At 41.0% G+C, this 62,476-nt stretch overlaps 2 protein-coding genes and 1 pseudogene across 3 annotated transcripts; 2 read left to right on the top strand and 1 right to left on the bottom strand.

Annotated features, from left to right (window-relative positions):
* Positions 1-44,854: 44,854 nt before the first annotated feature.
* On the bottom strand, positions 44,855-47,554 carry LOC308085225 (olfactory receptor 52E8-like; annotated as a pseudogene). The gene is made up of 2 exons: positions 47,003-47,554; positions 44,855-44,968 (listed from the first exon to the last, which is right to left on the bottom strand). The product of its transcript is annotated as an olfactory receptor 52E8-like (transcript).
* A 541-nt stretch (positions 47,555-48,095) lies between these two features.
* On the top strand, positions 48,096-55,264 carry LOC308085226 (trace amine-associated receptor 1-like; the record flags this gene model as incomplete). Its single annotated transcript, XM_080428306.1, has 4 exons — positions 48,096-48,178; positions 50,346-50,459; positions 50,735-51,061; positions 54,994-55,264. The coding sequence occupies 4 exons, from the start codon at positions 48,096-48,098 to the stop codon at positions 55,262-55,264; spliced, it is 795 nt and encodes a 264-aa protein (XP_080284432.1).
* Positions 55,265-59,648: 4,384 nt separating this feature from the next.
* On the top strand, positions 59,649-60,638 carry LOC308085227 (trace amine-associated receptor 3-like; the record flags this gene model as incomplete). Its single annotated transcript, XM_080428307.1, is given in 3 exon segments — positions 59,649-59,824; positions 60,120-60,376; positions 60,379-60,638. Coding segments are annotated over 3 exon segments (693 nt in total).
* Between the last annotated feature and the right edge of the window lie 1,838 nt (positions 60,639-62,476).

Genomic DNA, 62,476 nt, shown 5'->3' on the forward strand with positions numbered 1-62,476 from the left:
ATAATGAGAATGAGATGAGAAGATTAAGAATACTGTATGTCGTTTAGTCATTTAGCAGACACTGAGGTTGAGGTAATTCTCAATAATGTAACATTTTAAAAACTTGAAACGAATAGATAGGGGCTTGAAAACAAGGGCTTGAAATGTGAGTTATAAGAATAAAAGGCTGTTATTCATATAGCCTTTCATTTTCACTCATTTATGATGAATTACCTTCACACATTACCCGTGGATCTCCCCAGTGGAACTGTTCACTCATTACACCGTTTAGCCTGGACTACAGTAGCACTGGCCTGTAAACTATAAATAAGAGAGAGAGAAAGAGAGATACTGTATTCAGGAAGAGTGACAGACTTTTTTCAGCAAAATGTAGTTTTAAATTTTTCTTTGGAGATCTGTCATTCATAGTGATCGAACAAGTTAAGAAATGCTAACATGGCTATATGTGTAATGGTCTGTACAATGAACTTCATGATTTCAAATTTAACACTATGTAACCCTTGGTTTGTTGTCTGCAATGATCTGTCCACGCCCCACCATTGCCATGGTAATGACCTTGAGTAGTGATCCTCAGCACCTGAGCTGATCTGATCTAGAGCTCTATAAAAACAGTTTGTTTATCTGTGTTTCACCCATATAGCACTGACAAAGGTCCCAGGACCGAAACGTTTCCTTTTTTTCCCCTCACTATAAGCACAGAGCACTTTATGAGCAAGTAAAAAGAAATAAATTCTATTTTCTTAAGTCTCTGTCTAAGGAGTTTATTAATATTTATGCAGCGAGCGAGTCTTTTTCTGCCAGTTTGAGACCACCGCACCTGCAGTCAACCATGAACAAAGGACAAAGAAGGGCGCAACAGTTTTCCCCGTTCACTATCAGAGTGTACAAATGGTAAGGGTCCATTTGGTTGCAGGCAGCCAGTTTTAAATTGACTGTTTCAGCACTTACTGAGGCTAGCTTGTTCTTTTGCCTTATTCCTGCTTTATCTGGAGCAGCAAGGATACCCTAGATCCTTGGATAATTGTGTCCCATCCGCAATTAAAGAATGTATTTAAATGCACCATAAAAAGATAAATAGCAAGATAAATAGCAAATATAACATGTACAATACAGTCTGGGTTAATATTATGATTATTAGCAGATTCCCAGTCTGCTGTGGTAAAGTAAGAACGGCTGCCTTGTGGTTTTAAAACAGAAAAATATACCATTTATTATTTTAAAAACATAAACCATTATATCTGAATAAGATGTGTAAATGAATAAGGTGTCCAAGATGTGTAAATAAAAGTGATGTGTAAAAAAAGACTGTTCACAAATACTAATTTAACCCACTTTACACCTGTGTGACAATGTTGATTCTGTATTCTTCATTGAGCTTATGTGGGGTTAACACTATAGCCTGGTAAACCCTCCCTCCGGAAATCTCATTTCTATTTGATTCCTGGAGTGAGTCTGGCCTGATCCGCCTTTCTGCAATATTGGCTGTGTATGCCAAACGGCCGAGCCTATCAGCGTCGTCGCTCATTGTTCTGTGATTGACAGCTTACGTTGGCCAATCAGGTGGCGAGTTCGAGTGAGCCCAAAACACGAACGGCAGCCATCTTTTTCTTGTGCGGCCAATTCTCCGCTATTTTTTTACTTCAAAAAGCTCTCTAACTTCTATTTTGAGGCACGGAATTTACTTATAAGATATCGTTTGGATAGAATTTAGTTGTTTAACTTCATATATGTGGTCAATTAATCATGACAAAGCCTATTTAAAAATAAAAATTTAGAGAACCGGTAGGGGCGGGCAGTGACACCATTGTATCCGAAAAAGGCAACCCATTTTGGGTATGGCTGTCTCAAAAGTCCCGTAGCGTCACATTAAGACTGGTGAACTGCTGATTGGCTGAAGGGGAAAAATTATCATTGGCTGAAGGGGTTGTCAGTCAACGGTATTACTCCCGCCCAACTCCAGCACAGCCAATATTGCAGACAGGCGGATCAGGCCAGACTCACTCCTGAAATCAAATGGAAATGAGATTTCCGGAGGGAGGGTTTACCAGGCTATTAACACTATACCTCTATGGGTTAACAGCAAAGGGGGAAAAAAATAGAAAAGCTTCCTTAGGCGCAAAAATCAGTCCAGCTGTGAAGCCCTTTAAACTTTTCATCACTCTCCAAGCCTCTGAGACGACACCTGTTTACCCATTATATAAACAATTAATTCCACGTATTACTGAATGTTTATGCGTTATTAAATGTTTTTATTGCATTTGCAATTATTCGGTTGAAGAAGTGTTTGTTTTCTTTAGGTCTATTCGTGTTTTTGGTAAGTAAAACTGCAACGCATCTCTTGGGTAGCTAAGACGGGAATTCATTACCGTTTTACTAGTTTAATAAGAACTTAGCCAATTAAATGTTGTATCGTCAATATTATATTTTATGACCATAAAAAAGTTTATTTCAAGATAACATTATGGCAATATGTCATTCTACGAATTTGCCATAATGAAGCTCGCGAGCGACTCCTGTTGGGAAGCATGCTAGGCTAATATTAGCCATGTTGAGCTAGCAGTTTAATGACAGCCTAGCCAATTAAATGTTCTATCGTCAATATTTTATTGTAATTGACCAACATAAAAACATGTTTATTTCAAGATGACAACGTTATGTCAATATGACATTCTACGAATTTGGCTGGCATAATGGCGGTCGCGAGCGAACAGTGTTGGGAAGCATGCTAGGCTAATATTGGCCATGTTTAGCTATGACTAACAGTAAAAGGGCCTTGACCAGCACGAAATAAATTATTTTCCTATCATTAGGGGCACGTTCGAAAATTACGCACCGGAGCACACTCGCCTATTAGTTTGTATTGGCCAGTGCGCTCAGTGCTGTATTTTCGAACGCGCCCTAGATGTACAGGGGTTAAACTGAATAGCTATATTATAACCATTATGTCGCATACATGTACGCGATAGGTATGCATGATAAATAATGTGGCATTTATTTTAGCCAAAGTAAAAACTGTTTCATACTATTGGTTACTTCAGAAATCAAATTACTCACTCAAGATGGTAATGTTGAACCAGTGAAGAGTTTGACGATTTGTCCAGAACACCGGTTTCACTGAGGTTGAGGTCTGTAATGAGATCCACTATATCCAGATGGATTATTCCTGCGAAATTGTCCACGATTTCATTTTGCAAATGACCAAAGCACTGAAAGAATAATCCCATCGTCCAGTCTGCATTTTCACCATCTTCTCCAAAAAACTGCTTCATTTGTCGTCATGTGTCGGCTAGGCTCTGATGCTACTGCAAACACAATGCAATTTTATTTAAAATAGACACAATCAATCAAATTCTGTTCATTCTATTTGATATAGCCTTAAGTTAACTCACCATGACAAAGTTATGTTAGACGACGTCTCACAGCAGAGCCACTGCGCACTAAGATCGTCAACAGGAAGTTGGGTACTGGGACGTTTCCTGTAAACCTATTTAGGGAACTATTTCAGGCAAGCGCCATCTAGAGGCAAACTGGAGCAAGGAACGTATTGGGAAGGGAAGCAAACTGCAGTTCATATGATGGAACACATAGGACAAGCTTTGCACATCTTATTATCCACACTAAACTATAAGTATTTGTATTTATTTTTATCCATACAAATACTTATAGTTTAGAGTTTGAGACACTGTAATAATCAATCCGCAGAGTGTCATCCAGTGACACTATATACACACACCATTTAATATTATATGTATATATGTTGATTAAAAATGTTTTCATTTTACTTTGTTACATGCATATTCATTGAAATCTACTCAGTATATTATTTACCATTAAGAGAAAGAAAAAATACATTCCATTTGTAATGCATGTTGATAAAAGAAAATAAACAATGCATAATAATGAAAAAGCCCACCTAATTCCATCTTCTGTTATTTTTAGGTCATCCATTTGCAGTTGAACCCATCAGGTGAGTAGTTATGTTCAATTCAGTGTTAGGTCTTCCTTACATAAGACTATAGCATAAAATCCTAGCAGTTTCTTTAAGAAGAAGTTATCAGCTGTGTATTTCTGTTAACTGTTTCCATTAGTATGGCATACAATTGCAACATCCCTACCGGACCATCCTATTGGACCCTGAAGCGCAAATCCAAGCAAATTGTTGATAGACATTTGGAGTTAATTAGTTTAGAGAGAAACGCCATCACTCACTCAATGACAGAGGAGAGAACTGCCATCACTCATAGCTTAGAGGAGACAGCCATCACTCAGTCAGTGGAGGAAAGCAGTGCCATTAGTTCACTGGTGGAAGAGATCAGTGCCACCACTGATCCACTGGTGGATTGTTCTGAGGACACTAGTGATCATTACATGGATTGTGTAGAAGTGCCAGATGAGCTGAGCATAGACGACTTTGTTGATGCCTATGAGACATTTCCCGAAGAATCGGATGATTCTGGGACCTCTGATGAAGAGGATTTTGAACCGTTGCTAAGCAGCTTAGCAACTTGGGCAGCAGAGCACAGCGTTCCACATAGTGCTTTAAATGCTTTGTTAAAGTTACTTTCAGTGCATCACCCATCTCTTCCTAAAGATGCCAGGACATTGTTACGTACTGTGCGCTCTGTGTCCGTTGTCGACAAAGCAGGTGGACAATACCACAACTTTGGGGTGTTGAATGCAATTCAAGGGATACTGCAGGTAAACAAAGAAAAGTTAGAGCAAAACATGTGTGTAAACCTGCAAATAAACATTGATGGCTTACCACTGTTCAAGAGCTCGAGAACTCAGTTGTGGCCCATTCTTGGACATGTTCAGAACTTTACCTGTGAGCCTGTGGTTTTGGGACTGTTTGGTGGATCCACAAAGCCGACATCTCTCGAGGACTACTTTGAGGACTTCATCGATGAAGTACTTAATTTAGAGACCGGTTTCGTGTTTGAAGGCCTGGCACTGACATTAAAACTGTCTTCAGTGGTGTGCGACGCACCAGCATGTGCCTTTGTCAAGTGCATCAAAGGCCACACTGGCTATTTTGGCTGCGGGAAATGCAGCCAGGAGGGGATTTACACCGACCATAGGGTGGTATTTCCTGACACCGGTGCTCCTCTGAGGACTGATGAGGACTCCAGTGAGTTCACCAATGAGGAGCACCATCTTGGAATTTCACCCCTCCAAAGGACATCCCTCGGAATGGTGTCAGGATTCCCCTTGGATTACATGCACCTCATTTGCCTTGGGGTGATGCGAAGGCTGCTGATGCTGTGGCTTAAGGGTCCTCTCAACTGTAGGCTGTCCTCTCATCAAATTACAAGGTTGTCTCAAAGGCTGATTGAGGTGTGCAGTTATGTCCCCCTGGAGTTTGCTCGAAGGCCAAGAGCACTCAGAGACTTGGAACGCTGGAAAGCAACAGAATTTAGGCAGTTTCTGTTGTACACAGGCCCAGTCTGTCTGTCTGTCTGTCTGTCTGTCTGTCTGTCTCCGTCCGTCCGTCCGTCCGTCCGTCCGTCCGTCCGTTATAAGATATTTCTAGCAAGACATATTTATATATATATTTTTGCCAAGAGAGGGCATGGCAATGGGCATGGCATGTCACAAAAATTACATTTATGATAAGGATGGATTTATGCATAACTTTGTGTGAGTTTGTCATAGGCTAAGGAAGAACTGATTCCTTAGCCTATGACAAACTCACACAAAGTTATGCATAAATCCATCCTCCTCTTTTTGAGATGTCATAAATGTACTTTTTGTGACATGCCATGCCCATTGCCTATATACACGTCAGCATCACGATCAGTATCACGGTCAGCATCATGGTCATGGTCAGTATCATGTCAGTATCATGTCAGCATCATGGTCAGCATTATGGTCAGAATCATGGTCAGTATCATGTCAGTATCATGACAGTATCATGGTCAGTATCATGGTCAAGATCATGGTCAGCATCATGGTCAGCATCATGGTCAGCATGATGGTCAGAATCATGGTCAGTATCATGGTCAGTATCATGGTCAGTATCATGTCAGCATCATGGTCAGCATCATGGTCAGTATCAGGTCAGTATTATGTCGGCATCATGGCCAGTATCATGTCAGTATCATGTCAGTATCATGGTCAGCATCATGTCAGTATTATGTCAGTATTATGTCAGCATCATGGTCAGCATCATGGTCAGTATCATGTCAGTATCATGGTCAGTATCATGTCAGCATCATGGTCAGCATCATGGTCAGTATCATGTCAGTATCATGGTCAGCATCATGTCAGTATTATGTCAGTATTATGTCAGCATCATGGTCAGCATCATGGTCAGTATCATGTCAGTATCATGACAGTATCATGGTCAGTATCATGGTCAGTATCATGTCAGTATCATGGTCAGTATATGTCAGTATCATGTCAGCATCATGGTCAGCATCATGGTCAGCATCATGGTCAGTATCATGGTCATGGTCAGTATCATGTCAGTATCATGGTCAGTATCATGGTCAGCATGATGGTCAGCATCATGGTCAGTATCATGGTCAGCATCATGGTCAGCATGATGGTCAGCATGATGGTCAGAATCATGGTCAGTATCATGGTCAGTATCATGTCAGCATCATGGTCAGCATCATGGTCAGCATCATGGTCAGCATCATGTCAGTATCATGGTCAGCATCATGTCAGTATTATGTCAGTATTATGGTCAGCATCATGGTCAGTATCATGTCAGCATCATGTCAGCATCATGGTCAGTATCATGGTCAGTATCATGGTCAGCATCATGGTCAGCATCATGGTCAGCATCATGGTCAGCATCATGGTCAGCATCATGGTCAGCATCATGGTCAGCGTCATGGTCAGTATCATGGTCAGTATCATGGTCAGTATCATGGTCAGTATCATGTCAGCATCATGGTCAGTATCATGGTCAGCATCATGTCAGTATCATGTCAGCATCATGGTCAGTATCATGTCAGCATCATGTCAGTATCATGGTCAGTATCATGGTCAGCATCATGGTCAGCATCATGGTCAGTATCATGTCAGTATCATGTCAGTATCATGTCAGTATCATGTCAGTATCATGGTCAGTATCATGGTCAGCATCATGGTCAGCATCATGGTCAGCATCATGGTCAGCGTCATGGTCAGCGTCATGGTCAGCGTCATGGTCAGTATCATGGTCAGTATCATGTCAGCATCATGGTCAGTATCATGGTCAGTATCATGTCAGCATCATGTCAGCATCATGTCAGTATCATGGTCAGTATCATGGTCAGTATCATGGTCAGTATCATGGTCAGTATCATGTCAGTATCATGTCAGTATCATGTCAGTATCATGTCAGTATCATGTTCAGTATCATGGTCAGCATCATGGTCCGCATCATGGTCAGTATCATGGTCAGTATCATGTTCAGCATCATGTTCAGCATCATGTTCAGCATCATGTTCAGTATCATGGTCAGCATCATGGTCAGTATCATGTCAGTATCATGGTCAGCATCATGGTCAGCATCATGGTCAGCATCATGGTCAGCATCATGTCAGCATCATGGTCAGTATCATGTCAGCATCATGGTCAGCATCATGGTCAGCATCATGTCAGTATTATGTCAATATCAGGAGTGGTTATTTGCTTCAGTCATCAAAACGATTTCTATAAGTTTAAGTTTGTAATGGATAAAATAAAATAATTTACCCATAATTTTCCTATGACCTATCTACTGTTTTAAAAAGTTTCTGGGGGAGGACCCCCCGCCATGTATAATGTTCATGTCTGTATATTGTTTGTACTCATTTAAATCCCCCTTTAATTTTTTGTTTTACTTAGCTTATTATACCTTTAAACTCATTTTTTTGTAATATAGTTGTTTTGGATATTTACAAAAGCTCTATATTAGTATAGACATGTATTATTATTATTAATATTTTACTTTATTAGCTGTGATAAAAGTTCAATAGTTCAATAGTTCACTGCAATGATCAGTAATTCTTTGCAGCTGTTGGTATAGGTAGCTATAGGTTTCACAGCTGTTTGAATTTGAATTGATGAGAAACTAGAAAAATCACACCCTGTGTGAAGGAAGCGGTGCCTTTGATGAGTTTATTTAATTGGGCTATATATGAACTAGAGAAACAATGTTAAATCCCTGTAAATTCATTTCAAGGCGTGTGACGTTTGGAGAAAATGTGTAAAAGTTTGTTTGTAAAAATTGTTTTGCCAAAATTGGCCTCCTGGTGGCGCTATAACAGGGCAATGTGAAAAGGGGGGCAATTCTTCCTGGGCCTAGTGGGAATATGCGTGGAAAGTTTCACGGAAATTGCACACTGTGTTCATGTTGTGGGCACGTGTGCAGTGTTGCTTCTTTGCCGTGCCTCCTGGTGGCGCTATAACAGGGCAATGTGAAAAGGGGGGCAATTCTTCCTGGGCCTAGTGGGAATATGCGTGGAAAGTTTCACGGAAATTGCACACTGCGTTCATGTTGTGCGCACCTGTGCAGTGTTGCTTCTTTGCCGTGCTCATACGGACGGACAGACACACAGACACACAGACACGGTCAAATGTAGAGCGGCTGGCACCGCTAAAAAGTGCTCCTCGGAGCACAAGTCTCCGCCAGGTCAGGTAGGTTATTATGGCCTCCTGGTGGCACTATAATAGGCCAATGTGAAAAGGGTGCCATTTCTTCTTAGGCCTTGCATGGCAATCGGACACTGCATTCATGATTTGAGGCATTTTGTTCCAAAAATTTGGTTTGCTAAATTAGACCTGCTGGTGGCACTATAACAGGCCAATGTGAAAAAGGTGGCATTTCTTCCTCGGCCTAGTGGGAATGTGCGTGCAAAATTTCATGGAAATCGCACACTGCGTTCATGATTTGAGGAATTTTGTTGAAAACGGACCTATCCTGCAAACTTTGGAAGCCAATGTAGCCAAGTAGGATGGAATATGAAATATTGGACACATCCATCTTGATCACATGACTATAGAGATACTGGCCCTCATTTATCAACGCAGCGTATAAACCGGCTTATATTTTTCCATATATTCGGCGTACACCAACGTCAAAGTCACATTTATCAACGGATCCTACACAGCCAATCCTGGCGTACATCAGGTCGGAGCTTTGATAAATCTCACGTCTGAAAACGAGCGTCATTTAAATAACACGCCCTTAAATATTCTCAAAACGCCCCGATTTTACGACATGAAGAAGAATCAGAATACGACCAAAGACATCAAAAGCCAATAAGAAAGAGTTTCCCCCGATCGCCTCGCCTCGCTGCCTGTCAAGTCACACACACGCACACGCACACGCACACGCCTCACCTCTCTCTCTCTCTCTCTCTCTCTCTCTCTCTCTCTCTCTCTCTCTCTCTCTCTCTCTCTCTCTCTCTCTCTCTCTCTCTCTCTCTCTCTCTCTCTCTCTCTCTCTCTCTCTCTCTCTCTCTCTCTCTCTCACACTCTCACTCACTCACTCACTCACTCACTCACTCACTCACTCACTCACTCACTCACACACTCACACACTCACACTCTCACACGCCCAACTGTGTCTTTCATGTAATCCGTAGCGGTACAATCTTTGTCACTTAGGCTTGTAGCCTACATGAATGACATATCATGATACCAATCACATCGCCATGAATGGAATACGTTTGTATATTAATTTATTTAACCCATACCGAGCAGTGCACAAGCAGTCATGTAGGATATTCCCCGTGAGACTCGGACGGGCGGCAGTCATTCCGCGGCAGTGATTCCGCCACGTTAATAAGAGATTGGAGCGTCGGGTTTATATCGTTAACCCAGCAAGGTTGTAGTCTTCAAAACTCTCTATGACATAACTCCATAACATAGGACAAGCTACTGTAAGTTTGTACACCTCACTGTCCATGAAAAGATCGTCGGGAGTCCCGAAAATGCGCTCGCAGAAGCGCTGTATATTTTGAAAATAGCAGATCTACAAGCTCACAACAAGTGGCGATGCGACCCATTTTTGAGCTTAGATCTGCTATTTTAACATAGCCAATGCAACTGAATGACTGTTAAAGCAGTTTGTATAAATTAATTTATAAAATGTTATGTTTTCACAGGGATTATTTATTAGTGTAGATATACATTTAGGAGTGGATTATGTGTCCAGATGCCTGTCAGACAGTCAGACAATGCTGCTCCGCAGGTCTAGAATGGAATAAAGAGATTTCAGCTTACGGTAGGATGAAGCCCAAGTCAGGATATATTGATAAATGCCGAAAGGTGCGGTGATCTCGCCGTACGCCCATTATTTGGGCTGCACCGCGTTGATAAATGAGGGCCACTGTGTGTACCGATTTGCATGATTTTTGGACAGAATCTGAAGGAGTAAGAGCAAAACATTTGTTTTACAAAACTCAACCTCCTGGTGGCGCTCTAAAAGGCATATGTGAAAAATGCAGGGCAAAGGTTCTTCCTTGGCCTCTAGGGAGTGTGCGTGCAAAGTTTCATGCAGATCGGTGCAGTTATAGCTAAAAACGTGAATCGGCCTGTTATAGCGCCACCATGAGGCTGATTTGAAAGTTTTCATGTGGCATTTCTTCCTGGGCCAAGTGGTAATCTACGTGAAAAAAAAAACACGGAATTCGAGGCATTTTGTTGAAAATGAACCAATCCTGCAAACTTTGGAAGCCAATCTTAGCCAATCAGGATGGAATATGGAAAATCGGACAGATCTGTGTTGATCACATGACTATAGACATATTGTGTACCGATTTGCATGTTGTTTGGACAAAATCTGTAGGAGTAATATAAAAAAAAAATGTTTTGCAAAAGTAGGCCTCATGGTGGCGCTATGACAGGCTGATCTGAAAAATGTGGGGCAGAGGTTCTGCTTTGGCATCCAGGGAGTCTGTGTGCGGAGTTTCACAGCGACCGGGCCAACGGTGGCGTAGATTAGCTGCTCGCAGACAGAAGGACGGACACACACACGGACGGACGGACGGACAGTGGGCAAAACATACTCTCTCGCCATGCCTTTCGGCCTGGCGGAGACAATTATCAATATAATTTAACATCAGTCAGTTTCACAGCTGTTTGAATTGATGAGAGAAACTATACATATAGTTTAATGTGTCTTAGCTGACCAGGTCAAAGCAATTAAGTTTGGCCAATCATGTTACTGATGGGGTGAGAGGGACTACAAGCCAATCAAGGCCGGTGTGGTTTATACAGCCATGTGACATTAGCAAGGGAATATGCTGGCTGACTTCGAAGAGTGAAGATGTTATCTGTTGGTATTTTTTTTTGACCAATTTTCTGGACTGTGCTTTATTGTTCATATTGTTCACAAATGTTTTCTTCTTACTCCTTCAGATTCTGTCCAAAAAACACGCAAATCGGTACACAGTATCTCTATAGTCATGTGATCAAGATGGATGTGTCCGATATTTCATATTCCATCCTACTTGCCTAACATTGCCTTACAAAGTTTGCAGGATAGGTCTGTTTTGAAAAAAAATCCTCAAATCATGAACGCAGTGTGCGATTTCCGTGAAATTTTGTACGCACATTCCCACTAGGCCGAGGAAGAAATGCCCCCCTTTTCACATTGGTCTGTTGTAGCGACACCAGCAGGTCTAATTTAGCAAACCACATTTTTGGAACAAAATCATGAATGCAGTGTCCGAAGAAATGGAACCCTTTTCACATTGGCCTATTATAGCGCCACCAGGAGGCCACAATAACCTACCTGACCTGGCAGAGACTTGTGCTCTGAGCACTTTTCGAGTTTTGAATCAGTTCTAACCAAAACTTATATTCCCTCAAGTTTTCCTCGTGACATAATGTACACGTATACGTACCCCCAGAACATATGCTTTCAACACGTACAATTTAATGTTGTGGTCACCACCATCATCGGTGTAAAGAAAAGTGTGTGTGTGTGTGTGTGTGTGTGTGTGTGTGTGTGTGTGTGTGTGTGTGTGTGTGTGTGTGTGTGTGTGTGTGTGTGTGTGTGTGTGTGTGTGTGTGTGTGTGTGTGTGTGTGTGTGTGTGTGTGTGTGTGTGTGTGTGTGTGTGGTGGGGGGAGACAGGTCTCACTGCCCAGAATGCCATACCAGGAAAAAAGGAGGGTAAGACTATATATTAAGGTCGGGTCTATAATGCATTATAATCAAATTTATATTGCATAATAATGCACTTATAAGGCCTTATACCACTTTTCATAATCATGCATAACAAGTCTTATAACTTATAATAATATATCTATATATAGTCTTATACCTTTATACCTTTGGGGGATACCTTGGGGAGCCCGAGGGAACATAGGGTCTAATTTGGGATGAGGGAACATAGGGCTGAGGGAACATAGGGTCTAATTTGGGATGAGGGAACATAGGGTTGAGGGAACATAGGGCTGAGGGAACATAGGGACTAATTTGGAAAAAATAAAATTGTTAGGGATTGAGGGAACATAGGGCTGAGGGAACATAGGGCTGAGGGAACATAGGCATGACCCCTATCTTCTAACACCTCTATAGTTCAAGGGAACCAACCTTCATGTTATTGTTCTTGTAGAGCAAAAAGAAAGCCAGGTTGGCGTGCAATGGAAGAGACCGATGGTGGCAGTGATGAGGAGAACTCGCAGCCCATCAAAAAGAAGAAAACTCCTCGCTTGCCATCTTTGGCACCACCTCCACCCCCTCCACCCCTTCCAAAACCAAATGCCATCTCTAAGGGTACGTGATGTCACTTAAATTTTAACCTCAAGCGATTACATGGGCCTTTTATGGAAATTGACATGGGTTTAGTAGATGGCCAGTGTTCTCAGTTTGGTAGTGAAACACTTCTTTTCAGTATAGTCGTTATCCAGACATAATTATGTCAGTCAAAACTCATAATAATAATAATAATAAACTAATAATGCCTTCAGAAGTGTCCTGGAAAAAAGGGGGAAAATGGACTCAGTGGAGGAAACTTCATACAGAGATATTCACCAGCACGTCTAGAATGTCAAAAAGGGGCAAATGCATTGCACCTATTGCAAACATTTTGCTGTTAACTGTTCCATCAAGCCATATTAGTGAAATTTGTGTGGCCATTTAGTATTCTTTTCCTCACCTTAGGTCCCAGATTCCGGCCTGAGATGACCAGGAAGGGAAGGCCTCTTGTAATCCCCAGCACTTGTAGGTTTAAGTTCACTCTAGTGTAAAAAAGCAGTTTGTATAAATTAATTTATAAAATGTTATGTTTTCACAGGGATTATTTATTAGTGTAGATATACATTTAGGAGTGGATTATGTGTCCAGATGCCTGTCAGACAGTCAGACAATGCTGCTCCGCAGGTCTAGAATGGAATAAAGAGATTTCAGCTTACGGTAGGATGAAGCCCAAGTCAGGATATATTGATAAATGCCGAAAGGTGCGGTGATCTCGCCGTACGCCCATTATTTGGGCTGCACCGCGTTGATAAATGAGGGCCACTGTGTGTACCGATTTGCATGATTTTTGGACAGAATCTGAAGGAGTAAGAGCAAAACATTTGTTTTACAAAACTCAACCTCCTGGTGGCGCTCTAAAAGGCATATGTGAAAAATGCAGGGCAAAGGTTCTTCCTTGGCCTCTAGGGAGTGTGCGTGCAAAGTTTCATGCAGATCGGTGCAGTTATAGCTAAAAACGTGAATCGGCCTGTTATAGCGCCACCATGAGGCTGATTTGAAAGTTTTCATGTGGCATTTCTTCCTGGGCCAAGTGGTAATCTACGTGAAAAAAAAAACACGGAATTCGAGGCATTTTGTTGAAAATGAACCAATCCTGCAAACTTTGGAAGCCAATCTTAGCCAATCAGGATGGAATATGGAAAATCGGACAGATCTGTGTTGATCACATGACTATAGACATATTGTGTACCGATTTGCATGTTGTTTGGACAAAATCTGTAGGAGTAATATAAAAAAAAAATGTTTTGCAAAAGTAGGCCTCATGGTGGCGCTATGACAGGCTGATCTGAAAAATGTGGGGCAGAGGTTCTGCTTTGGCATCCAGGGAGTCTGTGTGCGGAGTTTCACAGCGACCGGGCCAACGGTGGCGTAGATTAGCTGCTCGCAGACAGAAGGACGGACACACACACGGACGGACGGACAGTGGGCAAAACATACTCTCTCGCCATGCCTTTCGGCCTGGCGGAGACAATTATCAATATAATTTAACATCAGTCAGTTTCACAGCTGTTTGAATTGATGAGAGAAACTATACATATAGTTTAATGTGTCTTAGCTGACCAGGTCAAAGCAATTAAGTTTGGCCAATCATGTTACTGATGGGGTGAGAGGGACTACAAGCCAATCAAGGCCTGTGTGGTTTATACAGCCATGTGACATTAGCAAGGGAATATGCTGGCTGACTTCGAAGAGTGAAGATGTTATCTGTTGGTATTTTTTTTTGACCAATTTTCTGGACTGTGCTTTATTGTTCATATTGTTCACAAATGTTTTCTTCTTACTCCTTCAGATTCTGTCCAAAAAACACGCAAATCGGTACACAGTATCTCTATAGTCATGTGATCAAGATGGATGTGTCCGATATTTCATATTCCATCCTACTTGCCTAACATTGCCTTACAAAGTTTGCAGGATAGGTCTGTTTTGAAAAAAAATCCTCAAATCATGAACGCAGTGTGCGATTTCCGTGAAATTTTGTACGCACATTCCCACTAGGCCGAGGAAGAAATGCCCCCCTTTTCACATTGGTCTGTTGTAGCGACACCAGCAGGTCTAATTTAGCAAACCACATTTTTGGAACAAAATCATGAATGCAGTGTCCGAAGAAATGGAACCCTTTTCACATTGGCCTATTATAGCGCCACCAGGAGGCCACAATAACCTACCTGACCTGGCAGAGACTTGTGCTCTGAGCACTTTTCGAGTTTTGAATCAGTTCTAACCAAAACTTATATTCCCTCAAGTTTTCCTCGTGACATAATGTACACGTATACGTACCCCCAGAACATATGCTTTCAACACGTACAATTTAATGTTGTGGTCACCACCATCATCGGTGTAAAGAAAAGTGTGTGTGTGTGTGTGTGTGTGTGTGTGTGTGTGTGTGTGTGTGTGTGTGTGTGTGTGTGTGTGTGTGTGTGTGTGTGTGTGTGTGTGTGTGTGTGTGTGTGTGTGTGTGTGTGTGGTGGGGGGAGACAGGTCTCACTGCCCAGAATGCCATACCAGGAAAAAAGGAGGGTAAGACTATATATTAAGGTCGGGTCTATAATGCATTATAATCAAATTTATATTGCATAATAATGCACTTATAAGGCCTTATACCACTTTTCATAATCATGCATAACAAGTCTTATAACTTATAATAATATATCTATATATAGTCTTATACCTTTATACCTTTGGGGGATACCTTGGGGAGCCCGAGGGAACATAGGGTCTAATTTGGGATGAGGGAACATAGGGCTGAGGGAACATAGGGTCTAATTTGGGATGAGGGAACATAGGGTTGAGGGAACATAGGGCTGAGGGAACATAGGGACTAATTTGGAAAAAATAAAATTGTTAGGGATTGAGGGAACATAGGGCTGAGGGAACATAGGGCTGAGGGAACATAGGCATGACCCCTATCTTCTAACACCTCTATAGTTCAAGGGAACCAACCTTCATGTTATTGTTCTTGTAGAGCAAAAAGAAAGCCAGGTTGGCGTGCAATGGAAGAGACCGATGGTGGCAGTGATGAGGAGAACTCGCAGCCCATCAAAAAGAAGAAAACTCCTCGCTTGCCATCTTTGGCACCACCTCCACCCCCTCCACCCCTTCCAAAACCAAATGCCATCTCTAAGGGTACGTGATGTCACTTAAATTTTAACCTCAAGCGATTACATGGGCCTTTTATGGAAATTGACATGGGTTTAGTAGATGGCCAGTGTTCTCAGTTTGGTAGTGAAACACTTCTTTTCAGTATAGTCGTTATCCAGACATAATTATGTCAGTCAAAACTCATAATAATAATAATAATAAACTAATAATGCCTTCAGAAGTGTCCTGGAAAAAAGGGGGAAAATGGACTCAGTGGAGGAAACTTCATACAGAGATATTCACCAGCACGTCTAGAATGTCAAAAAGGGGCAAATGCATTGCACCTATTGCAAACATTTTGCTGTTAACTGTTCCATCAAGCCATATTAGTGAAATTTGTGTGGCCATTTAGTATTCTTTTCCTCACCTTAGGTCCCAGATTCCGGCCTGAGATGACCAGGAAGGGAAGGCCTCTTGTAATCCCCAGCACTTGTAGGTTTAAGTTCACTCTAGTGTAAAAAAAAAAACAATTACACATTTTATTAAAGCATCAATTTTAAACATTAATTAATGCATGGCATTTAACAGCAATTTCAGAGACTGCACCAATCTGTGCTTTTTAACCCCCAAGAGTAACAATTTGTTTAATAACATGTCTTTTATGTCCATTCACAGATTCAAGTTTACAACAACAGAGGCAGGCGGTTTCAATGACCATGTCAACCCACCAAAGTAAGGTCAAATAGCAAGTACTATGAACTGACATGATACTACTGACCATGATGCTGACATGATACCGACATTGTCAGTATTATGTCAATATCATACCGACCATAATACTGACATGGTCAGAATCACATCCATCACTGTACATAACTAGTCAAAGAAATCTTGTTCTGATGTTTTGGCCATGAAGCCTTCAGCCTAATGAAGTATTAATGACCTTCATAAAATGTTGATGCAGTTATAAATGTGACTACTTATGAGGACTGCACATCCATTTCTCTGACTAGTTAACCCACCAGAGTAAGACCACATTATCCAAAGGGCATGAGACTTTAGTCTAACGGTTTGTGGATTTAAAAAATAACTGGACACATAATGCCATTTTCTGAATGTTCCAAAACTTTAAACTTATATTTCAATTGTATTTGTTTTTATCTTAACGTGGTTGGCAGTGCAGACAAATGCAAATTTTGATGGAGGTATTGGAATTTAAAATTATATAAATCAGTGCATTGGCAGGCCAATGTCAACACAGAGAAACCCTAAGTACAAATCCTCATGTATGAAGAAATAACATGCTGTGTGAAATGATGCATACCCTTTAAAGACACATAACATGTGCCTGTTCACAGGTCCAAGGCCACCTCTTCACCAGACACAATGTGGACCCTACCAAAGTAAGATCACATTATTCACATAAAAGTCAATTTTGTGCAGACTGCAACGGTCATTTCAAATGCAGATCTGTTATAGCAATACTATGCCATATGTTGTGCACTGACAGGACAGAGTACATCCATAGAACCCCATCACCGTAAGTCCACATTATACATATGTAGCAGAAATGGAGTTGGAGTTTTGTTTTCAATGTGCCTTTTAAGTCAAATGATACTATCTCTTATGGCATTGTTGTGTGACACATTTGTGTGTTAACAGATCCGAATTCGTTTGAGGAGCCAAGTCCATCCTTACTGACGCACCACACACATCGAAGTAAGACCACATTATTCATGTGACTACTTATGAGGACTGCACATCCATTTCTCTGACTAGTTAACCCACCAGAGTAAGACCAATTATCCAAATAGAGGGCATGAGACTTTAGTCTAACGGTTTGTGGATTTAAAAAATAACTGGACACATAATGCCATTTTCTGAATGTTCCAAAACTTTAAACTTATATTTCAATTGTATTTGTTTTTATCTTAACGTGGTTGGCAGTGCATACAAATGCAAATTTTAAGTGATGGAAGTATTGGAATTTAAAATGATATCAATCAGTGCATTGGCAGGCCAATGTCAACACAGAGAAACCCTAAGTACTAATCCTCATGTATGAACAAATAACATGTTGTGTGAAATGATGCATACCCTTTAAAGACACATAACATGTGCCTGTTCACAGGTCCAAGGCCACCTCTTCACCAGACAAAATGTGGACCCTACCAAAGTAAGATCACATTATTCACATAAAAGTCAATTTTGTGCAGACTGCAACGGTCATTTCAAATGCAGATCTGTTATAGCAATACTATGCCATATCTTGTGCACTGACAGGACAGATTCCATCCATAGAACCCCATCAACGTAAGTCCACATTATACAGATGTAGCAGAAATGGAGTTGGAGTTGTTTTCAATGTGCCTTTTAAGTCAAATGATACTATCTCTTATAGCATTGTAGTAAGACCACATTCATATTTCACAGAAATATAAAACTTACATTAATCAGACATGCAAAAGTGTCACTTTTCAGCTACAGTCACCTTTTTGAACCCAAATAGGGCAATTGTGTGACACCTGACCCGAAAGAAAACAACATGTTGTCACCTTTTTCACCTCGGGGCTGTTTGCATGGCCTGATTAATAAATTACGTGCCCAGAGAAACCCAAAGTACAAATCCTCACGTATGAAGAAATTACATGTTGTGTGAAATAATACATACCATGTGCTCGTTCACAGGTCCAAGGACACTTCTTGACCTGACACAATGTGGACCCTACCAAAGTAAGATCACATTCACCGCATTAAACATATGTAGCAGAAATGGAGTTTTGTTTTCAATGTGCCTTTTATGTCAAATGATACTAATCTCTTATGGCATTGTTGTGTGACACATTTGTGTGTCAACAGGTCCGAATTAGTTTGAGGAGCCAAGTCCATCCTTATTGACACACCACACACTTCGAAGTAAGACCACATTATTCATGTCGTGTAATTATTCATGTACGTGGAATTACGTGGCAACACGGCATCCCATGTGCACAGGTCCAAGCCACCCCATGAAGACCAGACAGATACAACTGTGTTTGATCCGACGGGAACCCCTTTTGGGGTGGTGTTATTGTTGCCATGTAAAGTATATAGCAACATAGTTTTTCTGAAAACTTAGGTCAGGATTTAGAAGGCGTTATTAGAATCGGCCTCAGGTCCGAATGGGTTCAAATAAAAGGTTATGTGTGAAGAAGTTGTACCATGTGTCTAATACAAAACATGTATCCACAGGTCCACCCCGAGAGAGTCAGATGAGTCAGATTCCAGCCAGCCAAAGTAAGAGAATTATTATTTTGCATGTTACAAACTATTATTTCACAGCTTCAGCCACATATATCATTCATAAACACAATATTTTCCCTTAATGACTCTCCAATGTCATTAAACTGGTACTGAATTAACACACCACGAGAACCTTCCATTTACACTTGGCAAACCATCCCAAGACCACATTATCCATATGTAGCAGAAATTACGTTATGATATAGATCAGTTATAGCAGTATCGTGTGACACATACTGTATGTGCATTGACAGGCCTGAGTCAACAAAGAAACTCTAAGTCCAAATACTTGCATTAATACGTTTTGAGTTGTCTCAAATGATAGTCACCTTAATCATATGTGCACAGGTCCAGTGCCACCCCATGAAGACCAGCCAGATCAAAGTGTGTTTGATCAGAGTCAGTCCCTATTCACACAAGATGAAACAGACATAAGTAAGACAACATTATTCATACAGTATGTAGATTAAAATAAAAGTCATTATGTGTGAAGATGTACAATGTGTCAAATGATACAAACCATTGTCTCAACAGGTCCACAAAGAGAGAGGCAGGTGGCTTTGAATCCAAGTCCGACCCCAGATTGGCTCACGGATTTGACTCGGCCAAGCTGCCAACGTAAGAGTGATTTATTTAACATTTTACAAAAGGAAGTTAACTGCCTTATAACCATATTATAAGGCAGTTAACACTGTGGGTTTTTTGTCAAATGATACATACCATTGTATCAACAGGTCCACCCCGAGAGAGGCAGGTGGCTTTGAATCCATGTCCACCCCCAGAGCGGCTCATGGCTTTGACTCGCAATCCAACCTACCAACGTAAGAGACTGATTATTTAGCATTTCACAAAAGGAAGTTGACTGCCTTGTAACCATATCAACAAACTTAATGAGGACACACCACACTAACATAACAAGAGCCTTCTGTATTTACACACAGGCAAACTGCCCCAAATAGGACCACATTATCCAAATATAGCATAAATCAAGTTATGATTGTAATACATTTGTGCATCTACAGGCCAGAGTACAGTCCTAAATCCCAATCAAAGTAAGTCTAGTTTTTATATATATAGCCGAAATTAAGTTGTTTTCACTGTGTTTTTTTTGTCAAATGATACATACCATTGTCTCAACAGGTCCACCCCGAGAGAGGCAGGTGGCTTTGAATCCATGTCCACCCCCAGAGCGGCTCATGGCTTTGACTCGCAATCCAACCTACCAACGTAAGTACTGATTATTTAGCATTTTACAAAAGGAAGTTGACTGCCTTGTAACCATATTCACAAACTTAATGAGGACACACCACACTAACGCAACAAGAACCTTCTGTGTTTACACAAGCAAACTGCCCCAAATAGGACCATATTATCCAAATATAGCATAAATCAAGTTATGATTGTGTAATACATTTGTGCATTGACAGGCCAGAGAACAGTCCAAGATCCCCATCAAAGTAAGTCTAGTTTTTATATAGACCAATTATTTGTTTACTAACATTGAGACTGGATGCACAGGTGATTGTTTCATGCAATCAATTATCAACCTGTTGTTTTGGGGTGTGTGTTGGCTAGTGAGGCACGTCCTAGCGAGACCTGATAGAATGGGTTTCATTTGCAACCAGTATGACGCTTGCAACCAGTGTGATGTTGTCTGTTAAGGGGTCTATATAGCCGAAATGAAGTTTGTTTTCACAGTTCTTTTGTCAAATGATACAAACCATTGTCTCAACAGCTCCACCCCGAGAGAGGCAGGTGGCTTTGAATGCAAGTCCACCCACAGAGCGTCTCATGGCTTTGACTCGGAATCCAACCTGCCAACGTAAGAATGATTATTTAGCATTTTACAAAAGGAAGTTGACTGTCTTGTAACCATATTCACAAACTTAATGAGGACACACCACACTAACACAACAAGAGCCTTCTATGTTTACACACAGGCAAACTTACGGAGCCCCTTAGGGGACATTACTAGGTAGATTGTTTTAAGGGTAGGTTACATTATTTTAAGAGCTAGGTAGATTGTTTTAAGGGTAGGTACATTATTTTAAGAGCTAGGTAGATTGTTTTAAGGGTAGGTACATTATTTTAAGAGCTGGTGGTTTATGTTTTCTGGTATGGAAAAAAAAAACATAGGCTATAACATTTTTTTTGAGGGATGAGTTTTTTTTTTTGAGGGATGAGTTTTTTTATTTGAGGGATGAGTTATTTTTTTTGAGGGATGAGTTATTTTTTTTGAGGGATGAGTTATTTTTTTTTGAGGGATGTTATTTTTTTTGAGGGATGAGTTATTTTTTTTGAGGGATGAGTTTTTTTTTTTGAGGGATGAGTTTTTTTTTTTGAGGGATAATTTTTTTATTTTTGAGGGATGAGTTTTTTTTTTTGAGGGATGAGGTTTTTTTTGAGGGATGAGTTATTTTTTTTTTAGGGATGAGTTATTTTTTTTGAGGGATGAGTTATTTTTTTTGAGGGATGAGTTTTTTTTAGGAGGGATGAGTTTTTTTTTTAAAAGAGGGATGAGTTTTTTTTTTTAGGAGGGATGAGTTTTTTTTTAAAAGAGGGATGAGCTTTTTTTTTAGGAGGGATGAGTTTTTTTTCAAAAAGAGGGAAGAGTTTTTTTTTTAGGAGGGATGAGTTTTTTTTTTAAAGAGGGATGAGTTTTTTTTTTATAGGAGGGATGAGTTTTTTTTTTAAAAGAGGGATGAATTTTTTTTTTAGGTTAGTTTTTTTTTTCATGCATGACATAAAAAAAAAACTTTGAAAAAAAAAAAAAAAACTTGGACCAAAAAAAAATATTATGCCTATCTTGAAAATAAAACCTCTCCTTTTCAAAGTCGCTATTTATAGAATAGTGGAGCGGCTAAGAGAAAAATCGTTCACTTTGTGATGCAAGCATGAAATTTGGTACATTTACTCTTCAAACCCCACTCTTTTCAAAAATACCGCTGGCCACGCAAAATTCCAAAATGGCGGCCCACAAATCCAAGATGTCTGTCCAAAAGTGAGTTTTTTCCTTTATAACTCGAAATGTATTGATTTTAAGCACCATAAATGTATTAAAGTTGAATATAAATTTGGGCATTGTGGATATTTTGGTACCACGTACATGACTGTATCTATTACGGTTCTTGAGATACAGCATATAGGTACTTTTACAGACTCAGGAGAGTAAGAAATGTGCAACATTGATTGTTAATAAGTGAATATGGTGATATTTGGTGTTATTTTCATAACCTGTTATTTTCAGTAGGGTTATAACATACAATTCTAAATCCAAGATGGCGTCCAAGATGGCTGCCATTAACTTGAAGTAATCATATCTTAGCAACTATGATAAAAAAATGTTGGCGTGCATATGTTTTTTGGTCTATGAATCCAATGGGGCCATTGCAGTACAGAATTTAGACGTTGATAAAAGTGGATATTTTGGTACCTAGTGCATGTCTATATCTATTGCGGTTCTTGAGATACAGCTTATAGGTTCTTTTACGGAATCGGGAGAGCATACAAAAGAGGTTTGAGTTACACCTCACAGTTGCAACTGCACAGAGCTGTACACATGAGACCCAGTTTATAGCACTTGCACCTGCCACGACAGCCACATTTACAGCCACATTTGGTAAGCTGTTTGCACGTCTTGGCTATTGGAGAGTTGGCTGTCCAGAAGACCTGCCATTCCTCACCAACCTTCTGCCATCCCCAGTCTGCAGGGTCCTCTGCTCCTGGCTGACACTGGGTTGCCTGGGCCCACACACAACCAGCCTGGTAGGCAGCACGCCTGGTGTGTTGGAGCAAAGCTCTGGTTGGTGGGATTGACTCATAAGGCCTCTGCTTTCTGGCAAACATGTCAAACCTGGCCTCATCCACAGTAGCAGCTGTGCTGGATCTGTCATACATTAGGATGACAAACCTCTCCAGAATCTGTAGGTCACAATCCTCCACTGTGGGAGGGTAAATACCCAGTTTGGAGAATACAGGCGAGACCTCTGGGCATATCTCCCATGTCTGCCAAGCAGTTTTCTTGCCTTTGTTGCGGAAGGCTGACACGGTGTCACATCCTGTAAAGGCATGAAAGAATAGCATGCCTTTGACCTTCTCCTGGCCAACAAAATGAAAAGGTCATGCACACTGATCCAGCGCAGGCTCTGACCTTGTCCAAATGCAACCCACATCTGCTGTAGTCCAGCCTCTTGAAGAGCAGCGAAGACACTTGCTAAGATGAGAACATCTGTGTCATTTGCCTTGATCAGGATGGATTGGCTACCATGTTCTGCAGCATGTTTGGCGTGCACAAAGATGCGGCTATCAGCTTGCTATTCTTTCATGCCTTTACAGGATGTGACACCGTGTCAGCCTTCCGCGACAAAGGCAAGAAAACTGCTTGGCAGACATGGGACATATGCCCAGAGGTCTCGCCTGTATTCTCCAAACTGGGTATTTACCCTCCCACAGTGGAGGATTGTGACCTACAGATTCTGGAGAGGTTTGTCATCCTAATGTATGACAGATCCAGCACAGCTGCTACTGTGGATGAGGCCAGGTTTGACATGTTTGCCAGAAAGCAGAGGCCTTATGAGTCAATCCCACCAACCAGAGCAGCTTTGCTCCAACACACCAGGCGTGCTGCCTACCAGGCTGGTTGTGTGTGGGCCCAGGCAACCCAGTGTCAGCCAGGAGCAGAGGACCCTGCAGACTGGGGATGGCAGAAGGTTGGTGAGGAATGGCAGGTCTTCTGGACAGCCAACTCTCCAATAGCCAAGACGTGCAAACAGCTTACCAAATGTGGCTGTAAATGTGGCTGTCGTGGCAGGTGCAAGTGCTATAAACTGGGTCTCATGTGTACAGCTCTGTGCAGTTGCAACTGTGAGGTGTAACTCAAACCTCTTTTTTATGCTCTCCCGATTCCGTAAAAGAACCTATAAGCTGTATCTCAAGAACCGCAATAGATGTGCACTAGACATGCACTAGGTACCAAAATATCCACTTTTATCAACGTCTAAATTCTGTACTGCAATGGCCCCATTGGATTCATAGACCAAAAAACATATGCACGCCAAAAAAAAAGTATCATAGTTGCTAAGATATGATTACTTCAAGTTAATGGCAGCCATCTTGGACGCCATCTTGGATTTAGAATTGTATGTTATAACCCTACTGAAAATAACAGGTTATGAAAATAACACCAAATATCACCATATTCACTTATTAACAATCAATGTTGCACATTTCTTACTCTCCTGAGTCTGTAAAAGTACCTATATGCTGTATCTCAAGAACCGTAATAGATACAGTCATGTACGTGGTACCAAAATATCCACAATGCCCAAATTTATATTCAACTTTAATACATTTATGGTGCTTAAAATCAATACATTTCGAGTTATAAAGGAAAAACCTCACTTTTGGACAGACATCTTGGATTTGTGGGCCGCCATTTTGGAATTTTGCGTGGCCAGCGGTATTTTTGAAAAGAGTGGGGTTTGAAGAGTAAATGTACCAAATTTCATGCTTGCATCACAAAGTGAACGATTTTTCTCTTAGCCGCTCCACTATTCTATAAATAGCGACTTTGAAAAGGAGAGGTTTTATTTTCAAGATAGGCATAATAATTTTTTTTGGTCCAAGTTTTTTTTTTTTTTTTCAAAGTTTTTTTTTTTTGTCATGCATGAAAAAAAAAACTAACATAAAAAAAATAATTCATCCCTCTTTTTAAAAAAAAACTCATCCCTCCTAAAAACAAAACTCATCCCTCTTTTAAAAAAAAAACTCATCCCTCCTAAAATAAAAACTCTTCCCTCTTTTTGAAATAAAACTCATCCCTCCTAAAAAAAAAAGCTCATCCCTCTTTAAAAAAAAAACTCATCCCTCCTAAAAAAAAAACTCATCCCTCTTTTAAAAAAAAAACTCATCCCTCCTAAAAAAAAACCTCATCCCTCAAAAAAAAAAAACTCATCCCTCAAAAAAAATAACTCATCCCTCAAAAAAACAAAACTCATCCCTCAAAAAAAAAAACTCATCCCTCAAAAAAAAAAACTCATCCCTCAAAAAAAAAAAACTCATCCCTCAAAAAAAATAACTTATCCCTCAAAAAAAAAACTCATCCCTCAAAAAAAAAAACTCATCCCTCAAAAAAAAAGTTATAGCCTATGTTTTTTTTTTCCATACCAGAAAACATAAACCACCAGCTCTTAAAATAATGTACCTACCCTTAAAACAATCTACCTAGCTCTTAAAATAATGTACCTACCCTTAAAACAATCTACCTAGTAATGTCCCCTAAGGGGCTCCGTACAAACTGCCCCAAATAGACTACATTATCCAAATATAGCATAAATGAAGTTATGATTGTGTAATACATTTTTATGCATTGACAGGCCAAAGTACAGTCCAAGATCCCCATCAAAGTAAGTATAGATTTTTTTATGCCTACTGCCTACTTCCCCTACAAGATCTTCCTCCACACAGCTGATTCAAATCACTTAACAAGCACCATTTAATCCCCTTGCAGAGATTCAGGTGTCACGTCCACTGTTGCCATGTCTGCTTATTAAAAGCATATTGTAAATATTGGTAGTTGCGGGTTGCGTTTCTTTTAGGGCTTGTTTCTTAAGTGTAGTTGCTTATTTGGACTTGCTTCCTAATGTTTAAACCAGTGGTTCCACATTTTTTTCATGTCAAATACCCCCAAATTAATGTAATTGTCCACAGACCTCCATCTGAAAATTGTGTCGGGGACCCCCATGCAATATTTGTGTAAAAATGTTCAAAATATTTAACTTCATTCTCTATTTTTGGAAAATACCAGATCTACAACTTTGCACCGTGTCGCTGTGAGCTTGTAGATCTGCTATTTTCAAATAGCCAATGTAAAGTGGTAAAACTCAGCCTAGTAGCTTCTTTTGGGCTTGTTTTCATAGACCTGGCCGCTTGTTTCTCTTGCAAAATCTGGCAACACCGGTCACAGCAGCCACAACAAACCCATTATAACTTCAAACTCCATTTTTAACATGTTACTGTACATTCATCAAAAATACCCACCCTTGGTTCTGGTGACGCATCCTGCCCTCCTAATACGTGAGGGGCCGTCTTTTTTCTGTCACTTATTTTTTTTAAATCATTTTCCAAAAACATTTTTAAAAATAAATGAAAAAAGTGATTGAAAAAACACTGTCTCCTGACGTATTAAAAGGACTATCAGTCACCAGAACCAAGGATGGATGTTTCTGATGAATCTAACATAGAGTTTGAATGCATTTTGACAGTGAAATATCCCTGTAAGACAACAGCTAAGAGCAAGTGTCAAGAGCCATTGATCATTCATTTGAATCAGCTGTGTGGAGTGGAATGAAATTAAGTTTATTTGCTTTGCGTTTTGTCAAATGATACAAATCTCAATGGTAATATTGTGGGACACATTTGTGCATAAATCGATCAGAGTTTGATCCGAATCAGTGCATGGCAACACATTATCGTGCAATATTTAGCCAGTTGATTAACTACAGTACCTCAAGCAAGTCTCAGCCAGTTGATTTTCATATCATATTGAAATGAACAGAAGCCAATGGTTTTGGAAAATGATCTGTAGTAATGTCACGTATACCGTGAATCGTAATCAGTGCAATAAACATTACAGATGAACGCCTTGGTCCTTTCACATTCACCGCTAAAGTTTTTTCATAATAAAATCACCCACTGCTAGGGTTTTATCATTTTTTTAATAGAAACAATGTGAATTATTTGTCCGTTTATTTTTTAACATTGAAGTGAATGGATTTTTTATTAATTCGTTAGGGTTAGGGTTATAAATTTACTCAAAAATTAGAAACTTTTGGAATTCAAAAACAGAATAAAAAAATTCTCCCCTTTGGCGGTAAAGACCATTGACTGAAAAGGGGAGAATTCTCCCCTTTGGCGGTGAGTGTGTTAAGAACTCAGTAGTTCTCTTGTTCTCTTCTCTTGTACAAATTAACCTTCTACCAAAACTCTGACTTGAAGCTGGAGCCCAGGCTGATGTTTTTAAAAGGTTTAAGGCAGAAAATCATCATTCACAATCATCAGCTCTGATCTATTAAGCTTTTTTTTATGTGTTTTTAAAGCAGTTATGGACAAGATTTCTGGTATATGGTATTAATATACAAATTGCAAATTCTTGTTTTAGCATCTTCAAGAGCCAGGGTTTGGCCAACTGGGCGGTTGGTTCCTGCTCAATGCACATGTAGGTTTTCAAAAGTTTCAACCTAACATTTTTGTAATTTCATGTTACCATTTGACCAAATAACCAATTATTGCTCACCCATTCAAACAGTTGTTGAGAGAACCATGATGGAAACACTTGGAGAGATGCAGCTCCAACTCCAGCACTTAACAGCTGTGGTGCACAACCTGGAGAAAGTCCTTTTAAGGGGAAGGAGGCTCCACTTATTACCTTCGGAGGATGATACAGACGATACTCAACTTCCCCTCCTGTCAATGGAAGACCTTGACACACTGGAGGAGAAGCTGAAAAACACAGAAACAAAAAATATACTGGTAATTAGAACAATAGCTCATCTCCTCATCTTTCTCATGGATGCCATTCCGTTTTACCTTTTTGGCTTCAAAAACATGAATTGCCTTAAACAGGATATTATCTGCAGCACTTCTGCTGAATGTAAGGGCAATTACAGTAGTTTTGTGAGCTCTGTAGAGCTCTTGGAAGTACAGAAGTGTAGTGGCATTCCGTCTACATCTTCTATAAATGTACCACTTGGTGGAGTAGACCTCACAAAAACACAAAACAGTAGTTGTACGCGAACGACAAGACAAAGTAACTTTTCTTAAAAAAGATTTTACTTGGAAAAACATAAAAGGTTACAGGGTCAAATGTACGGTCAAAAAACTGTGTTGCTTCCTTCAGTGTCTGACTCCAACTGAACTAAAATACTGTTTGTCATCATCAGAGCTATACACAGGTGCATCAAACTAGACTAATTAGGCCCTAATCAAACATCACACAGAATAACAGGTCAGGTCAGCTAGACCTTTGTAGACACACCTGATACTTATGAAGCACAATCAAATGTAATCAGATTACCAGCAAAAGCTTTTTTACCTTTTTAGCATAAACCTTCTTAATCTTAAACATGAAATTACTTGAAAATAAAACAATGACAATTGGCTCCTACATTACCGGCCCCTAATTGGTTAGGCAGGAGGGCTAAGCAATTAACATACTTTAGCATTCAGAGCCACATTACTTTTAATGTCCATAAAGCATCTAAACTTAAACATGCAATGTTCTTTTTTCAAATCTTCATTTTTGCTTTTGTCTTCTCTTCTGGCCTGGCTTCTTGCAACAGGCAGAGCTTGTTTCTAGATCTTTCCAGAATGCTGCTCTTGGTTTTTATCTTCGCCCTTTGCTTTGCAGGGTCTTTCTCAGTTTCACTGATTGTTTGTGATAACTCCTTTCTTTTCTTTTTAGATTGATGATACACCTCATGGTGCGGTATGTAGATCTTGGTGCTGTCATCACGACTCAGTTGATCTGTTGGAACTTGGACAGCGTAGCCTTTGTCAATAATGGTGTCCATGAAGCCTTTGTAGTCCTCAAAGAACCCAGGATTCTTCTTGTACTTTCTGAGCAGCCTGGCTGTACTCTGCTCCTCCACGCAACGATTATTGAGCAGTTGGAGCTTTGCGTTCCTGAGCGGCAATCCAATGTTGTATTGTCCGTTCTCACAGATTGTGGTTTTCTGCACAGACTGCATGAACTTTTTGTCCTCTTGAGACAGCTCTTCTTTGTCGTCATAGTTGTGCTCTGGAAAATCAGTATCATACTGTTGGACCGGTAGCTTCTCAGTTTCCATCACAGAGAGCCTGTTCATTGAATAATGAGGACGTTTCTTCTCTGTGTCACTCAGTTCCTTCCTTATAGGCCCATTCACGACCCAGCCGATGGCAGTCTTCATCGCATACGGTCCTCCACTTTGACCATTGATAACGTGCCATGGCTCCATTGCTCTTGGACAGTTCACTCCAATAAGTAGGCCAACATCTGCCTTTAGTTCTGGCAAGCAGACTTCGTTGAGATACGGCCACTTCTGGATATCGGATTGCTTTGGTATGTTTTCAGGGTGAACAGGTATGTAGCTGTGAGTGTACACCTTGGGGAGCTCAATTTACTTGTTCTCTTCGAGCCCACATACTTCAAGATCCAATATCACAAAACTGCTCATGAGTTTCTTTTCTTCAGGCGTGTCTTGGCCCATGGTGCTGAGAAGTACTTGGGTAGGTTTCCCTTTGACGTTCAGCTTCTTTTGCAGAGCTTCCGTACAGAACGTTCCGGTGCTTCCCGGATCCAAGAACGCGTACGTTTCCACATACTTGTCACTCTTTCTTGATTTGACCTTCACCGGTACTATTGACAGCACACATTCAAGCTCTCCGGCCCCCGTGAGGTTACAGGATTCTTCTGTGACAGAAACTTGAGCACATGATACTTCACTTCCTTGTGCACCGTCATTCTTTTCAGGTGAGGCTTCACGTGAGACAGCAACTTCTCTTTCCGTGTGTAGAATGTCTGGATGCTTGAAGTTACATTCTTTACACTCTGCTCTTTTTTTGCAGAACTTGCTCATATGGCCAAAAGTTAAGCACCCGAAACATAAGCCCTTTGACTTCAAGAACTCCACACGTTCTTTGTATGGCTGCTTCTTGATCTTGTTGCATGAAGCTAGTGTGTGACCTTCCTGGCAGTACATACACGGCTTCTCAAAAGCATTCACTGTGTTTTTTGCTGGCTTCGTAGATGTTTCTTGAGTATCTTTGGTTTCATCAGAAACATTCGTTGCGAAACTACTTCCGCGGACTTCTCTCCTCACAGGAGGTCTTTCTCTTTGATCGTTTTGTCCAGCTGTGACTGGTCGGCTGTCTGGTATATTACCAAAGAGGGGATCTGTAGCTATTTTAGCTTGCCGGTCAATGTATCTGACCAAATCAGCAAACCTCGCTCTTCTGCTCTTTCGCTCTTTGATATCGTAGGCTTCATCACGCCAGCGTTCTTTCAGTCTGTATGGTAGTTTAGACACAACCGTTCGTAGGTTGGTTGGATTGTCCATCTCTTCCAAATAGTCTATGTCTTCCATAGTATTGTGACATCCAACTAAAAACATCGCGTAGGTACTTAATGCCTTTCCATCGTCAGACTTGATTGTCGGCCATGTGAGGGCTTTATCAATATACGCACTGGCGATCCTTAGTTCATCCCCATAGTGCTTCTGGAGCAGTTGCTTCGCTTCTTGGTAACCTCTCTTAGATGGCATGTGAGCACAGCTGCGAACTAGCTCTTGTGGTTCTCCCGCTGTAAATTGTTCCAAGAAGTACAGCTTGTCTTGATCAGTGTCCGTCTTCTGTTCTACGGAGTGCTCGAACGCTCTGATGAAAGATTTGTACTGCAATGCATCGCCCTTGAACACAGGAATATCTGGTTGGTAATTGCGATTGCTTCTGCTGTTTTACAAGCAACTCTGTTATTGCATTCTGCCTTTGCAGGACTTCTAGTATGCCATCACTTCTAGTGTTCTGATTTGAACCTTGATGGTCTCCTTGTGATATTTGTGCCTGCAATGGCTGTGCATGTGCCCGAGGGTGTGAAGTTACTGGCAATGCTGGATCTTTCTTGCTTCAAAATCCCACGCTGTGGCCTTTGTGATGCCGCATGGCTACTCAAACCATCCTCCTGTCTTTCATGTTCCTTGAGTACTTTTATTTTTGCACTGCTTGCAGCTAATGCAGTCTCTACTTCGAGCTCCTCTTTTTTAGCTTTAAGTGCAATCTCTGCTTTCTCAAAATTTGCTTTAAGATCAGCCGCTTCTTTCTCAAGCTGTTGTTTTTTCTTCAGTGCTGCGGCATGTTCAAGCAGTGCTGCGTGCTCGGCCTCCTGTCTAACACGCGTTGATGACACTCGTGACACTGTTGATGCACGACTTACTTGAGATGCACCTTTGCGGGCATGTCCTGTGTTGCTGACACCAACCTGTGATACACTATCACTTGGTTTAACTGCATCTTGCAGATTATTTTCATCATCAAACTCTTTTTGCCTTGTTGAGTCTTTCTGCTTTGCAATCCAATTCGCAACTCTTTTAATGAAATCCTGTATGTTTGCATTTTTAGGTTCAAACCAAGTATCTTGATCCATTATTTTTTCATCCTCAGGCAAAAGACTTGCAACTTCTGCATTGTAATGATGGAACTCATCATAAGCATGTGCAAAATCACCATTCCACACATCTTTCACATGTTGAAAGTTGCAAACATCATTCATCAATGGCTCTAGCTCATTCATTTTGCTTGTCACAGCTCCCAATCTCTGTCTTCTTAATGCAATGCTTTTTTGCAATTTCTCTTCTAATGCTTTCTCTGTCAGTCTGCGTGACCTTCCTTCCTCCATTACACCTTCAGGTGCATTTTCCTTTTCATCAGCCATCTTAACAATTGCAGAGTAGAATGCTCAAGTTGTATGCATAAGCTAAAAGCACTTCGTAATAAAGTCACTCTTCTTAATCAAACAAGTGCAAAACAACTTCTCAAAAAGCAAAACTCCACAATGGTTGAATCAAAGCTTGCAATTATGCTCACATGGAGAGGTAGAGAGCCACAGTCAATTAAGCATAGAAGAGGAATTCCATCCAATCCACTTTTTACTCACTGAATATCTTCACAAATCCAGGAGATATCTTCGTGTCATAAAACACTGTCAAAAAGAAATATGTTCAGTACCTTGTCCTGGGAATCACTTCAAAAGATTACCCCTTTTTGCTGCTTTTTCCTCTTGCAGGTTAACTTGTAATCCTCCAAACATTTCCAGGCAAGTTCCAGCTGTAGGCTCTTTAGCTGAGTTTTTTGACTAATGTAGTTGCACTCCGTCTACATCTTCTATAAATGTACCACTTGGTGGAGTAGACCTCACAAAAACACAAAACAGTAGTTGTACGCGAACGACAAGACAAAGTAAATTTTCTTAAAAAAGATTTTACTTGGAAAAACATAAAAGGTTACAGGGTCAAATGTACGGTCAAAAAACTGTGTTGCTTCCTTCAGTGTCTGACTCCAACTGAACTAAAATACTGTTTGTCATCATCAGAGCTATACACAGGTGCATCAAACTAGACTAATTAGGCCCTAATCAAACATCACACAGAATAACAGGTCAGGTCAGCTAGACCTTTGTAGACACACCTGATACTTATGAAGCACAATCAAATGTAATCAGATTACCAGCAAAAGCTTTTTTACCTTTTTAGCATAAACTTTCTTAATCTTAAACATGAAATTACTTGAAAATAAAACAATGACAATTGGCTCCTACAAGAAGCATGTGGAAACTAAATAAATACATAAAAGCAACTCTAATGCAAATTACCATGTGATTATGTTATATCTTACCTCATTTTCAATGTTTACAGGTGTCAAAGTTGTCACTGGGTGGGGGGCAAACATTGAAGAAGACTGTGTGGAGAATCTGCACCAAAGTGTTTGCTCCCCAGCTTGCAGTTCAGTTGAACTGGTGTGGCAGGGGAGAGAAGAGAGTAGTCAGACAAACCAGGGTTAAAGACTTGATAGTGTGTAAGTAGCACTGCCTACAAATACAATCAAAGTCTTACACATACAGGTGCATATCAAAACATTTGAATATGGAAATGTTCCCTTTTTCCCCCTTGGAATAGTGATGAATTCTAGATGCATTGCTCAAAGTGAAAAATGTCAAACATTGATTGAGGTATAAAAAAATCCAGTATCTCAAAATATTAGAATAATACATAAGACTAATCCAAAGAGGATTTATAATACAGAAATGTCAACCATCTGAAAAATGTTCTTTCCTTTCAATTCACTCCACTCAATAATTGGTCTGGGCCACTTTTTAACAAATTACTTCAAGCTAACAACTCAATCTAAATATATTTTCAAACATAGAAATCAGCCCAACTTAAATATTGTCTGTATAGGTCAATGATGCAACATAACAAAATATACTACTTTACTTTTCCCATGGACGCACAACATAGAATAACACTTGCAGTTGCAACTATACTGTATGCCAAACTTTGTGGTGCTTTTTGGCGATTTTCATCCTCCTGCTGTTCTCAATTAAGCATTAAGTTCTACAATATCTAATAGCTAAGGTCTATAGAAGGTATTCCATGTAAGGCTATGATTGGCTACCTAACTAATTAGACCGATTGATAGGCCATTGGCCACAGCTGGTATACATTTTCAAGAATATCTGAAAGTTTCACTTCTCATATTATATTATGGGGGAAATTATTTTTTTATGAGCCTGTACTGATGCATTACCTGTCAGGTTAAGTTGACATGAACTAAATCCTACACAAAATATTCTGGGCTCACTCAATTGTGCATATGTAGCCTTTCTACTAGTGTGCTAAAAATAATCAAAGTTAATCATAAATAAATCATATATAGTTTCACAACGCTGAAAATTGGGCTTCTTGGGGGTGCATCCCTGTAATTCAGTAGCCTAGTAGTAGGTATGACACTTAGGACATTTTACAAATAAATTGAGCACAGTTAGTTACAAACCTACCTCCTGATGCCGACTGAATCCGTTCATCAAATGGGAGTATGGAACACGACACATATGGATTAATTAGTTAATAAAGTATTATAATCTTCTCCTTATCTTATTAATCACACCACATCTTCACGTCCTCCTGAAATATCCCCTTTTACCGATTAACACATGGCTTGTATATCGCACTTACAGTATCAGCCATGCAGAACAACAGCGTGATGACCAACGAGGCAGACACCGAGAAAGTCATACAGGAGTGGCTACGTCTGGCTTGTGATCGTCTCGCCACAAGGAGGCGCTGATCACACACGCGCACGCGCACGCACACACACACACAATTGCCATATTACGTCATTTGTATTGATTGACACCGTTTTGTGACACAAAATAAATTAGCCCTCAGAATGATTACAAACTCTTTTGTCCTTGTTTGACTTGTAATTCTAACTTTGTTATTCTTTAACTTTTGGTTCCTCAGGTATTGATAGGTATTGCATGTCAAATTGATTCTGTTGCTGCAAAAGGTCATCACAAGAACACACTCCTCACAATGCAGGTTATCAGTACACACACACACACACACACACACACACACACACACACACACACACACACACACACACACACACACACACACACACACACTCCTTGAACAGATATTTGTTGGAAAGTTGATGAGAGTGTAACACATATTATGATAATATACAGTGGCAGCAGCAGAACAAAGATCTACTGCGGGTGCTGAGGAGGAATACGGGGATTGTGTAGGTGTCCAGGGATATGGTGTTAGTGGGCTGTCTTAGGATAGGTGACAGTGCTTTGGAAGAATGTGTTAAGGAAAATCTCCCAGGGGGTTTGGGAACAGATGGTTCCAAGTCTGCAGGTGCAGTGACAATTATATACATCTGATCGTTGCTCTTCAATATTAATGTGTTGTTGTTGTTGGAAACTCTTAGTCATCACAAAAAAAGTTAGGTGTTGAATTTGATGTTTTCATTTTTTGCAGAACAAAAAAAAAAGAAGCCACAATGACATTCACAAACTGCCTCAGTTTAGTTATATATTATACCACAACAGCAATGTTGTCACCAAAACATTAATTGAAGGTGAAATAGTGATATGTGAAGTCCATTCCAGATGCCTTCTTCCTTATAGAGCGTCGCAGTTCCCGCCCACTTCCTGTTTTTTTTGGTGCCGGAAGAAAAAACTCAATGCATTTTTCCATTGACATTTCCAAAAATATTTATATCTATTAATTTAAGCCTCGAATCAAGCCATCATGAGATGACATGAATCATGACCATAAACGTTTGATTCTGTGATTTTTTTTTTGTTGAAAACGGCAAAACAAAGGGTATTTATTAAATATAGTATATCATATAATTAAATATAAAATTTTAAAAAATCACAGAAAAAAACGTTTTATGGTCATGATTCATGTCATCTCGTGATGGCTTGATTCGAGGCTTAAATTAATAGATATAAATATTTTTGGAAATGTCAATGGAAAAATGCATTGAGTTTTTTCTTCCGGCACCAAAAAAAACAGGAAGTGGGCGGGAACTGCGACGCTCTATATGCTTTCTTCTCTAATGACTGTTTTACAGAATGTATTGACACTGCATTCTGTCAGAGAAGGTATTCCCCATGTCTCCACCTTCAGCTTTCAACATTGTATTTATTTTTCATCTGTTGTATTTAATAAATGTACTGAAACCCTATCAGTGTTAACGCTTCATTCTCTCACCGAGGAAATATTGGATTTCCACAACAGTAAGTTTAAACTAAGTTTAACTTAACTTAAACTTTTACTTAGTGAGTAAAAAGTTAAAAGGGCAGAGGTGGGTGTAGTTGAAGATGTGTTATGTGTGAATATAATACTTGACGAGGATATTATGGTTGGTCAGTCACAGTGATGAGCTGTGGATTTTTGAACTAGGGGGGCTATATTTTCTGACGTCACGTGCACGCGCACGCATGTGCACATAGCCAATCAGCTCAGTGCTAGTTGAAATACTGTATTCAACATGTGACTTTTAATGTAATTATATCTTATTATTTAGTTGCATTGTTAATTTGTTGTTTTTATTTTTGTTTCAATTAATTAATAATTTTATTTTCCTTTTAGTTTTGTATAAAAGCCCTTTACATAGACTCACCCACACATAAGTACTTAAAATAATCAGACAACTTGTCTTTGTCTTGTGTCAGAGAACTGGGTCCTCTTCTAAGTGATCCCCTTCACACTCTGCAGTGCAGAGACTGTTGTCTCTCATTGTGAGAGGAATGTAACACATTCAATTCAAGTCCATGGCTTTTCTAGAGTAGCCTAATGTTATGCAAAGCAGCCAGGTAGACACTATTGAGAACGGCTCGCCGCTAACGGCGCGAACCTTGAGAGGCTATTGTTTAAACTTTAAGGTGTTAAAGACCGCAGCTGACGGTCAATTCAATTCAATTCAATTTTATTAAAGTGTCAAATCACAACAAGTTGTCTCAAGACACTTTACATGTAGAGAAGAGACCCGACATCCCGACGGTGCGTGCTCGCGTGTGCATGTGGAGCTCCCAGCCCCCCAGCCCCCATAGCACCCCCTACAGCTCATCCCTGTCAGTCAATAGACTGAATGTAGCCTTTAGAAAATGAGAGTGAGATTCCAATTTATTTTATTGAATTTTATTTTATAGTTAAGCCTGCATTTTTTTATTCCCACACCCATGAGTTGTATATGTGTCTATTTACTGAGTTGTATTTATCTATTTATTTAGTTAGTATTAAATTTAAAATGTAATTGTACCTGTTTTCTATTAATTGCTTGAAAGGTAGCCTACTGTTGCTTTAATATGATTTTGTTATGGCTGCATTTTTAATGGAACATATACATTATAAAAGCTTCCATTACCAGGTTCAGCAGGTAAGGACTGTGTTTAGAATAAATGACATGGTGTTAATTTGGGGATTTTGGGGAAACAACCATATTACAACAATGTTTGCAAGTGTAGAATGGACAGAGTTAGAAGAGAGGATAATGGGAGGACAGGGGGAGAATGAGGGGAGGAAGAGAGGGTGAAGGGAGGATGCAAGTGTAGAATGGACAGCTTTAGAAGAGAGGATAATGGGAGGACAAGGAGAGAATGAGGGGAGGAAGAGGAGAGGGTGAAGGGAGGATAAGCGTCCAACCGTCGGGATTAAGATCGCACAGAGAGAGCCGCGATGTTGCCGCAAAAGCGGCCAGCGACGTCGCGGAGACGTCTTCCCAGTGAGCAAACGGTCCCCACGCGACATAGCCCCTACAATGCTACAGAGGGATGTAGGCATAGGCACTACATCGGCGCTATGTCGCTGTGCTGTCTGGGAGGTCTCGCTATGGGAGAGCGCCCTCTAGCGCGCGAACACAGAAGCATGATCTTGATACATGTCCAGACAAGTGACCCCCTGGCTGGTTCTGATTCGTTCCCCTGGATATCTAACATATACAAACTCATAGCACAGCACTGAGTGCCACGCTACAAGCTTGTATATCTGCTATTTTTTTTTTAAATCATGAAAATATGTGCAATTTGGCCGATTCTACAAATGTCTAACAGTTTATTTTTAAAACTTATGTTGCTATATCAGTGATCATATTTTGTTCCAGGGACTCCAGAAGCAAAGATTTGAGTTAAAACTGTATATATAAAGATTTTCTCCAAAATAGCAGATCTACAAGCTCATAGCGTGCGCTATGAACTTGTAGATATGCTATTTTTTAATAGCCAAATAAATCTGAAAATGACACAGATGCGAACACACGGACGGACACACCGTCCATGTGTCCGTCCGTCCGTCCGTCCGTCCTGTCCGTCCGTTAGCAGCTAATCTCTGGCACCGTTGGCCCGGCCGCTGCGAAACTGTGCACAGACACCCACTCCCTGGATGCCAACTCAAATTTTTGAGATTGGCCTGTTATAGCCCCCCTGTCGTCCGGAGTCCCTCAGGGCTCGATCCTTGGGCCAATACTTTTCTCCCTATATCTTCTCCCCCTGGGACTAATTTTTAAGAAACATGGCATCTCCTATCACCTTTATGCTGATGATTCTCAAATTTATATGCCCTTAAAAAAGCATAGCAACAGCTCCCTGACACCTCTTTTTGACTGTCTAAACGACATCAAGGCTTGGATGGCTCTCAACTTTTTAAGTTTAAATGAGAGTAAAACAGAGGTCATAGTATTTGGGCCTAGTGGCCCTGGTGTTGTTCCCTCTGACCTTGGTTCCCTGCAGCCTTACGTTAAATCCGTTGTCTCAAATCTTGGTGTCAAATTTGACAATGTGCTCAAACTTGACAAACAGATAAATGCTGTGGTAAGGTCCAGCTTTTATCATCTAAGGCTGCTCGCCCAAATCAAGTCTGTACTTTCTTTTAATGATTTTGAGCGTGCCATTCATGCTTTTATCACCACACGCTTGGACTACTGTAATGCACTTTATGTTGGCTTAAACAAAGGCTCCATTGCACGTTTACAGCTAGTCCAAAACGCTGCGGCACGTCTCCTAACGGGGACCCGCAAGCGTGACCACATTACACCAATTCTGGCTTCACTTCACTGGCTCCCAGTTCGCTTCAGAATTGATTTTAAGATTTTATTGTTTGTTTTTAAATCACTGAATGGCCTGGCACCTCAGTATTTATCTGAACTCCTAGAGGTGTATAACCCACCAAGGTCACTACGGTCTGCAGGCCAGTTGAAACTTGAGGTCCCAAATTCAAATCTGAAAACCAGAGGTGACCGAGCCTTCTCGGTAGCAGCCCCCATTCTATGGAATGCGCTCCCCTCCCATATTAAACTGGCCCCCACCATCGATACTTTTAAATCTCGCCTTAAGTCCCACCTTTATGCTTCGGCGTTTGACCCTGTTTGAGTGTTTCGGTGGTCTACGTTTTGTCTCTATGTTTTGTCTCACTGTCTGTTGACACGTCTGCGTCATATTTTCAGTGATGTGTTTCTTTTCTGTTGTTTATTTTGCTTCGTTTGTTTATGTTTTTGCTTCTGTGTTTAGCTTTGTCTCTGTGTTTTTTTTTATTTTTCCCAGTGTATTTGGTTTTCTCTGTACAGCACTTTGTTAACCCTGAACAAGTTTTAAAATGTGCTTTATAAATAAAGTGGATTGGATTGGATAGCGCCACTAGGAGGCCGATATGTGCATAACACATTTATTGATACTACTCCTACAGATTTTGTCCAAACATCACACAAATTGGTACACAGTATCTCTATAGTCATGTGATCAACACAGATTTATCCGATTTCCCATATCCATTCTGATTGCCTAAGATTGGCTTCCAAAGTTTGCAGGATTGGTCCGTTTTGAACAAAATGCCTCAAATCATGAACGTAGCTTGCGATTTCCGTGAAATTTCACACGCACATTTCTATTAGGTCAAGGAAAAAATGCCACCCTTTTCACATTGGCCTGTTATAGCGCCACCAGCAGGTCTAATTTTGCAAAACACATTTTTGGAACAAAATGCCTCAAATCATGAATGCAGTGTCCGATTGCAGTGAAAAGCCCTTGAACAAATGACACCCTTTTCACATTGGCCTATTATAGCACCACCAGGAGGCCACAATAACGTACCTGACCTGGCGCAGACCTGTGCTCCGAGGAGCACTTTTTCTAGTTTATATATTGTTTTACTTATGCTGCTATAGTCAGTGTTTCTCAAACTTTTTCATGTCAAGGACCCTCCAAAATGATATGTATTTGGCCGCGGACCGCCCCTCTCAAAATATGTTGTTCAGGGACCCCAACAGAAGCAAAGATTTTAGTTAAAACTGTATTTGCACACATTTTCACGATTGTTTTGAGAAAAAGAAATAGCAGATATACAAGCTCGTAGCGCGGCACTCGGCGCCGCGCTATGAGCTTGTATATCTGCTATTTTTTAATAGCCAAAGAAATCTGTAGTGACACAGATGCGTTCCCGGATTGAATGCGTTAAGAGGTTTGTATTGTATCCTAATGTCATTTTATAATGCGTTTTGTTTGCTTGATTTTTTGTGTAAAGCATGTATTGTGTAAAGGCGTTATAAGCTTGTAGATCTGCTATTTTCACAACTGTTGTGCGACACTCTTGTATGATGAAGTAGTGCATTAATTCAACAAAACATCAAAAGTTGAAATATGGAGATACGTTGTTGCAATGTACACAAATTAACTTGCCTTCATTTTGATGCTGAGCAACAATCAGATTGCGAATGATTGGAGAGAGATCTTACCTGCTTTTACTCATCATGAGATGTTTCTTGTGAGACAGCTTGGTAAAAAAAAATAGTAAATAACAAATGATACCCCAACTCACTGGCACGCTGGTGCCGGGAGAACAACCTCTCTCTTAACGTCGACAAGACCAAAGAACTGATCGTGGACTTCAGGAGGCCGCGGAGAGACCATGCGCCCATCCTCATCGACGGTGCTGCAGTGGAAAGGGTCAGCGAGTTCAAGTTCCTCGGAGTACACATCGAGGAGGACCTCAAATGGGAGACGCACACCACACACGTGAGGAAAAAGGCTCAGCAGCGACTGTACTGGCTCCGCCGCCTGAAGAAGCTCGGAGTAGGACGTCGCATCCTCAGGCTGTATTACAACAGTTCTGTTGAAGGCATCCTAACAGGCTGTGTCACGGCCTGGTACGGGAACTGCACTGCCCGAGAAAAGATCAGCCTACAGCGAGTAGTGCGATCGGCAGAGCGGATAATGGGAATCGAGCTCCCAGCGCTCCAGGAACTGTACAAAAGGCGGTGCGTGGTCAAAGCCAAGCGCATCATCAAGGACAAGCACCACCCAAGTCACAGACTGTTCAAACCCCTACAACGACCGCGACCGGGCAAGGGGCTCTACCGCAGTATCAAGAGTTCCACCACCAGGTACTGGTGTAGTTTTAATCCGGCTGCTGTCAGGATGCTGAATGAGGCATAAGCCTTGTTCAGCAGCCTGACAGCAGGCGGTGCAAAACCTTTCTGGCTCTTCCTGAACACACCTGTGGATTATACCAGGGACAATGACTTGGACTTAATAGCTCCCCCTCGGACACACCTGTGGACTACACCAGGTACAAATGACTTTTTTGCTGCACTCCCTCATGGAGCTACTTGCGGATTATACTAGGGTCAGTCCACCCTAGGTGGACACGCACTGACCTTTTGCACCTTAATCCCATGTATAACGCACTGACTTTTTTTGTCTTTTTATTGTGCTCTTTTTTCTCTAAGCACCTTAACGTCCATATGTATATCATGCACAGTATAAGTATAACATGCACAGTATACATACATTGCTGCTATGCTCAGGCACCTTAGTTTTTTATTATCTCAGGTACTTTGTAAATATGTAGATAACTTGTCTGGCCTTCTGTTGCTCTCTTGTTTTGATCTCCTTCCCACTTGCCCCCCACCCCCCTCTTCTTCCCCCCCCCCCCCCCCCCTCTTCTTTCTATGGAAATTAACGTTGCGATGGGAACGATGTACAAAAACGAATTTCACCCACTTCTTTACCTTGTAAACCTGTGATGTGACAATAAAACTGATTCTGATTCTGATTCTGAACCCCATACATTTTCACTAACCCAGCTGATGTTGATTTGCACAGATAGGAGGTAGAACTTGGAAATGGATACAGGTCCACTGGGCACCTCAACGTTAATTTGGCAGTGCTTTTTTCCCCAAAATGTCAAAATAAATGAATAAATAAATACAAATTATGCTTTGGAAAATGGTTGGAAGTAATACACGATTTGAACATGCACTCAACTCTGTCGCTGTCTCATCAGCAGCTGAATCAGCCCGGCAAACCTCCAAGAACACCAATGGCCTTATCTGTCCATGTTTGAGATTTCAAAATGTTTACTGTGTTTACCGAAGACAAACTGAAACTACATCTCTGCTTACAAGGTTCGGTGTGAAAACAGCAATGCATAGATATTTGGTATATATAAAAAATAATAAAAGCATATACTTTTACTTTTACTTTTAAGTATTTTTAAAAGTATCTACTTTTGAATACTTAAGTGTATTTAAAAGCAATGACTTTTGCACTTTCACCAGGAGTATCTACTTTTACTCAAATACTGGGGTCGAGTTTCTTCAGGACGTACGAAACATGTAGTTACTCGTTCCCATCAGCAGAGGGGGCTGTTACTGTGGATTGTTCCATGACATTTCTTAAATTCAGTTACTTTTTTTTTTTTTTATGTTTTACCTGTATCATCATTCTGATCATACGCTATCTATGCTATAACAATGCATGTACCTTATTTTTTGTATTTCCGTATGGACAATAAAAACAATATACGTTTTACCATTTTGTTTAGATGTTTTTACTTATCCTTATATGTGCTGCACGTACTCTTGAAGGGGCAGTGCACATAATGTGTATTTCCTCTGAACACCGTACAATAAACAATGGTGTAAAACAAGGTAGAAAATATATTTTTTTCGGCCACTGACTGTCCACCACTGCAAGTTTGAATAATTTGACCAGGCTGATAATTATCACCTGTCATTTCAGATACCTGTCACAGTCTGTCAGCCACAGCAAAAGGGTTCCGGGCTACTTGAGAATCTTTTGAACATTCAGGTTGAAAATTTGCCTGGTAAACCATCACGGTCGCGTGAATTCACATTATGATCATGTGAATTTACGCTACCGGGATGGTTTACCAGGCTAGTTGAAAATAGGATCACACTTTTTGATTGCCTGCGAGTTTGGCCTTTCTTCCTACTCCTGCATAAACCAGAGAAGAGTACATCAGATGAAACATGTAAAGTACATTATGAATGATCAACTTTAAGCTCTATTTCAAATATAGCAATCTGGGAACCCATTGGCAAAAAAGGGGGGGGGGGGTTGAGGAGCTGAATCTGTTTTGAGAGGTTACATGTGTGAGAGGTAGGACCTTAGGACCTGGGAGCTTAGAGCAGGCTGCACCAGCAGCCTATATATCAGGGATGGGCAACTTTGAAATTGTCAAAGTAATTTGGAAAATTAAGTAAACATTTGAAAAGAATTATGGTTTAATGTAATTATGTCTGAGTGGAATACACTCCTCTCATTCTTTTAGTATTTGCTATATCTGTTGTAGACTCCTTGGCTCCTGAACATTTGCATTTCTTTTGTTACTCAGCCTGATCTCCAGAGAATACCGTAACATTGCACGGAACAGTGCACTTCATTCCGTGGATAGTCGCCTCGGAACTCCCAAATTGCGTGCATATGTACGGCGAGTCCCACGGTGGGCGTAACCAGTCGCAACACGGAAAAACCCGGAAGCAGAGCAGTCCCCACAATAAAATGTACGATTCTGTGCCTATCGGTACATAACTCAAACGGCGCTGAGTAGGCACAGGCGAATGTCCCACCGTTCAGGACGGCAACTCGGTCGCCTTAGCTCCCTCGGTGGTCCTTCACGGGGGGACAATTCGCCTGTGACTGCGCGCCTCCGAAATGGTTTTGTCACAAGGCAGCGCCGTACCATATGCACGCAATTCGGGAGTTCCGAGGCGGCTATCCACGGAATGAAGTGCACTCGTTCCGTGCAATGTTACGGTAATCTCTGGAGATCGGGTTGTGTTACTATGCTAGTTTGTGGTTGGGTTGCAGGAGAAAAGGTGTTGGCTAGGTATGTCTGTATACAGAAGGGGTTTCCTTTGATGAGTGGGGTATTTAAGCCTGAGTCAGTCAGTGTGTCCTTTGAGTTCAAACTGGCTGGTCATTCCGATTCTGTGCTGTGATGCTTTGATTGTAAGTTTGTAACTCCATTTGATATCAAAATATATCACAAATTCTTCTAAAACTGTGAATTTGTCTGTGCCTTATTTTGTCTAATCTGTTTGACTGAGTTCCCATTCAGATTCTGCTTTGACAAAATCACAAAGAAAAACTAAGTAATCTAAACATATCCGAAATGGTGAACTATTGCCTTCAGCTGTTCCAAACATGCAACTTTCCATGAACCATTTTAATTACAACAGTCCACCAGTAGAGCGCGCTCTCGTTTATTTTAATGGAAGCCTTATTAATTATAATATATAACATTTTTGTATATTTTTAAGCCAAGGTTACAGCAATACTCTGAAAGGCATACTCAGGAATGTGAATTTCTGATTAGCAGTACAGCTGTAGTTGATATAAGCATTACTAAATGCTAAATAAAAACAAAGTTACAACGTATAATAATTGTTAATATCCCTTATTAACACATATGTGACTATTATGGGCTTTTTGAGTAATGGGGTACTACTGGCGAGAGTGCCGATAAACAATGCGGCCCCCCAGAGTGAGTGTGGAAATTTAGTGGCCCTCACCATCTACAAAGTTGCCCACCCCTATATGGTAAGAGGAGCTCTCGTGAGAGCAGAGAGAGTCGCGTTTGTTCTCGCCCGTCGTGTGTGGTGTTCCTTGTGTAGCGTCGCTCGCCGGTGGCCAGCACCGTGCCTGCAAACTGACTACAGAGGTATGTTATAGGTATGTTGCATTTCAGGTTATGCTTCATTTGTATGTTTTATTAATTGTTTTAGTACTTATTGAAGCCATTACTTACTGAATGATTACTGCACTTCTAGAATCTCTGGTGGCGCTGTGTAGCAGACTTGTGTGGGAGCCAGAAACCACACATATGTGTATTAACAGAGTCTGAGGTAGGAGTTAACTTATATATTCATGGTGTTTTGAAAGCATAGAGACTGAATGTACAGAACAAAATGGGGAAACACTGCCACTCAGTGGACCTTTTTGTAAACCACACATACAAAAGCAGTCTAAAAATTTAGCATTAAAACAGAACCCATGGCATCAAAGGTAGATAAACAACCATCAATCAACTAAGATGAACACCTACAACTGTAAGTAAATATCAAAAACCCTTTGGTTGGTGGTCATTTACAAGCACCTCTTGTGTCATTAAGGAAAATATGATAGGATTGAGCAGAGATGGTATGATGTGTGTTAAAGAGGAGTGTAGGATATATTGGATAACATAATTGGAAAAAAGTAAACATTAATTGATTGATCAGTTTTCTAATCTTGAGGCCTTCATTATTCTCCTGCTCCTTAATTGACTAACAACAGGTGAGGTTTTTATAGCATTGAAACACTCCTCTCCTGTTGCAATCTTGGTTAGTGCTATGACAATACAAATATATGTCATCACTATCAGTATAATAGGAATACATATAATTATGATGAAACATACATGCCATTATGTTATTAAAGACAAGTCATTACAGGCAAGTAAGTATATGTGGGTTTGTGATCACAGAAGAAGCTCTTAATCACCAGAGAGCCACAAAAAGACAGGCGATCTAAGGTGACTCTCCATCAAACAGACTCGTTCAGACTATTTCAGACTACTTCAGACTGCAACAGACTGGTATTTGGTTGGCAAAAGTTGGCATTTAGTCTGTCAGCCGACGTGCCCATTGAAATGCTAATGCGTTATAACTTCCAGCCCAATGTGGGAACCCATCGACAAATAAAAAGGAAAAACATCGCCCTCTGCTGTTCTTGAGAGATTACTTTCAGCCTAACCTGCCAGCGTTGCCAGGTCTGCTTATTATAAGCGACTTTGGGCTTGTTTCCCTGCAAAGTCACTTGTAAATATAGGGATGTTCCCAGCGTTTTTTCTTCACTGACGTGCAGTGGTGTAAAGTAACTAGTACATTTACTCAAGTACTGTACTTAAGTACAATTTTGAGGTACTTTTACTTTACTGGAGTATTTCCAATTGTCTATACTTTTACTCCACAACAATTATTTGAAATGTTTAGTTACTAGTTACTTTGCAGATATAAATCATTATAAAACATACATTAACCACTTTAGCCCTATATTATACCTATAAGCTATTTGATAATAGCAGATCTACAAGCTCACAACGTGTTGCTATGCACGCGTTCTGAGCTTGTAGATCTGCTATTTTCAAACATTTTAGTACTTTTACTTTTGGTACTTTAGGTACATTTTTATACCAATACTTTAGTACTTTTACGTAAATGTTGAATTCCGGACTTTTACTTGTAACAGACTCAGAGTACATCTATTGCATTGATACTTTTACTCAAGTAAAACATTTGAGTACTTTTTCAACCACTGCTGACGTGTAAACAACATTTTTGAAAAAGAAAACGGTTATTCGAATAATAAAAAATAAATACATTAATTAATTTATTGAAATTAACACCCAGAAAATAGCCAAAACTGAGCACATTTCGATCTATAAGGCCAAATCTAATTTGAAAAAAATATATTAAGAGTATATGAAAGCCAATTAAAATGTTTATACTATTGGAATCTTACACACCTGCTCCCAATAAATTACATCACCACAGCGCAAAAGTAGGTCAAATCAATCAATCTCTCTCTCTGGGAGCGACAACGAGAAACAGTGAATGTAGGTTTTCATAGACATGGTCGCTTGTTTCTCTCACATAATCTGGCAACACCGACAGCCCTCGCGGTGTTGTTGTCACTTCTTCTCTGCAACATGGCTACTCCCAGTCGGGCCCCAGTCGGCCAAATAACTGAACATGTTCGGTCGGCTCTGGGTCGGCCGAAAAGGTCCCGACGGACTACCCGACGGACCCCTAACCGACTGGACGACTATATCGAACGCTTCCCGACGGCAAGTTGGCCCAAAGTCGGTCTGGTGGAGAGTGGGCTTAAAGCTAATAGTGGATGCTACTATGCTGACCAAGAAACCCCACACAAATATCAGTATGGCAGCAATGGTCTGTTGGTCACAATCGCATGGTACCTTAGAGGGAAGGAAATTGCAACAAATCTGTCACCTCATCATCAGAATCAGCTGCAAAGTAGTGTATATTTGTCTGTTTTCTTAAATGTCATCATGATTTGAGTGCGTGGGGATCTCATTTTAAATAAGCCATTGTTAATGAGCGATCCAGTTTAGAGGACCTTGTATTGTGAATTGTACTCTTTTCTAAATAAGGTATTCAATCAATCAGCTTTATTGTCACATCACAGGTTTACAGAAGTAAATAAGTGGGTGAAATTCGTTTTCGTGCATAGTTCCCATCGTATCGTTATTTCAATAGAAAAAATAAGGGGAAGAAGAAAAGGGGGGAGGGGCAAGTGGGAAAGGAGATCAAACAAGAGAACAAAAAACCCAAACAAGTTATCTACATATTTACACAATATTACCTGATATAAGATATAAAGGTGCGTGAGCATAGCAGTCGATGTATACTGTGCATGATATACTTATGGACGTTAGTTAAGGTGCTAGAAAAAACACAATAAAAAGACAAAAGTCAGTGCGTTGTACATGGGATTAAGGTGCAAAATGTCAGTGCGTGTTGACCGCATAATCCACATAAGGTAGACTGACACTGGTATATCCACAAGTAGGTACAAGGAAGAGCAAAGGTCCGAGACCAGCCTGACAGCACCACCTGTCATCAGTCTGATGGCAGCCAGGTGAAAACTGTTCCAGAAGCAGTGCTGCTCTTGATACTGCAGGCCCGTAGGAGTTTGGACAGTTTGTGACTTGGGTGATGCTTGTCCTGCCATCACTACGAGTGTCCAAGACTGCAAACTTGTAAAAAACAAAACAAAGAACATATAACTTAAGCTGGCATCATAAACAATGTATCTCCTGTCAAACAGGAACGTGTCTAGGAGCTTTTGTGTAAGAGCCGTGCTCTCATACAAATCTGTCAAAGCCAGATTGAAGACGATCACGTATTTAGCCGCTTGGAGGGTCTTGACCTGGAAGATGACCAAGAGGAGGAGGGCATTTCCAAAAAGAGTTGCAGCATAAACAAAACACGCAGCAACACAAGTAATTAACATGAGGAATGTTGGAGAATCCACTGAGGTAGAACTTGGCAGGGCGAACAAATGTGGCATTGATGGTAAGTGATTGCTGCTCGTGGCCCATCACAACCTGCTGTTTACTTATAATAAATAATACATAGGACACAGAAGGAAGATACAATAAACATGAACATTGTTGTACATTGACACAAGAACATCACTGTACATTGTCCTATTTTATTGTCAAAGTCGTTTTTCTAACTCCCCTCAGCCCTATAAGTGTTTAAATGTATCATTATGTTAAAATGATGTGTTTGCACTGGTACAGAGGCTTCACTTTTTTTTTTTTTGCCTCAGCGGCGGTGTGACTATCCTGGCATTTGGTTTTGATCGGGAGGGCCCAGACCTCCCCCACCCTTGATTTCTTAACGACTTAAACCTTAAACTTATACTAAATTAATACTTTAGTGACCGGTGTCCCCCTGGGGCATTATAATTGGTCCTCTATACCGAATCTCTTTGCCGAGAATAGACTATGTACAAGTTCACAATGCATCCCTTTTTTAGATTAGGAGAAGGCAGAATGTGCAAGGCAGTGAAGGCTTGTCAACTGAACCCCCCATGGGGAACAATTAGGGAGGTTGGTAAATACAGGATCAAGTAAGATGGCTGTCCTAAGAGACACAGAGGTTGTGTATCTGTTGAAGTGTGGCCATGGAAACTCCTCTGGGGGTCGGCTCACAGGAGGGTAGACAGACCTGTTTTTTACATCGGAAACTGTCGGTCAAAAAGTTTAGACTACACTGTAACATCAGGAGTGTCAAAAAGTGTGAAAATATATATATATAAAATGAATATAATTAAATTAAATAAATAAGAAATTGCTGCTACTCTACGCATTCTAATGCTTATTGTTATTGTTCAAATTGCACATGCACACGCAAACACAGACGCACGCACACACGCGCACACAAACTAATTTGTACTTATCTTTGCTTATTACAAAATGTAACAAAAATGGTGACTGTGTGCGTGCGTGCGTAGGTGCGTGCGTGCGTGCGTGCGTGCGGGTTGTTTGCAAGTGTATGCAGGGATTTGCATACAGGGACTGAAGCAGGGAGGAATTCAATCTATTCCCTATTTATTTTAAAGGTCTCTGTGGGAACATCTAAACATGTCTAATATACCATTACCCAGGGAGCTAATGAGGCTCCTCATTAATTCAATGATCATAATATGTAATTAATAGAGGCTCCCCACAGTCATGGCTGTATGTGTTAGTCAATTGAGGAGCAGGAGAATAATGAAGGCCTCAAGATTAGAAAACTGATCAATCAATTCATGTTTTCTGTTAGCATTTTTTCCCTGTGATACAGAGGTTGTCCAAGCTTGAAATCAATGTGTACGGTGCACAATGCACAACCGGTTTATCGGTAGTTAATAGGTGGGCAGTCTGGCCACATCCCCGGGTATGGACTAGAAATATGTTGTCTTTATAGCTCTGTACCCATGCAAAGCAATGCAAACACCTAAATAACCACCGATAAAGTGGTCCCGATAAAGTGGTCACCAATAAAGGGAGGATATGCACACTATGCAGACTTTGGGAGCAGAACAGCGACTAAAACCACACACTTTGTTAGAGGAGCACTGCTCATTTAATCCTCCATGCAGCAACGGTTGATTGGGCTAAAGGTTGTGGGTTTCTGTGTGGGCATGGCGCCAGGATGATATGACTGAGGGGGCAGTTGAAAATGGTGAGGGGGCATATTTAATATAGTAAAACAATATGGTGTCATTCTGCTATTCATTGATTTAATAATCTTAAAAGCTTAATAACAGACACAAGTTATTTCACAGTGAAGAAGCCATAAGCCTGCGTTTCCTCGTTGATTTAAATAATCTTAAAAGCTTAATAACAGACACAAGTTATTTCACAGTGAAGAAGCCATAAGCCTGCGTTTCCTCGTTGATTTAAATAATCTTACACAGAACCATACAGGACACCACAGGCCACGCAATTCTCTCTCTCTCTCTCTCTCTCTCTCTCTCTCTCTCTCTCTCTCTCTCTCTCTCTCTCTCTCTCTCTCTCTCTCTTGTTGACCAAAGATTGTTTTTAGTTTTCTTTCAGTGAGCCAACACTCTAACACTCCACACGAGTCAAACGCACTATACAAACTGCATGTCTGACGCCTCAGCATGCAAGATGCAAGTGTTGGCTTGACACATCTGATGCGTGTGTGACCGGGCCCTCAAGCTTCTCCCAGGTTTGGATGCAGGCTGTCTGATTGCCAATGAGGCCCATGTCTCCCAAACTCTGCTGCCGCTCCACCCTCCAATCACCACTGAGCACTGAAAACATAGAGGTACAAACACAAAAACTACGGCCCTAACACCTATAGCGTCCCTATTCTGGGCATGCTATAATAGGCATACATTTGCCGAAAATAGCAGATCTACAATCTCACAACTTGTAGCTTGTAGATCTGCTATTTTGGTGAAGAGATTTGTTGTAGAGGGATAAAATGAGTTAAGGATAGACCGCTGGGGTCAAAAGGGTGTAAGTGGTTATGGTCCCTGTCCACATGTCCCATGGTATACGTCCTTAGAAAAAAAAGGAAAAGAAAAAAGAAAATCTCAGTTCATATCAATTATTAGCAAGAGAGGAGTGAGGACAGGAGGAGGAGGGGTTGATGAGTGATGAAACAGAGAGAGGGACGTTGGGGAAGAGGGACTCCAGAGAATGAGGGCGAAGGAGAAGGACAACAGTATGGATGATAAAAAGCTGTGACAGAGACCTTTAGCCAGAGAGCTGTCCAGACCTCGGCAGCTTCTCTCCTCCTCGTCTCTCTGATGATGGAGATTCTGGAAGGAGACGTGCTCTGCTTTCCACAATTCCCCAACACCTCCTGCAGGAGGCTGGAACGTCCCTACTATGAGGAAGTTTCCTTGTTCGTTCTGATGCAAACCCTCTCTCTGCTCACCGTGAAACTCAACCTACTGGTCATCATCTCCATCTCACACTTCAGGTGGGGTAATCATTCTCAGCAGAGCCCATGTTATGCTTTTGACTTTGATGGCACAAATGCTTTAATGTACCTCTGCTTAATTGTATGTTAACCAGACAGACTTATTTATTATTTTACTTATTCTGGGGTGACTATTCTGCAAAAATAACCGATATACAAGCTTGTAGATCGATAAAGAGATTTGGTGTGAAGGGAAAAATAGGATCAAGCCCTGGGGGACTCCAGTCAACTGGTTTAAGTAAACATACTTCAAAAATATTCCTATCCGTTTCCAGGCAGCTCCACACCCCGACCAACTTTCTCCTCCTCTCCCTGGCTGTCTCAGACCTCCTCGTAGGTCTGCTGGTGATGCCAGTTGAAGAAATCCGCCTCATAACCGCCTGTTGGTTTCTTGGTGACTTCATGTGTGATCAGTTTACCTTATTTCTCCTTATACTTATTTCCTCCTCAGTAGGAACCATGGTGCTCATAGCAGTCGACCGTTACGTGGCTATTTGCGAACCTTTGCAGTACACCAACAAAATCACTAAAAGAAGAGTGATTATCACTGTGTGTCTCTGCTGGGTCTGCTCTGTTTCCTACAACGTTGTGATAATGAAGGGGTTGAGTCATTCAGGCAGAGACAACTGTTATGGAGAGTGTAATGTGGTCCTTATCTACGTTGTATTTGTTATCGATGTTGTTATAACTTTCATCTGTCCTTTGATTGAATATTTTATTAGGCAAAAAATGTAAAACAGCACAGTTACATTTAAAATACTTTGTCTAACAGGTCCGTTCATAAAAGTCCTTGCGGACTTGTTTCCAATGAGGGCCTTGGTATTTAATTCATAGGCATATATAGTGGCACCACAGTTCAAATATCATTACAAAATAAACAGCCAAAAAACAATATATAACACTATGTACAACAAAAAAAAAAAAGAGAGGGGAAAAAAAATATGTACAAGAACAGGGGGGGGGGGGTCTGCTGTCTAACGGGAAAATGGTACTACCTCCACCTTTGGCCTCCTGAAAGGTGATTTTTTAAGGCTCTTTTAAATGAGCCCAGCGAACTGCATTTTTTGAGGGATGGAGTTAGACTATTCCAATCCTGGGTGGCAGTGCTGTAGAAGGAGAATTTGCCCATGTTTGATTTATGGGTGGGTGGTACCAAATTGTTGTTAACGCTCCCTCTGGTATTGTGACTGTGGGTGTCGCTAACCTTTTGGAGGTATTTACTCAGATATGCGGGAATTGTGGGCATATCGGGCAAATTTGCATTTACAATTTTGAAGGCCAGTCCCATTTTTAGTTGTTTAACCCTGTCTTCCACCCTGAGCCAGCCTAGGCTGGCAAAATGGGTGGGAGAAAGGTGGGTCATGGGCCCCAATCCGAGGAGTAGCCGAATCAGTTTGTTTTGGGAGGTTTGAAGCTTAGTCTTCAGTGACACTGAGGTGTTGGAGTACCAGGAGGTGCAAGCATAGTCAAAAAGTGGTTGAATCAGGGCCCCAGAGAGGGTCCTGAGGGCCTGAGGGTTGACAAAAGAGGAAACTCTGCCCATAAATTTGGTTCTCTGGTTTACTCTTTTGACCACCTTTGTAGCCATGCTATCACCTGTCAGGTATTTGTCAAGTACACAACCCAAATAGGTAATCTCTTCTTTGCTAGAGATAATTTTGTCATCGACTTTGACCTTGAAATCATTTACATCCATCTGTCTGAGGGAATGTTTGGTCCCAAAGAGAATGGATTCAGTTTTCCCAAGGTGTAGTGACAGTTTGTTATCGGTAAGCCAAGTACGGATTTTTGAGAGTTCGGAGCTGAGCGCCTCCTCAACTTGCAACTTGTCCTCTCCCGAGATCAGGAGTGCCGAGTCATCAGCGAACAGGAACAATTTGCAGTTACAGGCAGCACTCATGTCGTTAATGTATAGAAGAAACAGTAACGGCCCTAGAATGCTGCCCTGAGGAACCCCACAGCTCACCGGGAGGGATGAGGACATGGTTCCGTTGATGTCAACCACTTGTTCTCTTCCCTCCAGGTAAGATCTCATCCAGTTTAGTGATGTGCAGTCAAAACCAATCGCCCTCAGCTTATCAAGTAAAATTGAGTGGTTTACAGTGTCGAACGCTTTTTGGAGGTCCAACATGACCATGCCGCAGTATTTGCCCGCGTCTACCTCACGTTTGATGTAGTCGGTCAGATACAGTAGGCATGTGTCAGTGGAATGGGAGGTTCTGAAGCCCGATTGGAATTCAAACAACAGTTTATGCTCGCTGAGGTAGCTGTTGATTTGTTCTTGAATTAATCGCTCTACAACCTTTGAGATGGAACAAAGGATGGAAACAGGCCTATAGTTGCCAGGTTCTAATTTGCTTCCTTTTTTATGCAGAGGGATTACTCTTGCCAACTTGAAATCCTGTGGGACGTGACACTGGCTGATGGATAGGTTTGTGATTTGGGCTACTATGGGGGCAATAGCAGTAGCTGCGTCTCTGAGGAATCTGGTGGGGATATTGTCAAGGCCGGTGGCCTTGTTTGGCTGGAGGGCGAGTAGTTTTTTCTGCACATCATCAGCATTTACTGGTTTGAATGAAAAGGAGTCTTTTTTAGCCCCTAGTTTAACATAGTGAGCATGGATGTGGTCAGAGCCGTACAAACCTGAATGCTGAGGAAGTTTGCTTACCAACTGGGTTGCAATGGTGGTAAAAAAGCTGTTAAAACAGTTTGCTACCGCTTGCTTGTCGGTAATGAGCACGCCACTTGAAATAATGCAGATGTTTGTAGCTTTGGTTTGAATTTTGTTGTTGCAGCCCAATTTCTGTAGCGCTTCCCACAGCTTTTGTGGGTGGCTTTTGTTTGCCTCAATACTTTCATTTAAGAAATTCTTTTTGGCAGTTTTGACCAATTTGTTTACTACATTTCGTTGATTTCTGCATCTTTCAAGTAGTTGCACATCTTTGCATTTCCTGAACTCAGAGTACATTTTGTTTCTGAGTTTGATTGCATTTAGGATGTCTCCATTCATCCAGGGTTGTGTACGGGCTCTGACTCTCACCACCTTCTTGGGCGCTAGGCTATCAATAACAGACACAAAAGCAGTTTTGAAACCAGTCCAAGACTCCTCAGCCGAGGAGCCACCGAGTACATTTGACCAATCCACTTTCTCAAGAGCTGTTGTGAGAGCTTCTGATGAGTAAGTTTTCACAGCTCTGCAGCTGATCGTGCTATGACAATCAACTACAGATCTGTGAAGCCTACGCGTGCAGAAAATGATGTTATGGTCGCTTAGACTGCACTCAATGACTCCACTTAAAGGAATCCTCGACTGGTCTGATGTCAAAATGAGGTCAATGATGGTCTGAGAAGTGGGGCCTACCCTTGTGATATTTTTTATCATTTGGGTGAGGCTATGCATGTCACAGAATTTTTTGAAAGATTTAAATATGGCGGCGTCTTTCCGGAGTACATCCGTATTGTAGTCGCCAATCAAAATCAATTCCGAATTTCCAATGATTGCCATGTGCTCCTCTAATAAATCATAAAACTCATTTTGACCTGGGGGCCTGTAGATTGCGCCAATTATCAGGGGTTTAGCGTGAGGATAGGTGATTTTTATCCAGACCGATTCCGTGGAGTTGTTCTCCAATTTTGGGTACACATTGAAAATGATGTCAGATCTCACATAAATGCATACCCCTCCTCCACAAAGAGTTCTGTCTTTCCTAATGACATTGTAGCCTATAATCTCAATTTCAGAATCGTCTACTGTGTCCAGTGACTGTCATCATAGTTCTGTATGGTATGGTGTTTGTGGTTAGCCTGGTAAACCCTCCCTCCGGAAATCTAATTTCTATTTGATTCCTGGAGTGAGTCTGGCATGAACCGCCTCTCTGCAATATTGGCTGTGTATGCCAAACGGACGCGCCTATCAGCGTCGTCGCACATCGTTCTGTGATTGACAGCGACAGTTGGCCAATCAGGTGGCGAGTTCGAGTGAGCCCAAAACACGAACGGCAGCCATCTTTTTCTGTGGGCAGTTTTCTCCGCTATTTTTTTACTTCAAAAAGCTCTCTAACTTCTATTTTGAGGCACGGAATTTACTTATAAGATATCGTTTGGATAGAATTTAGTTGTTTAACTTCATATATGTGGTCAATTAATCATGACAAAGCCTATTTAAAAAAAAAAAATTAGAGAACCGGTAGGGGCGGGCAGTGACACCATTGTACCCGAAAAAGGCAACCCATTTTCGGTATGGCTGTCTCAAAAGTCCCGTCGCGTCACATTAAGACTGGTGAACTGCTGATTGGCTGAAGGGGAAAAATTATCATTGGCTGAAGGGGTTGTCAGTCAACGGTATTACTCCCGCCCAACTCCAGCACAGCCAATATTGCAGACAGGCGGATCAGGCCAGACTCACTCCTGAAATGAAATGGAATTGAGATTTCCGGAGGGAGGGTTTACCAGGCTAGTTTGTGGTGGCTGTGTCTCAGGCACGGGCCATGAAGTCTCACTCATTTAGAGTCGTTCGGTTCGGTGTCGCAAACAGATCAAGGCTAAAAGCAGCAAGGACTCTCGGTACGGTCATAGTTGTGTTCCTATTATGCATCTGTCCGTATTACATTCCCCTTGTTTTAGGCAGGGATAATGACACAGCATTTGTTATGCCTGTTTTCCTTTGGGTGATATATCTTAACTCCTGTGTGAATCCTCTCATCTATGCCTTTGTCTACCCCTGGTTTAGAAAAGCTATTAAACTCATTGTTACACTTCAGATACTGAAGCCTGGTTCCTGTGAGATCAACATACTGTCGAGTTAAACGATGGAGAGGTCAAAATGATACAATATCTGTACCCATTTAAAAACCTATATTTTGCTGTATTTCAAATAGTGAACGCCTATTTTGACCTTCCCAGAATACGAACACTGGGGCTGTGGTTAAATAGGAAATTGTAAACTCATTTGATAAGTATGATATTGTTTCAATATAATAATCCCAATCAATGTAGCAAACCAAAGTTATATTGTTTTGTTGATAACGACTTAATAACGACACAAGTTATTTCACAGTGAAGAAGCTATGATGATTTAAATAACCTTACACAGAACCATACAGGACACACCACATGCCACGCAATCCTCTCTCTCTCTCTCTCTCTCTCTCTCTCTCTCTCTCTCTCTCTCTCTCTCTCTCTCTCTCTCTCTCTCTCTCTCTCTCTCTCTCTCTCTCTCGTTGACCAAATCTTGTTTTTAGTTTTCTTTCAGTGAGCCAACACTCAACACTCCACATGAGTCAAACGAACTATACACACCGGAAAACCGGCACTACCCTCAGCCCTGCAAGACAACATGGGAAACGGGCATGTCTGATGCCTCAGCATGCAAGATGCAAGTGTTGGCTCGACACGTCTGAAGCGTATGTGACCGGGCCCTCGAGCTTGGATGCAGACTGTCTAATTGCCAATGAGGCCCATGTCTCCCAAACTCTGCTGCTGCTCAGAATACGGACACTGGGGTTGTGGTTAAATAGGAAATATAGCAAACCAAAGTTATATATATTGTTTTTTGCTATGACATTCCACACACATACTCTGTGTCTATGTACACTCATAGTTGATAGATTTACGTTCATATTTACTGGTAACAGATTATACTTTATACGTATATTTATTCATATAATATAATTATTTTAACTAAATATGTATGCCAACGATCTGTACACATCTCATGCATATTTTTAAATGGTATATTACAAACAAATGACTTTAAAGTTTTGAGCTATGGGTATCCATTTCTGCATTGTTTTATATTTGTGGAAAAAAGTGCATAAAGTACAGTCCGTCATGGGATTGTCAAAAATGATCTACAGTAAGATATTGTAACATATTTTAGGTTTTAAACTTGCTTCGCCATCAAAGTGTACTGCATTTTACCCTAAATAATCAAGTGGGAAAGGCCTGGGATTATAACCTACCTTAACAACTTTTCATTCCAGCCAATACGTGACTATAATTATGATCAGCTTTATGATTCTAAATTGTATATTCCATATCCTCTGTCCCAGGAGAGGTACAATATTGTACAGGTAATGTAATACTATGAGTAATGCAGTAGCATTACTCATAGTATTACCTTACCTGTATTATAACTTTTAAAATGTCCTCTTTTATTACTGTATATTTTATTTTGCATTATGTTGGACATTACTATTATCATTAGAATAAGGAGTCTTGAATACTCCTAAGAGACTGGACTGGAGGTTTCTTTAAGAAGATATTGTATATCAGTGATTGTACAATGCTGAGGTAACTGAAACTTGCTCTGATATTCCCTTCGCTGTATAAGCTAGAGTTTCGTCAAGTCAAAAAACATCTATGGATGATTAGTATTGTCTTTAGTTACCTGTGCCTGTGATGCCTCTCTGGGCATTTCTTTTCTAGGTCTGATGCTTTGTTAAATGTGTGATGTGATTTCTGTTTCATATGTGTGTATGTGCATGTGTGTATGTGCATGTAACACACATTACATGCACATGATTACATAATGGATGAATATGGAAATAAAAGTCAAGTGCCCAAAAAAATAAGAAGAGAATTATGTGTTTTATTTATTTTCTATGTTGTTTATATGCTCATAAGTGATGCATACTTTTCATTGGTTCAGTATTTATACAACCCACTGACACATTTAACCACTTTAACTTTCACTTATTTCTTCCTTTTCTTTTAATAGCAAAAAACGCTACTTAGCATGTAGATCTGCAATTTTTGCTGCTTTTGTGGGACACTGTAGTACGACGAAGTAGGGCTTTAATTCACGAAAATACATACAAAGTTGAAATATGGAGATACAAGGTTTCTGCCCGAAAGCAATGAGGCTCTACAGAGGTAAAGGAGCCACAGGCTCAGGCTATAAGCCTGGAGATTGTGACAGAATAGGAGATTGGGAGATTGTGAATGAGGGATCAATATTTTAGAAATAGTTCATCTTTTAGGCTACTCAAGGGGGACAACGCCCGTCGCAAATTGATAATGTAATTTGTCCATGTGTGGTCCAGCCCTATGGAATGTAACTAAAAACTTTTTTTTGGTTAACACATGCATTCGACATGGAGAGATTACATCATCAACTTGCGACGTGCGTTGCCCCCCCCTTGAGTGAAAGATGAACTATTTCTAAAATAGATACAATATGTTAGGTGTTTTTTATTTTTGTTATAGAGGGCAATTATAATGTATTAAGGCATATAAGGCTTATTAGCCAGGGATCCTTTTAATTCCACTGTCCTCATATCACACAAATACCAATACCAAGTTGGGGTCTAAGTGGTCCACAATAAAACTAAATAAAATAATGGGAAAATAGAGAAGAATAAATAAATACAATCTTCTCGTTCCTACACTACTGAATGCATGGTCTTGGTTTTGGGGGGGGGGGGGTGCCGTAGCCTGGATGTTTCTTCTCAGATCCAGTAGCTAGGAGAAGTCACTGTGTGATTCCACCTTTTCTTTCTCGTACAATTCCTTATCCCTCTGGTGTACAATCCATGCGGAGTTGAGGTAGGAATCCATAATCCACAGGATGAGAATAAGGAAAATGACGGGGGGACGCAGTTGGGTTCTCCTCAGAAAGACTAAACTTTTTGTTTAGATTTTTCTGGAGAGCTCGCGGGAGCTCGCGAGAGAGCGATTGTCCATGCGACTGTTCATGTCGGCTGGCATCAGCTTTTAATATTTCAATCAATTCATATTTTCTGTTAGCATATTTTCCCTGTGATACAGAGGTTGTCCAAGCTTGAAATCAATGTATGTACGGTGCACAATGCACAACAGGTTTATAGGTAGTTAAGGTGGGCAGTCTGTCTCGCCAAATCCTCGGGTATGGACTAGTAATATTTTGTATGTATAGCTCTGTACCCATGCGAAGCAATGCAAACACCTAAATAACCACCAATAAAGTGGTCCCGATAAATGGTCACCGATAAAGGGGGGGTCTGCACATTATGCAGACTTTGGGAGCACAACAGCGACTAAAACCGCACACTTTTGGAGAGGAGCACTGCTAAACGTTGTGGGTGTCAATAAACGCTCTGTGCGGGCATGGCGCCAGGATGAATTGACTGAGGGGGCAGTTGAAAATGGCGAGGGGGCATATATAATATAGTGATACAATATCTCTCTCTCTCTCTCTCTCTCGCTCTCTCTCTCTCTCTCTCTCTCTCTCTCTCTCTCTCTCTCTCTCTCTGTCGTTGACCAAATCTTGTTTTTAGTTTTCTTTCAGTGAGCCAACACTCAACACTGCATGAGTCAAACGAACTATTATACACCGGAAAAAAGACACTCTCCTCAGCCCTGCAAGACAACATGGGAAACAGGCATGTCTGACGCCTCAGCATGCAAGATGCAAGTGTTGGCTCGACACGTCTGAAGCGTGTGTGACCGGGCCCTCAAGCTTCTCCCAGGTTTGGATGCAGGCTGTCTGATTGCCAATGAGGCCCATGTCTCCCAAACTCTGCTGCCGCTCCACCCTCCAATCACCATTGAGCACTGAAAACAGAATGATACAAAAAAAAAACTGCGGCCCTAACACCTATAGCGTCCCTATTCTGGGCATGCCATAATAGGCAAACATTTGCCGAATAGCCTATAGCAGATCTACAATCTCACAGCTTGTAGCTTTTAGATCTGCTATTTTGGTCAAGAGAATTTTGTTGTAGAGGGAAAAGATTTGTTAAGGATAGACCACTGGGGGACCCCGGTCAATAGGGTTTAAGTGGTTATGGTCCCTGTCCACATGTCCCATGGTATTGGTATTAGAAAAAAATAAATAGAAAAAAGAAAATCTCAGTTCATGTCAATTATTTTCCTCCCCCCAGAGTTTAGCTCTGGACAATCACACAGACTCACAGACAGATTCACAGACAGACCCATTTCTATACGGCTCGCTGTCTAGAAATGAGAGGAAGTAAACTTAGAAGAGAGGAACCAAACAAGACGAGAAGTAAGCAAGAGAGGAGTGAGGACAGGAGGAGGAGGGGTTGATGAGTGATGAAACAGAGAGAGGGACGCTGGGGAAGAAGAGAGACTCCAGAGAATGAGGGCGAAGGAAAAAGACAACAGTATGGGCGATAAAAAGCTGTGTCAGAGACCTTTAGCCAAAGAGCTGTCCAGATCTCGGCAGCTTCTCTCCTCCTCGTCTCTCTGATGATGGAGATTGTGGAAGGAGACGCGCTCTGCTTTCCACAACTCCCCAACACCTCCTGCAGGAGGCTGGAACGTCCCTACTATGAGGAAGTCTCCCTGTTCATTCTGATGCAAACCCTCTCTCTGCTCACCGTGAAACTCAACCTACTGGTCATCATCTCCATCTCACACTTCAGGTGGGGTTATCATTCTCAGTACAGCCCATATTATTCTGTTGACTTTTGTACACACAAGCTATGCTTTATTTTATGTTAACCACAAAGACCCTATTTATCTATTTACTTATTCTGGGGTGACTATTCTGCAAAAATAACCGATATTAAAGCTTGTAGATCGGCTATATTTGGTAAAGAGATTTGGTGTGAAGGGGAAAATAGGATCAAGCCCTGTGGGACTCCAGTCAACTATATGGTTTAAGTCGTTAATTAACAATATGAAACATACTTAAAAAATATTCTTATCCTTTTCCAGGCTGCTCCACACCCCGACCAACTTTCTCCTCCTCTCCCTGGCTGTCTCAGATTTTCTTATAGGCCTCGTGGTGATGCCAGTTGAAGCAATCCGCGTCATAACCGCCTGCTGGTTTCTTGGTGACTTCATGTGTGATCAGTTTGCCTTACTTGTCCTTATAATTATCTCCTCCTCAGTAGGAACCATGGTGCTCATAGCGGTCGACCGTTACGTGGCTATTTGTGAACCTTTGCAGTACACTAACAAAATCACAAAAAAATAGTTCAAATCACTGTGTGTCTCTGCTGGGTCTGCTCTGTTTCCTACAACGTTGTGATAATGACAAAGGGGTTGAGTCATTCAAGCAGAGGCTATTATGGAGAGTTTAATGTGGTCGTTATCTACTGTGCAGGAGTTATCACTGTTGTTATAACTTTCATTTGTCCAGTGACTGTCATCATAGTTCTGTATGGTAGAGTGTTTGTGGTGGCTGTGTCTCAGGCACGGGCCATGAAGCAGACAATTGGACTCGAGTCATAGTGAGACTCGAGTCGCATATTTGACGACTTGCGACTCGACTCGAACTTTGAATGTAAAGACTTGCGACTCGACTCGGACTTGGAAGGTAAAAGATCAACGAGACTTGAGATTCGACTCGGACTTGCTAGCCAATGACTCCCGACTTGACTCGACTCGAGACAAGATGACTCGGATGACTCGTTTAGTTTTTTTCCCTGTGAATGATCTGTGTGTGAAATGCGCTCTCTCTTTATACAAACCCATGCTCACTCTACCGCAAATGCCTCTCTCTCTTTACACAAACCCATGCTCACTCTACCGCAAATGTGCTCTCTCTCTTTATACAAACCCATGCTCACTCTACCGCAAATGCGCTATCTCTCTTTATACAAACCCATGCTCACTCTACCGCAAATGCGCTTTCTCTCTTTATACAAACCCATGCTCACTCTACCGCAAACGCCACCGCCACCCCCAGCGGGGTCATTTTGATTCTACGACGGCTGCCGTCTAGTTATCATCAGTGCCAGTGTTGTGAGGAAAAACAAGCAACCAGGTCTAGGAAAACCAGCCCAAAAGAAGCGAGTCAAGCGACTATGGGCCACATGAGCACTATAACATATACATCAGCTATTTGAAAATAGCAGATCTACAAGCTCACAACGCGTCGCGATGCAACTATAGTCGTTCGTGTTTTGTTTATGACCCCAGCCAGCCACCACCCCAACAACAACAGTAGCACCAGCCAGCGAGATATACGTACATGTAAACATGAAAGTCACTCACCACTGTCGAATTTACTTTATCCATGGTAACAGCAATAAAGTCTCTGCGTAATCCATCTCTTTCTCACGTTGCCACTTTTCCATTCGTCCACAGGTTTAATAACTTTAACACTCCCACCAAACTTGAATTCCTTCCTTATTTTTTTCCACCATAAGTTTCTCTCTGCTATATATATATATATATAAGCTTAAAGAGATGCCTTTATTCCACTGTGTTTTAGTTTTTTTTAGTTTTTTACCAAGGACCCCTTTGCAAAAACAAAATAAAAACATGTACGTAGTGTTGCCAGATCTGCTTATTATGCCAGATCTGCTTATCATCATTTCCCCGCAAGATTTTATTTGAAAATAGCAGATCTACAAGCTCACAACGCGTCGCGAGCTTGTAGATCTACTATTTTCAAATAGCTGATGTATATGTTAAAGTGCTCATGTGGCCCATAGTCGCTTCTTTTGGGGTGATTTTGGGCTGGTTTTCATACACCTCGTTGCTTGTTTCTCTCACAGAATCTGGCAACACTGCATGTGTCCTGTAGTACTAGATGGCTGAACTGTGCCTGATGGAAAATAACGTAATATTAAAATACTACAAAACAAACACAGACACGTCAGGATTATAGGCCTAATAGGCCTATAGATAAATGCCATTAATGTATTTCCTTTCCTGCATCATTTCAGCCACAGTTTATCCAATATTCATTAATAATTAATATAATTATAGGCTATTTGTCTTTGATTGACCCAACTGCACCCAAACTGCAAAATGTACTGTCAGTAAATTATAATTAATGGTGTGTGTGTGTGTGTGTGTGTGTGTGTGTGTGTGTGTGTGTGTGTGTGTGTGTGTGTGTGTGTGTGTGTGTGTGTGTGTGTGTGTGTGTGTGTGTGTCGCACGCACTGGATGTCCCTCCCGCATCTGGAAGGGCATAAAGGTTCTCACGCGACGTGGCTACTTCCTCCAACACAGTTTCTCTGCCAAAGTTTCTCAAGGCCCTCACAGGACAGAGACAATGCAATCGTTCATCCTCTGCCAAGTCGAAAGGAGGTAGATGGAAAGCCACCAGTTTGACCAGG

Source organism: Gymnoscopelus braueri (assembly GCF_963280865.1).
Source record: "Gymnoscopelus braueri genome assembly, chromosome: 5".
NCBI lineage: Eukaryota > Metazoa > Chordata > Actinopteri > Myctophiformes > Myctophidae > Gymnoscopelus > Gymnoscopelus braueri.